Source organism: Passer domesticus, chromosome 4, assembly GCF_036417665.1.
Source record: "Passer domesticus isolate bPasDom1 chromosome 4, bPasDom1.hap1, whole genome shotgun sequence".
Taxonomy (NCBI): domain Eukaryota; kingdom Metazoa; phylum Chordata; class Aves; order Passeriformes; family Passeridae; genus Passer; species Passer domesticus.
In genome coordinates, this window is record NC_087477.1 from 1,339,255 (window position 1) to 1,405,708 (window position 66,454).

The 66,454-nt window shown below is 48.7% G+C and overlaps 1 protein-coding gene and 1 long non-coding RNA gene across 4 annotated transcripts; both read left to right on the plus strand.

Annotated features, from left to right (window-relative positions):
• The first annotated feature begins 9,193 nt into the window (after positions 1–9,193).
• On the plus strand, positions 9,194–27,223 carry LOC135298353 (serine/threonine-protein kinase PAK 3-like). Of its 3 annotated transcripts, XM_064415911.1 has the most exons (17): positions 9,196–9,462; positions 10,276–10,347; positions 10,678–10,800; positions 11,079–11,204; positions 11,780–11,921; positions 14,103–14,166; positions 14,978–15,026; positions 16,234–16,343; positions 17,171–17,288; positions 18,123–18,222; positions 18,649–18,845; positions 19,176–19,310; positions 20,836–21,038; positions 21,219–21,358; positions 23,603–23,693; positions 24,074–24,394; positions 27,157–27,223. In XM_064415911.1, the coding sequence occupies exons 1-13, from the start codon at positions 9,283–9,285 to the stop codon at positions 20,878–20,880; spliced, it is 1,461 nt and encodes a 486-aa protein (XP_064271981.1). In that variant the 5' UTR covers positions 9,196–9,282; the 3' UTR covers positions 20,881–21,038; positions 21,219–21,358; positions 23,603–23,693; positions 24,074–24,394; positions 27,157–27,223. The 3 variants fall into 3 exon arrangements, with proteins under 3 accessions (XP_064271984.1, XP_064271981.1, XP_064271983.1); XM_064415914.1 differs by lacking the exon at positions 19,176–19,310 and having other exon boundaries at positions 9,194–9,462; XM_064415913.1 differs by lacking the exon at positions 24,074–24,394.
• A 357-nt stretch (positions 27,224–27,580) lies between these two features.
• On the plus strand, positions 27,581–29,510 carry LOC135298354 (uncharacterized). Its single transcript, XR_010360342.1, has 3 exons — positions 27,581–27,986; positions 28,715–28,886; positions 29,341–29,510. It is a non-coding gene; the product is annotated as an uncharacterized LOC135298354 (long non-coding RNA).
• The last annotated feature ends 36,944 nt before the right edge of the window (positions 29,511–66,454 follow it).

Here is a 66,454-nt window from a genome sequence, read left to right on the forward strand (position 1 = left end):
AAAACTCTATAGGACTTACAGCGAGCAGTGGCGATCTCCAGACCAACAGGACTGGACATAGCAGTGAACAAGTTCCAACCAAGAGCTTGGGTGTACTTGAAAGGCTGGGGAAACTGCTCTGCTACAGCCAAAGCAGGACCTTCCCGAGTTCTGCAGACAATATTGCTGCATTGAAACAGACAGGGTAAAATTGGGGGTACACTGTGAGCAAGGGTGCTCACAGTGTACCGGAATCAAAAGAGCCAAAGCCTCTTAGCTCAAGAAAACATGTATTTGGGATTTGAAGAAATCCTTGTAAAAATCTTTGCACTTTGTAACATCAGCTGAGCCTGCCCCCAGCCTGGCTGATGGGACCCTGTCAGCAAAGGAAGTGCAGGAAGCCTGGAGAGGAGGCAGCGGTGCTTGAGGAGGCTCTGTGCCCTGCCAGCTCAGCACAGGACTGGGAATCCAACCACCTGACTCCTGCACTCCGTGGGAGCATTCCCTTCCTGGCCAGGCTGCGCTGAAGCTGTGCTGTGCCTGGCGCTGTCCATGGCCCTGGCGCTGTGCGTGCCGCACGGACAGTCCCGTTTGTGGCTCCGCACTGCCCGAGGCTCTCCCCCCTCACACAGGGCCCCGCCCCGCCCCGGGCGCCCCCTGGCGGCTGCCCGGCCCCGCCCGCCCCGCGCAGGCGCGCTCCCTGCCCATGGCGCCGCCCAGCGGCAGCCGCCCCTCCCTGCAGGCCCGGGCCGGGCTCGGGCCCTGCTGCTCGTCCTGGCCCTCGGCTCCCTTCTTTCCAGAGAGAGGAAGGCTCCAAAGGAAGCGTTTCCAGCTGTGGCCCTCTGCTTTACTCTGTGGGGCCGAACGTCTCCCCTGAAGGTGGCCCTGGTGCGTCCATGAGTGCTGGTGCGGGAAAAGGCCCCTTCCTTCTGCCGCCAGCCGTCATCAGTGGCTCAAAAGCAGCACCCAGCTCTGGAAGGAGAAACAGCCCGTGGCACAGTGGTGCCATCCCTGCCCAGACGGGGCTTTCTGCCACAGCAGCAGCAGCAGCAGCAGGGCTTGCCTTGGCTTCACCTGGAAAGCCAGAAGCCTCTGTAAGTCAGCAGGTTGCCAGGCTGCATCAGCTCCTGGTGGGGGTGAATCCTGCTAGCTCTGACCATTTCCAAAAGGTTATAAAGGCAGCAGTACAGACATACATGCAGAGCAACCAGCATCCCATAAATGTGTAAAACTGTGTGGGTTTTGTGGCATTCTTAGGGCTGTCATGCTGACGGTGCCTCCTGCACAGCTTGTGTGCCATGCCATTGCTGGGCCAGCCTTGTCCCCAAGCTGTCACCCCCAGACTCGTTCTCTGGCTGCTGTTGCATCTCAAAGCACGATTGCCCAATTGCTGAGTTCCAGCTCTCAGGCTGGAGCACCAACCCGTGCTGTTGCATGTGAACGAATGGTCTGTGTCCACTTCATTGTGCTGGCAGAAGCCACTTTTGCTGAGACATAGGACATAGAAAGTAGAGGAAAAAATCAGTTGGGAACTCTTGTATCAAAAATCAAGGTGACTGTGACATTGTGGAGAGGGAGAGAGAATGATGCATCTGACTCCACCTTATCAGAAAGCTAATTAATTACTTTGTTATAACATACTATATACATTGCATCTAAACTGAATCTGCCACACACTCACCCTTGCTCACAGCTGCACAGAACTGCATCCACTCTGATTCTCTCGTGACTGTCTCGTGACAGTCCCAACACACACATTCTCGTGGCCCTGATAGGCCAAGGGAACAAAACATCCTCACTTTGGGTAAACAATCTCCATATTGCATTCTACTTTGGCACAACACAGTCATAAGGATTGTCTTTTCTCTTTCTCTGATGTTCAGAAAATGTGAAACCCGGAAATATTCCTGGGAAGAATTGTGCCTTGCTTTTCTCTGTGAAGAGAATATGGCAACACTCTTGGGCTGGGCGCAGGCTGCTGGAGCTTTCTGTTGCTTTCCTTTGAGGAAACAGCAGTGTTTTGTGAATGGTGGGCAGAAAACGGTATGCCTGGCTCTGGGGAATGTTTTGTAAGCAGTGCATGTTTGAAACTATTCCCTGATCTCTAGCCTGGAGGAAATTAGGGTCACCCAGCAACATCTTAAAGCTTCAGGATTATGACACCAGTAAGGCACAAATGTGGGGTGTGCAGATCCACAGGCATTCCTCATCTAATCAGACATTTCTTGAGAATTGTCCTGACTTCCAGTGTGACATGGAGACGGAATTTGCATCAGGACAATATGCAGCCTCCCAGCTGTCACATGTGGTGTCTGACCAGCTGCTCTCTCCACTCCACTTGCTGGGCTCATGCCAGAGGTGGTCCTGGGGCTGGGAAACACCTGGACTTGTGTAGAGCCCTTCCAAAATGCTGCCATGGCTGCAAGAGCAGGCAAACAGCAAAAGCCCAGATCTTTCTCCGTTCTTTTTAGTTTTTAACTGAGACCTGGTGGTTTTTCCAGGCACTTTCTGTTTGTGCTCAGGAAGGTATTTTTAGGAGGGAGGAAAAAAAATTGGTTTCAAGGGCAGAGGAGAGGAGGGGGAAGGAAGCTTCTGAACTTTGGAAAGCTTGTGGTTGCTCTGTTTTCCTGAGCCTGCCTTGCTAAGGTGTGCCCACCAGCTGAGCTATTTGGTCTCTGCCTCATAACTCCTTTTTAGGTGGGACTTTCCCATTTTGGTGGTTTTCCTCCCCCCACCAGCTTCTACATTGTCCCACATTGGGTTTTAAGGTTCTTTTCCTTCCTTCTGTGTGTCCATTGGAGTCAGATCCCTGTGACTGCCAGATGCATACTGCAGGGAAGCTGCCAGAAGTGAGGCACAGGCCCCAAAGGCTTCTTTGAGGTGCTGTAATTGTGCAGCAGCAGTGTGCTGTGTGTGCAGCAGGTTGGTTACTTGGCTTTTTCCCCCCACTTAGGTGTCATTCTTCCTTCAGCAAGCCCTACAGTTTGCTGGTTGATGTTAGCCATGCAGCAAATGGGTGGGAATGACAGGCATTCCAGCTGAGTGAACTCTCCAGGATATTAGCAAAGCACAATTTCATCCACAGCATATAAGCAAATGTTCTTGGTTTTAATCAGAAGCACTGCTGGGCAAAAGGGCACATTGCCTTTGGCTTCCTCACATGCTGGCTCTTTCTGAGTGTTCAGCTTGGCATACAGGGTGAATGGGCTTGGTGCCTGTTCTGTGTTACTCTGGGATCCTTTGAGCTGTGGGTTATGGATTGCAAGGGGGTTTTGTGCTGCTTTGGGGCAGAGGAGAACTTTCTGGGCTTTTCTGTTGTGTTAGCTGTAGGGAAGGTTTGGTTGCCTTGCATGAACTCACAGAGCAAGCCAGAGCAGCTGCTATTGTGATGTCAGCAGAGGGCTGCCACGTCACAGCGTTGTCACCAGGAGGTTTTCCTGGTGCCCACAAGGCCTCAGCATCCAGAGCAGCTCTTGGCGTGCTCCTTGCAGGAGGATCACCTCGTCTGAGCTGTTCTCAGATTACGGCCGGTGTTCCTTTTGTCTCTGTATTTTCTTGCACAGTCCTTGGACTGGTGCAAGTGTCCTGTTTTTACCCTTTTTACTTGCACAGTCTCAGGACTTGTGCAAGTGTCCTGTTTTACCCCTTTTTTACTTGCACAGTCTCAGGATTCGTGCAAGTGTCCTTTTTTTCCCCTTTTTACTTGCACAGTCTCAGGACTTGTGCAAGTGTCCTGTTTTTCCCCTTTTTACTTGCACAGTCCCAGGACTTGTGCAAGTGGGGTTTTTTTCCATTTTTGTTTCCTGGCCTACGGACTCGAGCAGCCCTGCTCAAAGGATGGAGAGAGTCCGTAGAGCAGTCAGCAGCGCCTTTTCATTGGCGGCTTCTCGGAAAGCTTTTCTTCGTTTGGCTGGTAAATAGAAGTTTTTTTTTCCCTTTGGGGCAGCACGTTGGGACACAAATGGCATAAAGATGCCATATGTTTGGTAAAGCTCCTGTCAAGAGCTTCAGCTGGAGAAGGGGGTGTCTCTTGCCCAGCAGGGTGTAGGAACCTCCAAAATGCAGACTGGGAGAGCCTTGCATGCATCCTTCTAAAAACTGTGCAGGTCTCTGCAGAACTGAGGAAAAGCATCTTTGGATTGCATTCAATACTTAAAGGATGTGCCAGTCTAACTGGACCCCCTCTGTGTGCTCCAAGAGCCATTGGCTCTGCGCTGCAGGGCAAACTGCCGAGCACTTTGTGTGTGCTCCTGAAGCCCAGAGCTGGGCCTGTGCTGTGTCCCAACAGAACTGCAAGTGCTGAGAGGGGTTTGGTGGAAGCTTTTGTAGGGAATTGTTTACAGCAACTGTGTGGGACATGCTTCATGCAATTTACAAAACAAAAAAACAAGTCCAGGAAAGAGAGGAGAAAAAAGCTGCTTTAGCTGTAGGCTGGACAATGAGCTCCAATGTAGGCACTGCCTGCTAAGGAACAATTTGCATCTTCACGGCCAAGTTTCTAGTTCCTTAGTGGCAAAGCTGAGCAAAAGGTAGACACAGCCTAGGGTATTGGCCTGCAGTCTTGCTTGCTGTGTTAAAGAAGTGCTGCTCCTGGAGGGATGTTGTGAAAGGAGAATGCTTTCTGCTTGGGGGGACTTGTTCTGTGGGATTCCTCAGCACAAAGAGTTTTCTAACAGCACCTGGTTCATTTTCCCTTGCCCCCGGCAGCTCGCCTCAGAGGTGGAAGGAGTCCAGCGCGCGCTTCAGTGAGTGGGACGGGCACCCTTGACATTCCTGGTGTCTGAGGAGTGTGGAGAAAGCTGTGGGCTTGGCCTGTTGCAGTAGAGTGCCAGCCTGGCAAGCTGAAAGAAAGGCCACATCAGCGCCTGTATGAACACTACCAGAAGGATTCCATCCCTTTCCTCCTTTTCCACTGAAGAGGTTTTAACTAATGGAAGTCAAGCTTTGCAGGCAGGAGGCTGCATGCTGATTGTAGCCAGCCTGAAATATCTCCTGCAGAAACATGCACAATCCTGTCTAAACATTAGCCTTATCAGCCCTTTTTAATTGAGTTTTAATGCCTGAGCATCTCACTTTTACCCAAATTCATGACTTGTGCTTAGGACAGCTGGGAATAGAGCTCAGGAGAAATCAGGCTCTAAATGACAGGTTACTCCCTGTCCCTCACACTGCTGCCTGTCTGCAGAGCACCACAGCAGCAGCAGAACCTCCTCTGGCTCGCTCTCTTCCTCCAGAGGCTAAAGGGGACACAAAGGACAACAAACCTCCAGGCGTTGTCAGTCCAGGGCCTGAGCATCCTACAGCAATCAGTGGCAGCTTTGGTTGCTTGAGTGCAAAGCTTTGGGGCAGTGCAGAGCTGCAAGTTTCTGAGCAGACAGCCCTTGCCCTTTGAGGCTGAGGATGCTGTGGGCTGGAGTCCTGCCATGAGCTCGCACTTCAGCCCAGCCACTGACCCATGAGAAATGGCATCTGAAAATTGACATGCAGGCATCATTTTCCTGGCATTCTCACAGGGACTGTGAACTTCCCTTGGTGTCAGAGAAGCGGTAGCATGATGTCCTTTAGTGCTACTGGTGTGGAAGTCAGCCCCTCTGTGCACAGAGTCTGTGCAGGCTCCCTGCTGTCAGCAGAGAGAGGTCCCCAGGTGCAGTTCACAGCCTTGTGGGGTGCCGAGGAGCCGCTGTTGCCTGCAGGGACCCACCCCTCTCCACGCCCTGTCTAGGTAGCTACAGGCACTGCTTCCACTGCCTCCTTAACTTTGACATGACCCAAGTGTGTTGAAAAGACTCCTGAGCAGCTCTGCATGGCAGAGACAAAATCTGTCTGTGAAGGGCTGGAATGCAGTTCCTTTTGGCTGCTCTTGAAGGCCTGAAATCCTGAGGGGAAGCCAGTTGAGCAGAGCTGAGCAGAGAAATGTTCCCTGCTTCTATTCAGACACTTCCAGAGCAACTCCAGGGTTAGTTGGGACATAAACACCACATCAATACCACATAAACAGCCCCACACAACAGCTTTTGTCTTCAGGAGGGCTGCTGCTTGCTGCTTCTAGCAGCTCTCAGGAGCCAACTTCCCTGCTCCTGATTGCTTGTTTGTGCTTTTTCCCTGCCTATTCCTTGCAGGTCCCGCGAGGAGAGGATCTTGCCAGTCAGGACTCCTGGGCCCAGACAGGAAAGGCGGAGCGGCAGGAGAGCATGGACAGAGTGCACGGTGCCCAGGAGTTCAGGTGTGTGTTGAGCTTTCTCGCTTTCTCTGAGCAGGGGTGGGCATTGCTGGGCTTTAGGAGGCCCAGTGTCAAAGAACAAATTTGGCTTTCTCATTGTTGACTTGCTCAGCACAGATGAGGGAAGGCAGCCCAGGGCAGGTCTGGCTGCTGAGCAACCTAGAGCACAGCTGCTTTCTGGGACTCACTCCTTAAACCCTGACAAAAAGCATTCCTAACTAGACCAGAGTAAAAGCAAGGGAGGGTCAGGCTGGGCTTAAGGAGAGCACAGCATTGACCTGCAAAGGCAGTCATGCAGCAGAACAAGTGTCTCAGAGAGCTTGGGCAGATTCCAGCCCTAGACATTCCAAAGCCCCAGCTGGATGGGGCCTTGAGCAGCCTGTCCAGATGCTGACCCCAAGTGCTTGGAACTGAAGACTGGGCTAGAGGCTTCCTGGGATCTCTGCCAGCCTAACCATCCTTTGATAATTGGATTGGAAAATCGTCCCCACCTCCTGCCCAAGCTATGGCTTGCAGGCTCTTTCCTTGTTTCACTAGTGAAAGCAAGAGTAATTGTGGCAGTACTCATCTAGACTTAGCAAGCATGTCTTAGCCAAAGAAGAACTTTTACAAGTCCAGTATCCACTGTAATCAGAAAGGAGTGTAAGAGCTAGCAGGCAGGAAGCTGTTACGCTGAGAGTACCTGAGCTTTCTGGAAGTGTTCTGTGGCTTCTGGAAGCTTGTTTGACTTCCTCAGCGGTGACTCCTTCACCTGCAGGAACAACAAAGAGAGATGCTGGTCTAGGGAGGGAATTGCAGCATTCTCTTGAGGTGGAAGTAGAGGGCTGTTGGAAGCCCCTGAGACTGCCTTGTGTGGGACATGGTATGCAGTCCTGGTCTTGCAAGGAGACTGTGTTGCAATTAAAGGCTTGTTTGTCTGTCTGCTTGCCGTAGGTGGAAGGAGTTGGCTGCATTTGAGAGAAAGCGCCACTCCTCACTAGAGAGGGTGTCTGAAGTGGCAGCACCGACAGCGGAGGAATGGCAGCCTCAGAGGGATCTGCTGAAGGAAGCGGTTCCTCTGGCAGTGCCAAAGGTACGCTCACCTTGTTCCTAGGCAGCACTTGTGGGAGAGGGATTTGTCCTAGCAAGACTCCCCCGAATGCTGCTTCTGGCAGTAAGCCAAGACCGAGCCTGTGTTGTTGTTGTTGTTGTTCCTCTTGAAAAATGGTGCCCCCCCACTGCCAGGTTTTCCGCCGGCAGCGGCCAGCCCACAGGGGCCTGGAGAAGCTGCTGCAGGAGTTCTCCCGCCAAGGGCACACCCTGTCCCAGGTGTGCAGAGAGAAGGCGGTGCTGGCGCAAGAGAACGCTGCCCTGGAAGCCTGACTGGCAGCCACGGAGCGGGACCTGCGAGGCCTTTCAGAGCAGCTGGCAGAGGCCAGGTAAAGGCAGGGAGGAGACCCTGGGTGGGACATTACTGAAGGTCTGTAGTTACAAAGGTGGTGAGCATTATGCCAGGATTTACTGCCTGCTGTGTGCTCTCCAGATGTTTCTTGGGCAGAGAAGCAAAGAGATACAAGCAAAAAGGGAAGGATACTGTGATGTGAATATTACTTTTCTGCCAGCTCAAGCTCTCAAAGCTTTTTTTGGGTGCCTGCTTGGGACCCCTTGCACATTCCTGTGACTAGTGCAAAGCAAGCCAACTTGGCACTCAGTTGAGGACCAGGGACACTGTGCAGATGTTTGCTGAATCCAGAAGTTTCCCTCTGGTTTTGCTTTCTCCTTCAGTGCATCTGACCATCAATCTTTTCTTGCCAAGTTGTTTGACACGGGGTTTTTGGAATTCAAGGCTCTTAGATGTGAATGATGTGAGTAGGACGCTGATACTTCAGGTGAAGCTGGAGGGTCATGCTGAAAATCTTGAGAGCCTGCAGAGCTGACTCTTGTGAAGGATGGTGCAGAACCTAGAACTACTTACAAACAGCAGCAGCAGCAGAAGGGAAAGGTCTTGTGACTTCTTGACAGTGTCTGGGGATTCTTGCTGAGCACTGATTCTTAACCACTTGTCCAGTCACCTCTGTAACCTGTCAAGGATCTTTTTGGCTGATCCTTCTTCCTTTTTAAAGAGTGCCCAGATATTTGGGCACTGCTGGCTTAGTTAGCCAAAAATAAAGGTAGCAAGTGGTCTTGTTCATCCAATTCCAGTAATTTAATTGGCCGGATATCTGTCCCTCCTCCTAGAGAGTTCTTGTGCAGATAGAAACCTACTTCTGGTTTCCTACTCATGCTGCTAGAAGCCAGAGGTTTTGCTATATGGTTTGGTGAATTCCTTTAGTCCCTTTTACTTAGAGAGTGCCTGGCCAACAAAGTACCTATACGTCCACTATGAATGGCATGAAGCATTGAGGAGTCAGCCAGGAGAGCCCTGTTCTGTCCTGCACCTGCGGAGTGACTTGGAAGTGCTGATGAGATCAGGGCTGTGAGCAGAGGCTGGGCTTTTGTCCCTTTGCAGATACTTGGTGGGCACACCCGTGTGTGATAGGTCAGGCAACAGCAATTTCAGCTTTGGTTGCTGAGACCAAACTGAGCTGGGCTAGGTCATGAGGAAAGGCTGCCCAGTCACCTGGAGGGGCCTGCTTTGCTATGTAAAGTGGCAAGATAGTCCTGCTGTATCTGAGTTTCCATGCAAGCCATTTTGTGTACTAAGGTGTAGGGATCTTAAAGCACATCTTACTGGAGAAGCTGCCCCTGTGTGCCAGGAGCAATTGCTCTTCATCTTCACGCCTTGTAGGTCAGAGAAGGAGAGCCTGCAAAGCAGCCTGCTGGAGGCTGAGCAGCACATATGGGAGCTGGAGATGGCCAGGAGCCCTGTGGAAGCCCAAGTGCACAGGGGCAGGCAGGCCAAGGAGGCGATACTGGGTGAGAGCCTGGTGCGCTTTGTTTCTGCTGGTGGCCCTGCCCCGTGCAGTGGCTGCGAAGGCAGCTCTGTGCCCAGGGCTTCTGAGCAGTGAAGCAGCTGAGGGCAGGTCCCTCCTTGCCTGAAACTGGAAGGGCTTAAGGCCAGCAGATTGCTCTGCTTGTGGAGTGTCTGACTGCTGCCGTGTGTCATGTTTGCAGAGGATGTGAGGGGCCTTCGTTGTGAGCTGCTGGCTGTAAGAGCTCTCAGCCAGCAGCAATGTGAAGACATGGCTGAACAGCTCCGCTGGGCACAAGAACAGTGCTGCAAGGCTCTGAGACTCTGGCAATCTGCCCAGGAAGAGGAAAAAAGGAACCTCATGCAAAAACTGGTAAGAAACAAGAGGCCCCTGAAGATTTCAGGCAGGTTTGGTGGGCTGGGTCAGCAGAAGAGCAGCCTGAGTATGTGACATGGCCACAAGCATCTGCTGTAGGCCAGACGTTGCTGGGCCAGGCAGCAGGGGCCTTCAAGGGCTCATACTTGAAGGCCTGTTAAGAGCCAGAGGACAATGCTGGGACAGTATATGCAGCCACAGGTTGAGGATGGGCATCAGCCAAGTTCCCCAGGAGGCTGGGTGGTCGCCACCCAAAGCATGGCAGCGAAGGGGCAGGATCTTCCCCACAGCCTTGTGCCATGCAGCAGGCAGCTGCTGACCTTGCTGCCAACTGCAGTCCCAGCAACTGGGTTCCTTGCTTTCTGTCCTCCCATGGTGGACAGATGTCTTTGGGCCTGAATCATACGCAAGAGGCCCCGTGCTGCTGGTATTTCAGCTGGTGGCCTGCCTTGTGACTGGATCATGGAGGCGCTGGCCTCATCCTCATCCTGCAGTCCATGTGCAGCTCTTCCTTGATCAAAGGGCAGGGGGAATGTGAGCACAGAGCCTCTGAGAACAGGCAGAAATGCTGAGGAGAGAGGGGCTAGAAAACAGGCAGCCATGAGAGCAGGGAAGGAAGGTGGCATCTCCTTCCTTCCACCTGCTGACACTCCCTCTACATTTTGGGTTAGAACAGCATTGCTGGAGGGCACAAAGTCATGACTCGTGCACTTTCCAGGTGGGGGGGTTGTTGGAGGGATGAAGCTTCCATTTCTCTCTATGGGGAGCATTGCTTGGACTTCATCAGGAATTGTCTGTTCCCCTGATCAGGAGAGACAACTGGAAGAGCAGCATGTGGAGGCACGGAAGCAGCTGGAGGAACGGGCAAACTTCCTGGCAGAGGTAGAGAGGGAGCAGGAGAAAAGGCTGCTTGAGATGAAGGGGGAAATTGGCATCATGCAAGCTGAAGAAGAAAAGCTACTAAGCAGAGGCAGTCAAGAGGCACAGAGTGTGGAAAGAGAGTTTGTGTGCTGTTTTGGACTCCTCTGGGCTCCCTATGGGCACTGCTTCCCTGGGCACTGTCTGTCTGGGTGGCATTGTCTCTTAGCTGGCCCCACAGAAATACGAGCATGAGAACAAAATGCTTTTGGAAAGCGAGAGCACATCAGTCTTGGTTGCCACACAAGTGGAGTGTGGGAAGTTTAAAGCCATCTTCTCTTCCTTTGTGGGCAGGTGCTGCAGGAAGAGCAGCGTCAGAAGGCTTGTGTCATCCACAAGGTGTACCAGCTGCAGAGAGAGCTGAAGCAAAGTGAGCAGCTGAGGCAGAAGCTGAATGAGCAGTGGCAGAATGAGCAGGTGAGCCTGAGTAGGCAGGCAGCAGAGGGAAGGGCAGTGATGGGGGCAGGAACTGGAGATCTGAGGAAGGGGAGGCAAGGACTACTGCCCGCACTGGAAGCACAGAGCCTGGCAGGCTCCAGTGCTGAGCAGCAGGAAGAAGAGCTGGGATGGAAGGGTTAGAGCTGGGTAAAGAAGTAGAAAGAAGTGGCTGAATAGAAGTGCTTTTGAGACTGGAAAAGAGGAAACGTGAGTGTGATGGCAGGTGCCAGTAAGATTTCTCTTGATGGAATATCAAGGTCATGCTGCAGGCTGAGCTGCAGGAAGCTGAGAGAAAGATGAGGGCAATGGAGAAGAGGCACCAAGAGGAAATGGAAAGGATGCACAAGGTCCTGCTGCAGTACAGGCTGGCTGAAGAAAAGCAGGTGAGTGAAAGAGCAGGAGGCACTGCAGTCATGCAACAAGTGGTCTCTGCCCTTGTTGCCTTTCCCCTGCAGAGCAGCAGTGGATGGGGGCAATGTCTCTGACCGCCGTGCTCTGTGGGCTCCATAGCAGCTGGACAGAAGAACACTTCCTGGGCTGCTGAACCTCAGCTGCTGCCCTGGGCAGCAGGGCTAGTGCTTTGGCCTGTGGGCCAGCAATCCTGTGAATGTATTTCTGCTGGCCTCTTAGTGCTCCCTTTGTTTTTTGAGGGGTTTGTTCAGGTAAGCATGGTGACCCACACAGATTCTGAGCAAGTTGTCCCTGTCCATGGTGACTGCAGTCCTCAGAACGGGCTGAAGTGTAAAGTTGCTCTTTTCCTTTCACGCTCTCCTCTACGGCTGGCTGTGACAAGCTGTAGTCTCTGACTGCTTGTGTGGGTTTGACTTGAGGAGGAAGAGTTGACAGCTCAGCTTGCAGCCTAACACCAGTGCTGTTCCTAAGGGCTTGCCTTTGAAATGCTCTGTCTGGGGCATCTCTGCCAAGCACCTTTCTGACACAAACAAATTTCTTGTCCCAGGTGGATGCAGGATCTGCCATCGAAGCTGCTGGTGCAGCAGCATCCTGCCAAGAAGCCTCCTCTCCACAGCCTGAAAACCAGAGCATGAGCAGCTCGGCCCGCTCAAGCCAGGAGAGAGAGAAGCAGTTCCTGAAGCTGCTGAGTACGTGCTGGGGATTTCTTGTGTGACCGAGCAGTGTTTTATGGTGTGTGTGCCTCAGCATGGGCTGGAGCACATGTTCCTCCTGCCTTTGGTGTCAGACAGACATTGTGGATCTCTACAGAAGCCAGTGTTGTGCTTGGGGGCAGCCAGACAGCACTTTGAGACATTCCTTTTGCCTTTGAGGGCAGCTGGGAGTGGGTGGGCTTTGCCTGAGCTTCCCTGTGCAGTGAAGACAAAAGCAGGGATTGTTTTGCAAGCAGCAGAAGGCTGCAACCCAGCCAATGCCTCCGTGAAGGTGTGTGTGCTAGTCTGGCCAAACTGATGAGAACACTTGGCTTCCTGGATTCCCTTTAGACTCCTGACCTGTCATTGGAGACAAAATTTTGTCATTGGAGACAAAATACTTCCCAGAACTTGATTGTCTGTGGGGCTGGTTTAATGCTGGTGTTGTTTTTATAACTGTTAGTACTTCTACTGTTCCTTCTTCAGTTTGGACTTGATAAGAATTCTACATTTTGGTTAGCCTGACCTTCTGGATGAGAACATCAGTTGATAGCACAAATAAGAGAGGAAGAGGTCTTTTCAATGTGCCCTAAAAGCTAAAATTCTTAGAACAATCCCGAGGTATCAGAGAAGAAGAGTTGTTTTCAAAGTGCCCCAAAAGATGAAAACCACCACACTTTTTTTGACAATCCCTGTTTGATATTTTAGTTGTATGCCTAGGAAGATGCATCAAAGAGACACATCCATGTGGCATTTCCAGATAGAACTGCCCTGCAGGCAATTCTCAGGAGGAAGCCTGCAGCCCCTCTGCTGCATGTTCCTCCAGTACCAGGCACTTTGTCACTGCTAATGCCCAGCTGATAAACACTCTTGGAATACTAAGCATTGGCCTCAATCCCTGCACAGATTCCTGCACTCGAGGAAAGCACACCAAGGCCTTGGTGACTCTGCAGTACAGCTGAGTTGCTTCTTACAACTAGTAAGGGCTGCCAGTGCAGTGCTGTCAGAGACTAACGGGTCAGGCACAGAGCAGAGCCCAGTTTACTCAGTGTCTGCCATCAGCTGTTGGGACAAAAGGTGGATTGATTGACTCCTCCGTGGGTCTGAAGAGAAAGACAACCATGTTCTGTCTTGAGTGGGGTCAACAGCTTGTAACAGAGCTGGGTGTGCCTCTGGCTTCTTGACAGTGGCTGTCAGTGGCCGTTCGTGCGCTTTGCCAAGCTTTTTGTCATACCTGCCCTGCCACTGACAGCTGCTGTGCCTGCAGGGGCTGGAGACTTCCTCAGCTGTGGCGTTGCAGCTGCCGCCCCGTTGCTGCAGCTTTGCCTGGGCTGGTGAGAGGATCAGCATCTCCTTTGTGCAGGTGTCTGTGTCACGGCAGCGCCTGAGGAGCGGCGCTGTCCTTGTGACCCGTCTGGGCTGTGCCCTTTGGGAAGATGGGGCACGTGGGTGCTGTTCAAGGGGCTGAGTCCAGTGCCAGTGGCTGCTGCAGCCCGGGCTGAAGACCAGCACTTGTAGTTCTTCACTGAATGAGGAACAGGCAAAGTGGTCTTCAGAACTTAGCCTGCTCCTAAATGAAAAGGGTTCTAATTCTTAGAGCCATTGTTCTTGGATGTAGCATGAGCTGCTGTTCTCTGAAAATGTCAAGGCATTCTTTAGGCAAACTGCTGAGAGGAAAGGGAACATCCCCTCCTCTCCTGGAATTCACTTTGCAATATTCTTTCTGGTCTGCAAAAAGCAGATGTTGATAAAAATTCATCCCAGATCCCAGGGTGCATTGAATCTTTGGAAGTATGTAATCTTGTGCTGAATCTCCCAAGAGAGTGTTTCTTCCCAAGAAAATGAAGGCTGCTGATTTTTCAGCCCTCCTTCCCATTTGTAGATGACAGCCGCTTGCCTTGGTGCCTGTTCTCTTCTGATTTCTGTCTGCTCTGATGGTTTTTCCATGGGCTTAGTTTCCTGTCAAGGCAACCCTGCAAAGGAGTGTGGGAGAATCAGACTCTGTGCAGAGCTGCCTGTCTTGCTGGGGCTGCTGTTGTTGTTGTTGTTGTTGATGTTATCGTTAGCCAAAAGACCACAAATTGCTCAGAGCCCCAGAGAGTGGAGCTGGGTTTCAGATCTCCTGCAAGCTCAATCTCTCTGTTTTGAACTTTGCTTCTTGCATTTTGTTTCTTTCAGGGTGTGTGGTGAGTGTGGAAGATCCAGAAAAGAAGTACACTGGATGGGAACATCTTGGCAGTGGGTGAGTGCAGCCACGGGCCACAGAACCACGGGCCAGGAATTTTGGTGGTGCAATAGCATGTGGGAAGTCAGGCAAGCTGCAAGCATCTTGAGAGCCTGGCTCCAGATTGTCCCTGTCTCACTACTGAGGCAGTACAAGGCATCATCAAAGATAACTGGATGCTGACAATGTCTTGGCTGCCTCAAGGAGCAGGACCTGGAAGCCCTCCTGTCCCTCCAAGATGGGGCACCAGTTTGCCTATTTTCCCAGGAGACATGGTTTTGTATGATTCAAAGTAATATGGCCACACTCATGAAGGAAGGAAAAGCTGAGAGAGCAGGTTTTGTGTGTTGTTTCCCACCAGACAGCTGTCAGATAACAGCTCTCAGTAGCATTCCTTAGTAGTATTTTTCTGGAAACAATATTCAGTGGTCAGGAAAATAAGAAAGGCTGTATGGCATTTCCTGAGTTTGGCAGGTAGGATGAAAAGAGAGCAGTGAGAAGGCCCAGCAGCACTGTGTGTTTCATTGCCTGGAAAGGCACGTCACAGGCACAGACACAAGAAGGAAAAGGCAAAGAAAACCCCCCAACATGCATAAGCTAGTGTGTCCATTGGAGATTTCTAGCAGCCCTTTTTCTTCCTGTGGGAGCCAGCTTTTCTCTTGGACACTCTGCATGGCAGAGGGCTGCTGGGCTGCTGTGCCTTGGCTGAAGAGTAGACAAAGCCCAGTGTTTTAGAGACACTGCAGGCAGCAGAGAGCTCCTGCCTGGGGTGCCTTTTGCTCCTCAGCACTGAACAACTTCTCTGTTCTTGCCACTGTTCTGATTCTAGGGGCTTTGGAGCTGTTTATAAGGCCTTCGACACTGCCACAGGACAAGCGGTGAGTGCCCATGCAGATCTTGCAGTTCTTGAGTGCTTTCCCCTGTGATGTGATCTGTGGCCAGAGCTTTGGCCTGCCTGTCTTTGCTGCAGAGGCTGTTCTGCAGAAGCAGTCTGTCTAGAGGCAGGCTGCAAAATGCATTTGGGACAGACTTTGTCCTTCCTACCTACCTGAATGAATGCAAGGATGGCCGTGGTGTCTTTCAGAGGACACGCTAGCTTGGACTTACTGGATAAATATGCATAGATTAGCTGATGGCAAGGGCCATCATTCCAGCCCAATTCCTCTTAAGCCCAGGATCAGACACAGATATTTTGTTTTCTATCACGTGATTCAGTTGGAAAATACAATGCAAGCCCTTCAGAAAGAGAGATCTTGTCTGGAGCACAGTTTTGCCTTTCAGTCCTAGGGAACCTAGTTCACATACACACACACCTACACACACACACACAGAGAGAGACACGTGCACAGATGAATGAGAAGAAGTTGATGAAGAGCCTTAAATAATACAACCTTGTGTTGATCCTGTGTTCCACTAGAGAGATGCTCTCTGTTCTGACCAGGCATGGTGGTGTCTTGGAGAGTCTTGCTGCTCTTTTTGACTCTCAGGAAATACATTCCATCTTCCTTAATAGTAAGGAATTAAAGAAGGTAGTTCCTTATCCAGCTGCAGAGCTGTGCTCAGGAACTGCACTTGGAGGGAGGTTTCGGAGGCGTCCGAAAGCCCTGAGCCCTGTACTTAGAACCTGGGGCACATCCATAGTGTACCACAGAAAGGGGTATTCATTTTTAAACCCATTCAATAATTTCAAGTCTAAAGATTGTTCTTCAAAGTTGCAAAAGCCAAACTGAAGAAGTGAGGATGTGCTGGGATTGTAACTTTACCTTGAGTCGCTTTGCAGTTCTTTTTTGACAGCATTTTCCCCATCATGTTTGTATGTGTTTACTCTGGCACACAATTGAATTGGCAGCCATCTCTTCACAGGAGAAAAATTACTTTTGGCTTCCAAAGCGTGTGTAAATGATAATAGTAGTGCTAAACAAAGTCTGTTTGAGAAGCCTGCGAGTGCAGAGGGTGGTGTTAGCGCTTTGTGGTTGATGGTTTAGAGTCCCTTTTTTCCGAGGTGACAAGGCATCCAGGCCCATGAGTGCCAGAGAAAGAGGCTCTGGTCATGTCTGTCCCTAAGAGCTTTTGATGTCATTGTAGGTGGCTGTAAAGGAACTTTATCTCCAGCACCAGGGCTGTGAGGGAATATTAAAAGAAATCCTGCTCATGAGAGAAAATAAGAACGCCAATATTGTCAGCTACTTAGAAAGGTAAGTAGTTCTGGTGATTTTCTGGGAACGTTCATTTCCATACTTGCAAGGCAAAGATTTAAAAGCTCTTTAGCCTCTGGCAGAAAATGGATCTTTCAATGAACATCAATCCACTCCTGCACCAGGCATGGGAGGAGTTTGCATTCTGTCCCCATGAATGCTTCCTGACATAAACAGCTTGAAGATTGATCTCAGAAACGTGGCTCTCTTACTAAGCCAGCAGCCTGTATGTTCACTTGCTGCATGTGGTTTTGCTGGTTTGGGGCGTGATTTTTTCTAAGTGTTGGAGGAGAAAACATGCCAGAGATTATGTACCTTGTGCTGTTCCCACTATTTTCCATAGCCTTGCATGCCAAAAGACTAGGCTAGGAGACACATAATTTGCCAGGTCTGAAATTGTTTTCCTGTTTGTGACTGTCCTTTCTGCAAGGTTTTCCAAAGGGTGTTGGCAGTGCTGCACACCCACTTGCCTTTAGTAAAAGCTGTGAAAACTGTGTCTCCTTGCTCCTGAAAGGAATGCGGCAATTTGTGTCTGAAGATGATGAAGCAGCTGCTGGGATGTGTCCACTTCCAGATTTATCTTTTTCCTCACTAAACCTCCTTTTTCCCCTGCTTGCCACCTAAGCCATCTCCTTTTCCATGGATGTGCCTTCCTCCTTTAGGTGGCACAGATGGCAGGCACTGGCTAGCCTAGGTGGAGTGTGTCTTCATTTGATTCCGTCTTCATTTACCAGTGACCTGGAAACAAAACTCAGCTGTAGTCTTTTCTTCCCCACAGCAATTTAGCTGTGCACATTCAGCTCCATGCTCTTGCTTTCCTCTTGCAGCTACCTTGTGGATGAGGCTGTCCTGCTGGTGTTGGAATATATGGATGGAGGCTCCTTAGCTGATGTGGTCACCGTGAGAAGGATGGCTGTAGGACACATAGCAACAGTGTGTCGGGAGGTAAGGGGTCCTGCTTGTGCTTGCGAAGGCTTGGACAAGGCTAGTCCTTTGAAAGCACTGCAAAGTGAGTGATTCCATGTTCAGAGCTTTCTTTCTGTGTTGCTCTTCTGCTTCAGAGAAGAAAGAGCATCTGGACTGAACTGCCTGCCAGTGTCCCTGCCCTTCCTGTACTCTGTTCTTCACTCTTATCCACCATCATTGAACTCTCTGTCTCTTTTTCCTTTTTATTTTCTGTTCTGCACTTTGCCTCCCCAAGCCTTTGCCCAGAGCCTTTCTGCACTGCCTTCTTTGCCTGTAAGTGCAAAGGTGCTGCTGTGAGAGTTTTAAACCAGAGGCCAAGCCAAAGAGAGACTCATCTGCCACAGGTCTCCACTCCAAAGGATGGCATGGCACCCAGCATGGTGCTTGCTGCTGAAAACTGACAAAGGAGCTACTTCCAAGTCTGCTGTCGAGGCAGCCGTAGAACCCTTGTCCTCCAGTCTCCCGCCCGACAGTGATCTCCTTGGTATCCAAGGCAGGGACGTTTTCCTCTTTTGGCAAACCATTGTTTGTCGTCCGGACGGGGAGAGCGCATCCGCTGCAGCAGCGCTCATTCTGACTGGCTTTGCAGGGGACAGTCTCGAGCAACGACTGACTGATGTTTCCCCCTCCAAAGCGAATATGCCTTCCCTTGGAAAGATCCTGCTCTCCTAGTGCTGCAGCAGCAAGCTCTTCCTCCTGCCAGCACTCACTGCTCCTTGGAGATCTGTGAATCTTCAGGAGCAGCCTCCTTTTGCATGTGATGAAATCAGATCAGGCTAACTTTTGGCCTCCTGTTTCTTTTTCCCCTGGCAGTGCCTGCAAGGCCTGGCTTTCCTTCATGCCAAGCAGGTGATCCACAGAGACATCAAAAGTGACAACATCCTTCTGGGCCGGGACGGCTCCGTCAAGCTGGGTGGGTATTCCTGCTCAGGCGCAGCGCTGCGGGGAGGCGGTGTGGGGCTGCTTTGGAGAGGCTGCCGGGTGCCAGCAGTGGCTGCTGAGAGTGCAGGGAGCGCTGTGCAAGCCCAGGCCGCAGCTGGAAGGTGCTGAGTGGTCTAGAGAGCAACCAGGTATCCAGAGTAACTTTGGTTTGTGGGTGTTCCTTCCAAAGGGAGAGAGTTACAGTGTAAACGTTCAGGGCAATGAGGAAAAGCCAAGGTTTTGTAGGAGTCATAGGCGGGTTGTCACCTGCACAATTGCCCATGTCCTTGGCTGCAGCCCTGAGGAAGGAGAGCCCAGCTGCTTTTCCAGATTGATTCAGCACTGCATTCTGGGACTGAGAGTGAGGAACCCTTTTCCTTGGTTTCCTACTTGAAGCAGTGTTTGTTTTCCTCCTCAGCTGATTTTGGCCTCTGTGCTGTGCTCAGCCCTGAGCACAGGAAACGGAGGTCGATGGTCGGGACCACTTACTGGATGGCACCCGAGGTCGTGAGAAGAGAGCCTTACGGCCCCAAAGTGGACACCTGGTCCCTTGGCATTGTGGGAATAGAAATGGCCACAGGAGAGGCTCCTTATATGCAGGAGACCAGTGACAAGGTAAGGTGCAAATGTGCTCAGATAGCCGTGTCCTTCTGCTCCGAGTCCATTAGAGAAAATCCCATTCCCACAGCTTGAAGTGCTTCCAGCAAGGGCCACTTCAAAAAAGGTCTCTGGGGCTCACATCAGCTGTCAAGGCAAGACCTGGTGCAGCTTGGAATAGCTGGGGCTGCACTGGAACCTTTTTTCCTTTGGGAGAGAAGGCTCATCTCTAAGTATCTGGTAGGCAAGAAATTGCCACTGCAGACTGGAGCTTCAAAGATGGGGTCTAGGTGAGCCCTGAAGGATATGGAAGAATCACATAGAGTCTCATGTTTCCTTTTGCTTCAGGCCAGCTACCTGATAGGCAAGCAAGGGGTTCCAAATCTGCACCAGCTCAGGCTACCCCCTGGCTTGTGTGAATTTCTGGGCTGCTGCCTGCAGATGGATGTGGACAGGCGAGGCTCTGCCAAGGAACTTCTGCAGGTACAAGGCAAAGCGGCTGCAGGCCAAACAGCTGTTCCCTGCCAGGGTTTGCTCCTCGGCCAAACTCCAGGGAATCAGATGGGCCCCCCACAGAGTAATCTCTGCTTTGGGTGCTTTTCAAATGAAAGCCAAGTAGGCTCTTGATTGCTGAGGTTAGAAGGGCCCAGTGAAGGTCATCTAGCCCAGAACTCCAGCCACTGGCAAGGACATCTTCAAGTAGATCAGGTTGCTCAGAGTCCCATCCAACCGGAGCTTGAATGTTGCTGGGCTTGGGGCTCCTCCCAGCTCTCTGGGCAGCCTGTGCCAGTGTTCCAGCACTCTCCTCACAAACAGTTTCTTCCTCAGAGCCAATCTGAATTGAGTGTCTTTTAGCTTAAAGCCATTCCCCCTTGTCCTCTTGCAATTGGCCCTGCTAAAAGATATGTCCCCAGCTTTCTTAGGAGCCCCTACAACTATTGAAAAGTCTCCTTGGGGCTTGCTCTTCTCCAGGCTAAACAAGCACAAGTCTCTCAGCCCTTCCTCAGAGGAGAGCTCGCACCTTCTGGTCATTTCTGTGTCCCTCTTTTGCTCTCAGGTGCTGTATTCAGGTTTGCCTGGTAGCAAAGGAACTGAAGTATTGCAATGCTGGGGATGGGGCTTGAGGAACACAATGAAAGCAGTCCCTGCCAAGCGGTTTTAGATTGGTCTGTGGGAATGGGGGAGCTGGGGTGGAGCTCACTGTGAGCATCCGAGAGCACCCAGCTTGTCCCGCCTGGCCCACCCTTGGAGGTTTCTGCCAGCCAAACAGGCACAGCTGTGCAGGATTTGTGCCAGCCCCATGTGCTGCCTTGCCCCATCAAGTAGATGAGAATGGCTGTGGCTTTGCTGCCAGGTTTGGTGGCAGACAAGGAGCTGGTGACCGGGCCACTTCCTTGGCTGTGCCTGCTGTGAAGGAAGATGCCAGCCAGCACAGGAGGGAGTGGGGTGTGCTGAGGCAGACACTGCTCTTCCTGCAAGCCAGAGCTGAGCACATCTGCACCCTGCTGCTTGTGTCCTTGCTCCTGGCTTGCTGCTGAAAACCTGCATGTCCAGCTTTCCTGAGATCAACACGTGGGATCAACATTTTTCAGAGCTCTTGGGAGTCTCTTGAGGAGTGCCTTTTGCCATATATCTCTCTTGGACACTCAAAGAGCCCATGTCTGTAGAAAAAAGGAGCTTAAATAAGTCTGCTGACTTTCCTGAAAGGAATAAATCCTTAGGACAGCAAGCAGCAATCCCACAGTTATAGGAGGACAAAAATCCCAGCAAGTGACAACACCATGAGGAATGGACTAGTGCAGTTCTGGGCTGTGTTTGCCTGTGACAGCAGCATGCTGGACATGAAGGCAGATGTGCTGCTGGTGCCCTCAGCCCCATGTCTGTGTATTTCTGGGTGCTGGAGGAATCCAGCTCGACCCTGTTAGGAAATCAGTTTGGAAAAGAATGGTTCCTTTTTCCTTTGTCTCTTTTAATTTGGTTTGTTTTGTTTCTTTTTCCCTTTGGGCAGCATCCATTTCTGCAATCAGCAGAGCCTCTCTTAAGCCTCTTCTGACAGCCTGATTGCTGCCATCCCTGCAGCAAGGGAATGCAGGAAGCAAAGGAAATGAGAAGGACCACGTCAGCACTGGAGAACAGAGCCTCTGAGAGCACGTAGGAATCCAGAGAAGAGAGGGGCTAGGAAAAAGGGAGCCATCAGAGCAGGAAAGGAAGGTGCCATCTCCTTTTCTCCCACCTGCTGAATTTCTGCTTAGGACAGCATTTCTGGAGGGCACAGAGTCACTACTGATGTGCATTTTTCTGGTGGGGGGTGGTGTGAGGCAAGAAGCTTCCACTGATTATTTGGGGAGCTTGTCTGGGACTACATTGAAAGTGTCTTCCTCCCCTCACCAGGAGCTGGAAGGGCAGCGTTTGGAGGCACAGTAGCTGCTGGCACCATGGGCAAACTTCCTGGCAGAGGTAGAGAAGGAGCAGGAGAAAAGGCTGCTTGAGATGAAGCAGGAAGTTGCCACCATGCAAGTGACCAAGAAGAGGTACGAAGCTGAGGCAGTCAAAAGGCAAAGGGTGTGAAAAGAGAGCTTGTGTGTTGTTTTGGACTGCTCTGCACTCCTTATGGGCACTGTTTCTCTGGGCTCTGTCAGTCTGGGTGGCTTTGTCTCCCTGCTGGCCCTTGGTAAACAGTGCTGGAGAGACCTTTGTGCCATGAGGGAAAGGAGCGGTCAGGTGAGAGACTACCAGAATGCAGGTTTGAGGAAGGCAGGAATGGCACTGCAGGCCCAAAGATAATGGGAAAGGCAGAGCTGTGTCTCAGAAGGAGGGAGGTCCCCCAGAATGCTCCCTGCAGAGCCAGGCTGGAGCTGTGGGAGCAGGCTGGCTGTCAGGCTGCTGAGGAGGTGCCTGAAGCTGCTGAGTACGTCCTGAGTGTTCTCTGTCTGATGGACCAGTGCATGGTGTGTGTGCCTCAGCATGGCCTGGAGCACATGTTCCTCCTGCCTTTGGTGTCAGACAGACATTGTGGATCTCTACAGAAGCCACTGTTGTGCTCAGGGGCAGCCACGCAGCACTTTGGGGCATTCCTTTTGCCTTTGAGGGCAGCTGGGAGTGGGTGGGCTTTGCCTGAGCTTCCCTGTGCAGTGAAGACAAAAGCAGGGATTGTTTTGCAAGCAGCAGAAGGCTGCAACCCAGCCAATGCCTCCGTGAAGGTGTGTGTGCTAGTCTGGCCAAACTGATGAGAACACTTGGCTTCCTAGATTCCCTTTAGACTCTGACTTGTCACCAGCCATTGAAGACAAAATACTTCCAAGAAATTGATTGGCTGTGTGGCTGGTTTAATGCTGGTGTTGTTTTTATGACTGTTAGTACTTCTACTGTTCCTTCTACAGTTTGGGTTTGATAAGAACTCTACATTTTGGTTAGCCTGACCTCCTGGAGGAGCATATCAGTTGACAGCACAAATAAGAGAGGAAGAGTTGTTTTCAAAGTGCCCCAAAAGAAGAAAACGACCACACTTTTTTTTTTTTTTTTTAAATCCCTGTTGGATATTTTAGTTGTAGATGCATCAAAGAGACACATCCATATGGCATTTCCAGATAGAACTGCCCTGCAGGCAATTCTCAGGAGGAAGCCTGCAGCCCCTCTGCTGCATGTTCCTCCAGTACCAGGCACTTTGTCACTGCTAATGCCCAGTTGGTAAACACTCTTGGAATACTAAGCATTGGCCTTAATCCCTGCACAGATTCCTGCACTCGAGGAAAGCACACCAAGGCCTTGGTGACTCTGCAGTACAGCTGAGTTGCTTCAAATAGTAGGAGCTGCAGAGAGGCAGAGAGGACTTTTATAAGGTCACTTCCAGTGAGGTTTATTTGAGCGCCCCAAAGGGGAACCAGAGACAAATATGAGCCATGTCCTCTGCACAAGGTTTAAGCGGGGGTGGGTACAGGGTCCGTAGCAAGGGGCAGGGCAAAGGGAATTGGCTCTCAGGGAAGAAGGGGCCATCCACCTCTTCCTGACCCCCTCTCTTTACATATTGTGACTAAACCACTAAATGTGTTTTTTTCAATGGAAGTCTTGCTGGATATGAATGGAGATACTTGGTTGTTTCCAATTGGTGAAACATTAATATGGCTTAAAACTCATGCGGCAAGGGAATAATTCAGCTCTGTGCAAAAAGACATTGTTCAGCTCTAATTGCGTGCTCACACCCAATTCAGGAACAATCATATTTCTCTAGTGTGCATGCAGCAACCATAATGAAGATTTGTTTTCTGAAATGTCTGCCCATAGGTAGCCAAGTGGAATCCAAAGGAGAATTCCTTCAGTCTGAAGGAACATCTATTTCAAACCCTTCAGACTGATTGGCCTGGCTACACTGACACAGACAGACAGAATTTGAAGTTAATATTCAGTCGTTCAGAGAATGGGAAAAAAAAAGCCCTGGAAATGAAGCCTAGATTCTTAGAATATGCTGAGGTAGCAGGGACCTGCCAGGATCCTGGTCCTGCACAGACACCACGAGAATCACACCCTGTGCCCAAAGAGTTGTCCAAACGCTTTTTGAGCTCTTTCTGCAGTGACCACTGGCTTGGGGAGCCTGTTGCAATGCTCGAGCACCCTCTGGGCCATGAATGTTTTCATGATATCCTGATTAAGCTCCCTCAATTCAGCTTCATGCTGTTTCCTTGAGTCCTGACACTCAAGGTCTGTTTTCCTTGCATGGAAAGAACTATGACAGTTGATATTCAGGCTTTTTAACATGAACTATTGGATCATCCATACAGAAAATCAGCTCCATCTCAGAACCCCACCAACACCAGTCAAGTGACATCTCTGGGACCTTCTGAGAGAGACGCTCCAGCAAGACCTGCTCAGGTATTTTGTGCATTTTTAACCTTCTGGACTGTATGGTAAATTTTAGCAGACTTGCTGGTGGTGTAAAAGCTGTGATGTCAATGTGCAGGACCTTCCCTTTTCGGGAAGTTTTGATGGAGCTCCTGAATGGGAATGTCTTTCTCTCAAAGCATTTTAGCTCCAGACTTGAAGTAGGACTTGCTAAGTGCTAGGATGAGAAAGGAGGGATGAGATAGAGCCTGTATTTACCTGCAGTTTACTTGCTAGTTTGAATGCTCTTTTTAGTTAAGAAAGATGTGTTTTCAACCTTGGCCAGTTCAGAAATGCTGCCTTTTCAGAATGGGAGCAAAAGCTGACCCTGCTCCTAGGTTGATGAACAAATTATGTTGTCATTGTTGCAGAAACGGCCTCTGGCTTCTGAATTTATCAGTCCTGTGATGAGGAAGAAGAGGACAATTGGTCACTGGCCCAGTCATGTCCAGGCAGCAGCTGGTGGCCACTTTTCTTCCTTCTTTCTGCCTTCCACATCCCTTTGCTTTTTGGACATGCTTCCAAGTTTTGGCTCCATTTCCCCCTGCACTCATGTGGTGCAAAAACGAGAGAAATTTCAGAGTTCCATCATCCCAGCACCTGCCAGAGTGCAGAGGAGATCCCCAATTCAAACAGGAAGAAAAATGAATTGGGAAGACTGAAGCAGTTGCATCCCTTGGATTTCGATGAAGGTATTAATGTGCTGGTTTCCCTGACTCCTGTTTTCATAACTGTGGTGTAAAGATTTGGTTATTAAGGTGCAATTAAGGTGCAAGCGCACCTCTTTCCACAGTCAAGAGTAAAAATGTTATTGAACAGGAAATGCAAAGTAGGGAGATAGAAAGAAATAAGAGAAGAGAGGCAGGGTGAGGGGAAGAGAGAGACATTCAGTAGGAAGATATCATCCCCACATGGGCCCTCTGTCATCCAGCTGGTCCTTCCTCACCCTTGGTCTTCTCGGTGGTGGGGGTTCCCAAGTCTCTCTGGGGGTACCACCTTTATACTGACCAAGATTGGGGGATCCACAGGGTGGTCACAGCTGTCCCCACGTCTTGGGCTAGAAGCCATGGAAGCAGTGATTCTCCTTACCCACACTCTCTACAGTGGAGTTTCTGTCTGGTGTCCTAATTCCAAACCTTCATCTCTGCTAGGCCAAGGCTTAGTGCTTTTCTTCCTGCAATCTGTGCTTCTCTCATATTCCTCTTCTGGTGGTTCATTATATGGAAACATCCTTCTTTGACAGTGTTTGGAAATAGTTAATTGTGCTCTTGCACCTTGTGACAAGGGAGCTTTGAAAGCTGGCTCTGGATACACAAAGGCACTGCTCTACATCACTGCTCTACCATTACCCCTGATGTATGGTCATGAAAAATCAAGAATTTTTTTTTTTTCCTGCCATTAGATTAGATTGTATCTCTTGCTTTAAAAGACAACAACAGCAAAGCCCAGAACCTGTGCTGCTGGAACCTTGTCTAAAATGACATTAAGTTTTAGAAATTCTCCCTCTAAGTAGTGCAAAAACCAGTTGAGGACAAAGAAATGTGAAATTGCTTGCTGTTGGGAGAAGCTGATTAAAATGAAGAACCAGGCATTATAAAACCACAGGGAATGGGTTATTTCTTTCCATTTGATTTCTAGTAAACTGACCGTTGACTGAGACACCGCTTTTTCCATCAGCAGATTTCCAAGACTGCATGCTGAATGCACAAACCTGTCACACATTGATTTCAGACTAGTTTACTGAAACAGTCAAATCTCTGTGATTGCATGGTTTTTCACTGAACTCAGCCTTTTCATGGAAACTCCAAAGGCTCAAAACCTGGGGTGTGGTTTCCTGGAGATCTGGATTTGAATGGGGCTGTGAGTTCCTCTCCATCCCAGCTGCAGAATTTCCTTCTTCAAAAGCTGTGGAAGTAGTACAGACTGAAAACAGTGTTGAAAAGCTAAACATAAAGGCATAAAGAACACTTGATTTCTGATGACAGGGACACAGGCAGTAGGGCAGAGTTCAGTTGCTTTGTTAAATCTGTGGCTTGTCTCTTTTGGAGGTTGACCTTGCAGATTCCAAGTTGGGTTTGGCGTGGAGGCAGGTTTAGAGTGTGCAGATGCCTCTTGCAAGTGCTGGTGTGCTTGTAGAGACAGGTGCTTTGAGATGGTCTTCCCACATTTCTTCTGGACATGCACACGGCACCTGCAAACCTTGGGAGCCTTTGGAAGGATTTCTGCTTGAATCCATAAACACATGAGCAGCTTTTATCAGGAGGCAGTAACAAAATTCTGCCCAGATGGTGAAGGAAAAATCTGTTCTGTGTTTCAAATTGGGGCTCAGGCTGAAGCTTTTGTGTGGACTGAGCCATGAGAGCAACTGCACTTTTGGAAATTAAATGCTCACAGCAAAGGCAAGTTGTATTGAACATGCTCTGACTATTGGTATTTCTGTCCAGCTTTATTACTATATTTACACTTCTTTTTATACTTCTGCTATACCATGTAATAGTTTGAACACTGAAATCAACAAAAGCAAATGGAATATCACATGACAGCTCTTTCCTCAAAAATTAAAGCTCAGGTGGCCTAAAGATTGGCAAGAATGGCTGAGTTTGAACAAGATTACTTTGTGTAAATAAGGGCAATGGAAGCTCACAAGGAACATAAAGGATCCTGTGGGTCTTTGATGCTTGGCACAAAACCTCAAGTGGAAAGCAGAGATTACCAAGATCCTGAGTGTTCCTTCCTGTTTCTGCTGACTTTTCCTTATGGCAGCTCTTTTTATTATCATCGTAGCTCTTCAACATTTCTTTGGAAAGAGGGCTTTGAGGTTATGTGTGCAATGCTTCCCAAATGCCTTTGGAAAGAGCCAAAGGGCAATTCACATGTGCAGAGCTGTTTCCAACCCCATCCTGCCATGTTAATCTGTTTTGGCTGCAGGTCATTGGAGCCTTAGTGCCAGTAAGCCAAATAGAATGGAACTGGCTTTCCTGCTGACAAGAGTGCAGGCACTCCTCCAAACTTTGGGCCCTGGAACTGGCAGGGAATTGGGGATAAAACATGGTGTGAGAAGAACTCAGCTTCCTTCTTCATTTCTTGTTAGAACCTCAATGTTGGTCTCTCTCAAGCTGTTGTCTTTTGTGAAGCTGCATCTGTTGCTGCAATAATTGAATGGCTCTGCAGATGACACCTCATGCTTTATATATGACAAATTATATAGCTGGGGCTAACACTGTGGGAATGCACAACCTGTAGGATAAAGTGGCCATTCCCTCTTTCTAAACCCCAGGACAGGCTACTGTGGAGAGGGTTGTGTGTGCCCCATTAATAAATGTTACTGCTTCTTCTAAATAATTTATTGTGAAAAGAAAGCACTGAAGGACTTTTCTCAAGAATGTCCAATGGGGATCCTTTGGCCTTTTAACGATCTCCTGACGAAGAGTGTCAAAATTCTGCTTTTCTGCAGGAACAAGAAAAGATCCTTCCATTGCCTCCACATGCTCTGCAACAAGCAACCAAGCAGACTACTTGAGGTGAGCCAAATAGCAATTCACTCTTGCCACTCTCAGTGGGGTGCAGTGTCCATCTCTTTGCTGTGCTGAAAGGATGAGTTTGAGCAGGTTTTGTTGGGCCTCCAAGGCTCAGAGCAGAGATGAACACCGAGGTGGGTTAGGCCCAGACGGGCCCTCCCTTCCTGCAGTGCAGCTGCACAGGCTCAGCTGCAGCAGTGCTGCTGCATCCCCTCATGGCATTTGCAGGAGAGGAGGGAGAAGTGTGTGTGTGGTATAAAGCCCTGGAAACTGCTCGCAGCTTGTGTCAGGGCAGTGGTGTTGGCAGGGGCAGCCAGGCCTCCTGCAGCTCTGGGGCTCTGGGGCATCTGCGGCCTTTGGAGCAGGCGCGGCAGGGCCCCGGCTCACATTGCTCCGGGACCGCCCAAAATGGGGAAAGGCATCTGTGGTTTTCTTTTCAAAATTATCCTGCTAGTCAGGTGTATCAGGCCTGGCATGCATCCTTGGCACAAGTTGTTGTCTGTCCTACTACTGAATTTCAACTTGTTAGCAATTTACTGCTTGTCAAAATTAATCTCAGGGTGGTTTGAAGGAATTGATTCCAACGTGGAGGGAGTTTTTATCATCCAATAAGAACCAGACCTTAAGGCCCAGAGGAGCAGAAGCATTGGTGTGAGAGTGTTGGCAAGTGACATCTATTATTCTCATTGCCACTTCATCTTGGATTTGTATCATGAGCTTGATAAACCTCACACCTGCTGATTTGAGGGAGAAGGAAATGAAGAAGGTTTGACTCCCATCAGTGGCTTTGAGCATTAATGAGTTTTTCCCTCCTTAGGAGCTGATGTGCTTTGAGTATTCTTCTTGTAGTTTCTGACTTGTCTAGAGTTTGCTTTTGTGGCTTTGTTTCCTTTTGTGTATTAGAAATGCCTCAGTTCCCAGGTCAGTGATGTAACTTGCTCTCCACTAGAAGAATCAAATATTATCATTGACTCTGCTTTACCATTAGCAGAAAAGAATGTAGCTCAAAAATTCACTCATCTCCATAAATACATTCCTTTACAAAAATATTTTGCAGATGAATTTTTGCAGTCATATGTAACTCAATTAAGTTTTTCCTACAGAGGAAGAGATTATAATTTAGTTATGTCTTCTCTTCCTGAAGCTGCTGTGTTTGTTTTTCCTTTGACATTTGAAATGAGGGCACATAATTTCTAAATGTGCTCCACCTGCTCATGAAGGAAACCTCTACAATGTCAGCGATTTTGAACTAGAAATGGGCCACATAGAAATGTGGCAGATTCCCAGAGTTACCTGACTACATTCTCTTGATGCACATGAGCTTGAAAGCAAAAACTGTCAGGCCCAGAGCCACTGACTCAAAGCTTGGTTGTCTGTGTTTGAGATTTCACTGTGCTTGGTGTCAAATTATATGTGTGTTTTATGGATTAGAAACACACTCAAATGTTCTCTTAGAGTTCACTCAGAGAAAAATGGTCTCATTTTTTCCTTTAGAAAATACAGAGCAATTGTCTCCTTGGAGCAACGCCAGCACTACAAGGACGACTTCAATGCAGAATATGAGGAATATTGGAATTTATATTTTAAGATTGACAAGATCATCAAGAAATTCAGACAATTTCAGGAGCAATGGAAGTCTCTGACTCCAGGCTCCAAAGCTTATCAGGTAAAGAAGGATAAAACCACGAAGACTGTGCTTCATCACAGCAGTGTTTTGGATTCCCTGGAGCTGCTCAGTGAGACAGAGGGAAACTGTGGAACTGGCAAATATGCTCAGACACTGCTTGGGCTGAGTCTGATTTTTGCAAGACCCTGCCCAAAAGCCCCTGTTTGAGCTGTCTATGAAGAAACAGTTGTCTATGAGAGATGTCCCAAGCAGAGTCTTAGAGCATGGACTCCTTCTGTTGCCTATTGAGAGGCTTAATTACAGATCTTGGGTGATGCTGGGAGATGGAGATTTATTTTGCAGAGCTCCCAGAAGAGTGGTGGCTCACAGAGAAGAAAATCTCTATAGAGTCAGACTGAATGTACTTTTAGTGTTTTACCAAAGCGTGCATTTTATGGTGCCAGTGAAACATTCTTCATGATTTGTTATTTTTGTTTCTTTGTTTTTCCTGCAGATGCTGCATTATCGAATCCTAGCAGATTATCAGCAGTTACAACAGGTACGTGTGACACCAGACCTGCAGGGCCATGGCAACTGCTAAGTTTGCCTCAAGGCATTTTTAAAGCAAAGGACATCAGATTCTAAGCTCTGCAGAAGTGTTTGCGTGCCCTGATTTTCTTTTGCTTTCTCCTTCACAGGGTAGCCCCAGCTACTCTGAAATGAAGAGTGGGTGCCAGTACCTCCACAAGAAGCTGGCCCATATTCAGAGCCGCATTTCTGAATTTGACCAGCAGTGAGTGGAGTGCTGGCACCAGACATCAGCTTCAGCATGGAAGATCTCTGAAATCAGGATTTTTCATTTCAACTAGAAGATTAGATTTTTTAGGATTCTTTAAATTAGTACAGAAGAGTAGGTTATCTTAGCACTGAGCAGTAGGTGATTTCTTATAAATGTAGGATTAGTTCAAAGAAGTTTAGTAAGTTTAAGTCAAAGTTGAAAGATGATAGTATTGAAATTTAACAATAAAGAAATCTCACTATTGGTAATTCCTTCTCTCCTTGTTGATTGTATCATTTGCATTGGGTTTCTTCTGGTCACTTGTTTTCTTCAAGTCCTAAGTTTGTCCACTGAAATAAATTGATCAGTAGAGGGTGGAAGCCCACTACCTCTACTATGAAGTTGAGCTCATTTTAAGAAAAGATGGTAGTGGATGGAAATTCTTTATGATAAGTGTAGGGGTGGTTTTTGACCTTTCTTGTTAAATTCAAACTCTTTGCCAAAGTTGTCAAAGGCTTAGAAGTTGGACAAACCTGTCCCCAAATGACCTTGTTTTGGAGGGTTGCAGAGGAGTGCACATGGGCTGCTCTAAGCTGTCAGCTGAAGCAGCTCTCAGGACTGCTTGGAGATCATGGCCTCCCCTTGTCAGTGAGCCAGGAAAGATCCAGATCTCTGTAAGAGTTTTCTAAAACACTTGGAGTAATGTTGGAGGCAAGGTACTTCAATGGATTTTAAATGGAAATTCAGTTCAAGTGTCCCTATGGAAATGCTGTCAATTTCTTAGCATTTTTAAGACTAATCTGTCTCAAGCAGCCTTTCTAGAGAGACACAGATCTTGATTCCAGCACAAACCTATGGGGACTTTGATGTTTGAGACTTTTCCTAAGTTTCCTCCATGTATTCATTCAGCTGACATGGTAGAGCTGTTGCCAGCAAGGCTGTAAGCGTCTTTAGGGAAAGGATATGAAATTGATTGAGGGAGGATAATATTTGGGAACACTCAAAGGTGGCTATGAATGCCCCTTTCTTCCTTGCAGAGCATTCCACAAATTCCTCCATTGTCTCCAAGCCAATGATGTTGAGTCCCTGTACCTGAGAGCCCTTGGGGTGTTTTGTGATTGAACACCTGAGCCATTGTTGCCCTTCTGCTCTCCTTCAAGCCAAGTTCAAGAAAATGTCACCTCCTAAACCCTGAGACTTGGGTCCATTTTTGCCTTGCTCAGGGGTGCTCCTCCAGCTCTGCAGTGCAGCAGCCCCAGGGACGCTGCCGTGGGGGGCATGGGGTGAATTGTGCTGGGCTGCCTCCCCTGGGCTTGCTGGCTGCTGCTGCTTGACAGAGCGTGCCAGAGTGCTGCTGCCCAGGCTGGGCTGAGACTGAGGACTTTTCATGGTTACCCCTTCATGATATATCTTTCCCTTGATGGGATTTCTTCTAACTCACTCTAGACTGCATTAGAAAGTTTTATTTCCATGCTTAACAAATTGAGGCTTCAAATTCTCATCTATATTTTCCCCTCCAGTCCCTTATGTGTTGGGGCTGGCTTCCCTTGGGGACAGGTGTATCAATGTACTGATCCCATCCCCTTTTATTGCTGCAGGAGTGCTTAGGAACACTTCAAATGGTCCTTTCCACTTTTCTTTAGGTGGCTTGTTGCTGTGCTTTCTGACATAAGACACAGTCCCCAGGCTGATGAGGATGTACCTGAGTATCCAAAGTCACCAGGGTTGGTCACAGCAGAGACTTGTGGAAAAATGAGAGCACTTTCCAAGAAGATGATAAGGGACTGAAATTATCATTTCCTATCATATGATTTTCTCTAGAAAGCATTGGAACTTTATAGTGCCTTCCATAGAGCATTTCCTATGGGCTCACTTTTTCTTTAGAAGCCACTGGAATTCTGCACCTCAAGAGAGCAAGGGGAAGCACTGGTGGCCACTTCAGTGAGTTTTCCTGGCCACTTTTATTCATTTCTGGTTTTAGACTCTGATTTGTTCTCTCAGTCTTGCTGCTGGGAATGACCTCCATGGGCTGAGTAGGTCCCATTTAACTGGGAGTGTTTTAGATAACTTTTGTACAGTTTCAGCTCTGAAATGAGAATCTCTATGGATGACATTCCAAAAGGAATAAATGAATCCTAATCTTAGTAGTTTTTCTTTTATTACTACTTGAGGTAATTCTTTGAGTTGGTTTGTTTTTTGGTTTTTTGATTTTTATTTTTTTTACCTTTTTGTTTTGTTTTGGTTTTTTGGGTTTTTGTTTGTTTGTTTGTTTGTTTGGGTTTTTTGCTATTGTTGCTATTGTTGATTTTGGGTGGTGGTTTTGTTTTGGGTCTTTTGTTTGTTTGTTTGTTTGTTTGTTTTTTTGTTTGGTTTGGTTTTGTATTTGAAAGTTTGTGGGGTTTTTTTGTTTTTCTGTTGGGGTTTTTTTGTGGCAAGGAAAAGCCTCTGGCCATACAGAAAATGGGTCCACAAACTGTAGAAGGGTTCCTGGCTGAACAAGGCCATGGCATTCTCCTGTGAGAATTGGAAAATCTGGTCTGCAGTTTACACAGTTACTCTGAAGACCATGTACTGTCCCCAGAACGAGACAGACCATGTACTGTCCTCCAACAGATACATCAAGGAAGAAGGAGCATTGTGCCCAGATGAAACCAAATGCCAAACACACACAAGTGGGAACTGCTAATTTGGCACACCTTAGCTAAAGATGCTTATGGTGTGACAGCCAATCAGTAATTAACATGCATGTGTGAATGCAGCTACTGAACCAAGGAGCATTAAGCATTAGTGGCCTGAGACAGTGTCTAGAGAAGGATAAATGTGCCAAAGTTGCTTAAAAAAGGGGAGCAGCATGTAGCCACATGGGCTGTGAGTGTCGTTCCTCGGCCAACTCTCCGTGGGACCCTCTTCCCTTTGGTGCCTGTGAACAGGGACTCTCTTTGCTGAAATGCAGTTCGCTGAAATGCAGTTCCCCTAAACGCGGAAGACTCCGAGCATCAGGTTCCCAGGCATAGCAGGAATCTATGGATGCACTAATGGAGCACTAACATTCTCACCCTGCTCTACTTACTTTACATTTGAATACAGGCTGGTAGAAGGAGAGATCTGGCTTTGATTTCTCCCCAAGTTACCTGTTGCACTTTCAGGTTAGGAGTACATGTAAAATGCAGCTAATCACTCTCTCTACCCATGAATATTCCACCAGTGGACTGACTTACAGAAACATCCTTTTTCTCTTTGTACCTTCCTAAGTGGTGCCATAATGAACAGAAGATTTGCAGAAATCACACAGAAAATCACCAAAACTGCTGAAATTAACACTCAATTCCATGAGAAAGGCTTCTGAGAAAATGCTTGACAGGATCACTGAACAAACTCAAGCTTAGAAGAGAAATATTCATTTTAGCACTGATCAAGGGGAAAGAAAAAGAAATGCTGTAAAAATTCCAAGTGGAAGATAAGGAGAAAGACAGGAAGCTGAGGAAGAGCAAGGCCCTGTCAGATGAGCTGTGGAAGGTAACTTTGTGCCCCAGCGCTGTCAGAGGACGTTCCCTGTCATTGGTGCAAGCAGCTGGAGACAGAAATACTGCTTGATTTGGGGGCCACAGTCTAGGTAAGTGCAGAGGTGGTTCAATAACGTGACATGAGGGAGTTCCCCCAGGGCAACTGGGATGCCTGAAAGAAGTGAACAGCTCAGCACAGCCTGGCCTGCTCGGCTGCTTTTCCTTCTGATCCTCCTGGGGAGGCTCTGACATTTCCTCTTCCCTGATGGAAGTGCAGCTGCTGCCAAGGGAAACGTCCCCATACTGACTCAGTGTTCCCTTTGCTTCCCAGATGTCCCATCTGCTGTCCCTGTCCAGGAGAGCTGCTCTGCACGGGAGGAGGAGACCGAGGGAGAGCCTGGGAACATGGGGGGCTGCAATCCCTGCTGATCTGGTTCTGTTTATGGATGGGTAGAGTTAGACTTGGATAGTTACAAGTGTAGGGATATTTACATACATTGACTGATATTTGTGTAGGTATCTGTGTATGTATATTGTTATATTGATGCATGGATATTGATGGGTTTACACCTGTAGTTATATTTACATACTTGTACATTTTTGTAGCTGTGTAGTTCTATTGCTGGGGTTGTATGGATTTTTTTATTGATCCATTGATATTTGTATATTTATAGATATGTTTGTTATGTGTGTATTATAAGTCATATATGGAATGAAATACGTAATACATATTTACATCTATATATTCTTATGGATATATATGTATTTACTTCTACTTAAATATATATGGAGTTGCATAGTTCTAAAATTGTATTTATTTCATTCTGGATCTGAGATTCTTTAGAGAGGGATATTGATATTCCTGTGCTGGGGTCGGCTGTTGCTTGTCTCTGCCCCAGCACGGGAAAAAGTGGTTCTGGGTAGGCCGCGCTCTTGAAGAAGGAGTCTGGACTCTTGCTTTTAGGTCTTCAGTCGAGTTTATTATTTCTTATCTACAAAGATTTTCTGTCTGTCCAGCCGAGGTCAGATCAGCAAGACAGCCAAAGGCACTCTCTCTCGCCCACGAGGCGGTTGTCTCTTTTATAATGAAAATTACGTATTCGATATTTACCTTTACTTCCCAATACTTTCTGCCCTTGTTGGCAAGTGTACTCTTTCTATGAACCAATCCACACATGCCAACATCATCTTGAACATGGATGCCAAGGAGAAGAAAGAAGAAGGACAGGGCACGCCCAAATTCCTCCATCTTGGGACTCCTGATCCATGTACAGAATTCTAGACCCCCCTGTACAATACATAAAACCCCCCTGTACAGTGCATTCTAACTTAAGTTCTAACAAGTGAATAACATCCCCTCACCATTCAGACATGAAATTCTCTCATCTCCTCACCTTCAGGTGTCATTTCTTTAAAAGGATCAAAGTCAAGCCACCAGGTACTTTTGGCAACATTCCAGGGCCTCCGAGCCCCCCAAGGGTTGTCTCGGTAGCTCTGGACATCCGGAGTGATGTACTGAGTTCCCACATTCCTGTATTTGTATATGGGCTGTACAGTTGTAGTAATATGTAAAAAATTTAATTGTTAAACTTCAATTCATATTTGTGTATAGTGAGTTGTAGAGTTGCAATAAACTAATTTTTTAAACTGAAGTTGATATTTGTATATATTTACAAAGCACAATTATCTCAAAAAGAATTAGATTTAAACTTAAATTGATATTTGCATGTTTATACATTGGCAGCACAAGTGTAGCAATTTAAAACAAATTTCATTTTTAAACTAAAGGGTTTTTTGCATATTTGTACATTACTAGTGCAGGTGTAGCTATCTGCAATAAATGTAATGATTCAATTGAAGGAACTGTAGATTTGTGCTACCCAAAGCCAGGAGCAGATGGAAATGCTGCAGGATTTGGGCCATGGAAATCCCCGGCCATGCCCAGCACAGGCCCCACCTGCACTCAGGCTGGGCAAGGGCAGCGCAGATTTGGGATGGCAGCAGAGCCACACGTTGGCTCAGAACTCGCTGCCAAGGTCTGCTGAGAAAACTCCGGGGCTACACTGAGAGCAGAACTCCAAGCAGGAGCCACCTGGGGAGGACAAATCCACCCCCCATCCCACGGGCAGCTCTTCAGGAAGAGCTCCAAGTGTCCCCCTGAAGCTCATCCCAGAGCCCAGAAGCCAACAGGGATCCTGAGCCAGCTCCGCTGCCTTTGGCAGCACTTGGGCAAATGAGCTGCAGCAAGGGGGAGGCAGCAGTGACTGTGACTGCTGCAGGCTGGGGATGAAGGAAGGGCCATGGACACAAGTGCTGAGATGCTCCAAAATCCAGAAAGAGGCTGGAGAACCGGGAAGGAACAAGTTCTGACAAGCACTGAAATGATGGAAGCCCTTTGTGTGAAGTTCCCTGAAGGAACTACCAGGGATATGGATGCTATAATAAGTAGTACCAGAATACACAAATGCAGTAACACCAGGAGATGGTCTGTATGACCCACAGGCAATGGCTGAGAAAAAGACCAAGTCTATATTTTATATTTTCTGTTTATTATAGTATCTATATTAAAATATATAGTATGTAGTCTACAGATGACAAATTACATATATAATAAATTCATATGTGTTGTGTGATACATTTTGGTATATTTTGATAAATGTTTTTATTTTGTACAGATTTGATATATTCCTCCAACTTGGGAGAGTGAAGATGTACAGCAGTCCAAAACCTTCTGCCCACACAGCAATCAGCCCCGGCTGTGTGCATGCACACCCACCCACTGTCCTTGCTCTCCTCAGCACCTCGGGGCTGCTGTTTGCACAGAATTGGGATGAATTTAACTCAACAGAGCCACGAGTGGGGTGTCCAGCTTGTCATGAACACTCATGTGGCAAGGAACAACAGAGCTCTCAAATCACATCATCACAGGTCCTTTCATTCCTGCTGGGCACTGAGGAACTCCTAAAAGCACAAAGACACAGAGAAGAGGTGGAAAAAATTGGCATCATGCTACTGCTGGTATCCTCATGGAGGAAAATCTGCTGGGTTTCTTAAGGTCAAAGCTTTCCAAAAACTAGGAAAACTGCTCAGCACCATGAGCCCAATTGTGAGAGGTTTCCTTGACTTGGCAAAGCTGGGATGTTAACAGTGGACTCTGTCCTTGGCTCAAATCACCTGCCCTCACCTGCAGACAAAAGCACCACCACCAGCAGTAGCTACATCAGTCCATTTTATCAAAAAGCTGTGTTAAATACGGGAGACAAAAGGAAAACATATCAGACACTATGGATTAATGACAGGACCCTGTGAAACAGTTGCAAAGCAAAGGGCAGCAGCTTCTCTCTGGGACACTCCCTGTGCTCCAGGGCAGTCGGGCTGTCCAGCTGCCCAGGACCCGGCGCTGCGCGAGCTCTGCAGAGCTGCACAGCGGGGAGGCAGCTTCGGGCACCTCAGCCCCTGGCCAGGAGTGGCTTCGTGCTCTGGAGGGCTCCCTGTGGGCAAATGCAGGCTGCTGGCCTTCTGCTCTTGGCCCTAGCCTGGCCTTGCAGGGCTAATCCTCTTCCCTGTCTCAAATGTGCTAAAGACAGACTTGTTTGTTTCCAGCTCTGCACAGCAATGATTTGCACCACAAAATACTGAAGGACTGAAGCCTGAACTTCAGACCCTGCCTGAAGCCTCAACAACAGGACCTGAGCCAAAGCTGCCCTCTAGGTGACCCTTCCAACCAAATGTGCTGTGTATCTGCTCCTTAACCAAGTATTGCTATCAAAAGGATCAATGCATCCATTCACTGGGGAAACACGTCTGCACCTTTCTGCATTAGGAAAATGGACAAGGCCACACCTGGCCCTGGCTCCTCCTTGAGCCCTGGGCAGGCTCGGGCAGAAAACCAAGAGGAGAATGAAATCAGATGTCCCCCAGAAGAAGCTCTGTCACGTTGCCTGTCCAGCACTGTCAAAGCCGGGCTGCTCTCACAGCGCACTCGGAAGCCTCGTGGCCAGCAAAGGTGGAGGCTCTGCAGGATTTCCCAGTTCCCGGCCGTGGCTCTCCAGGGCTTGGCTGGGACAGCTTCCCCCAGCTGATGTGCTGCTCTGGATGAAGGGGAAAGCATTGGGGTATCTGCTGATGTATCTTTCTTAACCACTAGAGGCAACCTTTTGTAATAATGCTGGGGTGCATTGCTTGGCTTCTCCTTTTCTGACTCTTTCTTGCACTTTTGCATTGCAGTAAATGACACTATTCCTCCAGCTGGTGTCTGTGTCTGCATCTCCGACCCTCCCCACTATCAAAACAAACACACAGCCACTTTAGCACCAGACCTGCCTCTCTGCCAGCCCTTCTCTTGGAAAAATCCCTGATGGCCATCTCTGCAAAGGAAATTCTCACTTGGCAACTTCCTTTTCTGCAGGCAGCTGAGAAAAGGAGCCACTCCCAGCTCTGGACACCTCTGGAAACCAGCTGCTTTCAGCAGTCACAGCCCTGAAATATCAACCTCCTTCCTTAACCTGCCACTGGGAGCTCCCACCAAGAGGCCTTTTGTCCAAGGATGCCCACAGAAGAGCTCGAGGAGGGAGCAATTTGGAACACAACTCCTCCAGAGTTTAAACCTGCCTTTATCTAATGAGCACACACCGACCTGTCCCAAAGAGAAAGCAGGCAGGAAAGAGAAGCTGCTCTCCCACAACAGCAAACTCTCTGCTTTCTTCTGTTCCAGCTGGAGAGTGGAAAACATGGCCTACACCTCAGTGTGGGAAGGAACCTGGGAATTGGCCTCATCTGGGAGCCTAGCAGAGAGAAGTTTCCTAAAGACATGGAAAAGATTCTCTGGAAGCAAAAGATTATGGCAATAATTCTGCAAGGAAAAAAACCCAAAAAACCAAACCAAATCAAAACAAAAAAACCCACCAAACAAACAACAACAACAACAAAAAAAAACCTAAAAAAAACACCAAACAAAAACAGAGTAATTGAAGCATTTCAAGAAGTTCCCAGACTGAAATTTGTGCCCCAACATGACAGCCTCAAAGTCTCTGTGGCGAGTCAGGAAGCTCAGGAATGAATCTGCAGGGCTTGGATAAACATCATTGGTGTGCGTCCCCCAGAGCACAAGCAGCTCCTCAACAAGACTTCAAGGCTGAGGGACAAAGCTTCCCCCTTCAGCCCTCCACTGTGGAGGATTTTGTGAACAGCTGGCTAGCTGACAAAGGTCACACTGATATAATACCGTTAGTTAAGGATGAAGGAGATGGGTATAGGAGCCAGCAGTCAGTGTCCAAACCTGGCAAGGGCACTGTGCCCTTGGTGCAACATCAGGATGGGGGAGAGGATGGTTAGTTAGAAATATGAAGAAAAGATGTGGACAGCTGCAACATAGTAGCCACAAGAATGCTAAGGTAGGTGTAGTTACCTGATAAGTAACTAACCAATGATGAGCTCGCCTTTTGCAATATGTATTGGCCTCATTAGCACCAATATAAATGTATGTGCCTATCAATAAAGTTTTGAGATTTGCTGATCACTCATATTGAGTGCCGCATTTCTTCCACCGATTACCACAAATGGTGACCCTGGACGTGAAACCGGTAACGGCAACCACGGTGGATCGGTGAACGAGTTCGGGTCCTACAGCAGCAAGGACGGCGAATAAGCATTGCTGAAAAAGGGAAAGGTGCCGTGCCCTGGGTGACCTTATAGAAGAGCCCGGCCAATATGTGCTGCCGAGACCTTGAAGGGCTGCAAAAACGTTGATGTTCTCAAAAATGGAAATGGAAAGGCAAGCAGAATATGATTTATTTACTTGCTTTTTAAAAAAGCATCAGGTTAAGGACATAGATTTGCAGAACGAGCTCCCACAGTTGTTAGCTTACGGGTATGCACAAGGAGTTTCTCAAAATCCTTATACAGTACATGAATTAACAGAGTGGCATAAGTTCGGGACCAGGAGTGCGACAGGGGCCGCGGGAGAGCCCGGGGCAGACGCGGCGGCGAGAACGTGTGTGGCAGTGGTGGCATGCTCGGTGCCGGCGGCGGTTACGCGCACCGCGGGTCCAGTGACGCGCACGGTGACAAAAACTCACACGGCAGCTGTCCGTGGAGAAAGCACACAGATCGCGAGGGAAGTGCCAGCCAGGGCCGGGCCAGCCAAGGTGAGACGCGGGGGCCGAATACACGGCAGCGACAAGCGCAGTGCCAGTGATAGCGGCGCGGACGTGCACCAGTAACACGAAACCCGAAAGCTGGAGCTGGGAGGGCTTTTTCACTTTTTGCAAGCGCACAAGAGCACCAGCGGTGTGGGACATTCTCCTGCTGGCTGTGGGTGTTGGCGCAGAGCCAGGGGGAACCAGCCCGAGCGGAGATCCAGGCAGAGCGGAGCCCAAAGGAGACGGGGCTGCGCGGGTCCGGGCGAGGGCGTTCCTCTCCACACCCCCGAGGTGGCACAGGCTGAGGCTGTGCTGGAGCAGGTGGAGACGGGGCGGGAGCTGACATTCCTCAAGGCACCGCCCTGTCACAGCTGCCTGGCAACCACAGCAGCCAGCCCATCGCAGCAATTCAAACAAGTGTCTGAGAAAAAACAGGTCAGGAATTTTCTTCAAGATCAGGATGGAAAACTTCTGAAAATTCACACAGTGCTTTATCCAGCTTTTCATAAAAAAAAAAAAAAAAAAGGGCAACTCCACAGAAAATGCAGCAGATGTTTCACGGGGCACTTCACCCAACTGTTCCACAGGCTTTACAGTTAGTTTACCGTTTTGTGGTTTTTTTGTAAATGTGTTTGCTTTTTTAAAAGTGGTAGAGTATTTGGGTTTGATGGCTTAAAGTTTGATGACTTCATTGCCTTTCCCTTACCTGAGGCAGGAACAACCTTTTAAGGGAACAGAATCTAAATAAACTTCCTAGTTTCTGTTTGGACTACATGTGAGAAGATTTAAACTGTAATATTTCTGTATACTATGGTCTTTATGGTCTTTGCTCTCTTCTATTCATTAAGAGATGGCATTAGATAAATGGATGTAAATGTGCGAATTGTTTTTGTACTGTCCTTATTTTAAGTGAAATTATTTGTGTTTGAAATTATCTGTCATCTTTCTCAGTTTTGTTTTAAAATATCTCTGCGAACTGTCCAGCTTTACCAGCCTGTTATCCTTCAGTTAATGATTGTTGTCAATCAGTAAGAAATCTCAGTGTAACAAAATGCCACCTGGATTCATCAAAAAAACAAAAAAAAACAACAAAAAGCAACAAAACAAAATTAAAAAAAAAAAGGGGGAACTGCTTTTATTATAAAAAATTATTCCCTGGGAAACAAAATGTCGTGTAAAGATGAAAGTATTAGTAAAGATTTAATTACTCAAGGTGTCTTGGAAGACAAAGCATTTGGGAAAGGTGAATCAGATCCTGTTGTGGGGTCATCAGTCGATTCCCCAATGATTCAAAGTTTTAAGAATTATTTATATTAAGTTTATAACCTTTGTTATTTTCGGTTTTTGTAAGTAATGCTGATAGATAGCGATTGTTGTTAATACTAGATGAATACTTTGGGAAGGTTGTCTTAACCCCTTCAAGCACTTCTTGTTAGGGAGTTTTCAGATTTTTGTGATGAGAGTTGTTGTTGGTGTGTTGTTGTGGTGTTTGCAGCCGGCTTTCATGTGTTTTTCTATTTTTTTTGTGTGATCACCTGCAAGACACGTGTCTCTTCAAGATCCTGTCTTTTTATTTCCTAACTATTTAGATGTTTCTGAGGGTTTTTATCCAAATTGCCAGTTTTGTGGTTCTTTTATTATTATTACAGAAATACTCCAGCAGAGAATTCAAGAAGTGTGCTGTGTTTAGAAAATCTCTGTCTTGACAGAAACTTCAGAAGGATTCAATTATTTGCTGGTTTGATTGGTTTGTAACCCTAAGGTTTCTTGTTTATAACAGCTGTTTTTAAAAGTCCTGTTTAAAAAATGTGTTAAGTGATACTCACCAATTAGAGTTCGGGCTCTGGCCAAGCTCTGAATCTATTTGGATAGAGTGACTGACAATCGACCCAGATGTTTTCTGCATCAAATAGTATTCAAGTCCTTTTGACTTGGCGATTTGACCATCTATGATGGCTGAGCCATTTTCAGAGGTGATTTGGAGAACCATGAATCCGGACATGATTTCCCCAATTCTCTGTCATTTTAAGGTTTATCAGCTGTCACAGACTCTGGGATAAGAGTTCAGTGTTGTAGTGTTTGGTAATTTTCTGATCTTGTATGTGTTGTTGATGGTGTGTATTATCTGAATTTATTCCTAATTACTCTTATCTTAACATTTCTCTATGTAACATTGCAAAATGAAACCAGGACCCATTCTTCACCTCTAGGATTTTGAGAAAATTCTTCAGTCCTGCGGGGACATGGGATTTGTTTGTGTTTTAACAGGTGCAAAGTCCAGATGGATTTCAATGAAGAATGTGAAACTCTATCAAGAGCAAGAGAAATGTTGACCATTCAACAAGCAAAGAAGACAGACAGATATTGGACTGTGTGACACAGGGCAGTGTCCGGAGACGAGACCTTAACCTCCCTATACAGCTGACAGTTTGGTGTGGAACTAAATACTTACTAGGTGCACTTACTCAGCAAAACAGAAAAACGGGGGAGGCGTGGGCCTTGGAATGGATATCTCTTCCACTTCAACAGCATAAAACCCTCTTTCAAAAAATCGAAATTTTGGCTGATTTCATCAAGAAGGGTTGTGAACGGACACTACAGATCATGGGAAAGGAGCCTGCTCAGATACGGGTACCAATGAAGAAAGATACATTGACCTGGTACCTGATAAACAGTATGGAATTACAAGAGGCACTGTTAGGAGCCGGAAGTGTGATCGCCACTGATGATATCCCCAATATACCGTTGAATTGGATAGGGCAATGGGGTTGGACTCAATGCCCAAAAAGGTCACAGAAACCCCTGTCAGGATGCCATAACAGCCTACACAGATGCAGGAAGAAAATCCAGAATTGCTGCAGTGACCTGGCAGGAAAAGGGACAATGGCACCATCAGATTCTCCAGGCCTCCGAATTGGATACTTTACAAACCATGGAGTTATTGGCTGTTGTTTGGGCCATGATGCATTTTTCTGGGCCCCTCAATATAGTGACAGATTCTTTGTACGTTGCTGGAGTATGCGAGCGAATAGAAGATGCCTCTATAAAAGAGGTTCAAAACAGGAGGTTACATGAGCTGTTTATACAGTTACAGAGGGCAATTAAGCTGAGGAAGTATCCTTTCTCTGTCATTCATATCAGAAGTCATAAGTGGGATATTGGTCTAGGAAAGGGTAATGCCTGAGCAGATAAGCTAGTCTCAATCACACATGTGACTCCAATTCCCAGGCAGACTATGGCCAGAGGGGCACACTCCATGTTTCACCAAAATGCAAAAGGCCTCCATAGAGAATTTCAGATATCTATGGAAGAGGCATGGGCAATAGTCAAAGCCTGTCCCATATGTAGTCATCATAACGGGGGCTGCGGGTTAGGTCTAGGGGTTAACCCCAGAGGGCTGAATACAAATGAGACCTGGCAAATGGATGTCACACATGTTGCTGAGTTTGGAAGGATAAAGTATGTGCATGTTACTGTAGACACCTGTAGTCATTTTATATGGGCCACAGCACAAACTGGTGAGAAAGCAGGGCACGTGGAGAGGCATCTTAGTAGCTGCTTTGCAGTAATGGGAGTGCCACGGCGTATTAAGACAGACAATGGGCCTGCCTACTGCAGCAAAAGAATAAAGCAGTTCATGCAAATGTGGGGGATTGAACACGTGACAGGCATCCCTAATTCCCCGACAGGACAAGTGATCGTAGAAAGAGCTAATGGTACCCTGAAAAGATATCTAGGTAAATACAAAGATATTAGAGAGCCGCAAGAAAGGTTGCTAAAGTGTCTATTTGTCTTAAAGCACCTGTGTGTTTTTGGGGAAAGCAAAGTTCCTGCTGTAATTCATCATTATGTAACAGAGAAAGATAGTGTGAGGCAGGATGTATGGGTAAAATACAGAGATCCCAAGACAGGACAATGGCAAGGTCCTGCTAAGGTATTATACTGGTGCCGTGGATATCTTTGTGTTTCTACCCCTACAGGATCCTTGTGGGTAGCTGCTAAATGGACCCCAGCAGCCGTGTTAGATGGAACCAGACCCCAGAAAACTGAGCGAAGAGGACCGTCGGCGAGTGGAGGCAAAGCTGCTGATCACCATTCGACCGATACTTCTCAAGCTGAAAGGACACTGTAGCTTTGCCATTGACCGAGCGATTGATCGGTGTCAATCTCTAGACAATATACTAAGCCTGCTTCCATCGCTTCATACGTTTTATCGTAGAAGGCCTAAGAGATTAGCTTGTATTAAGTGTCAAAATACTCAGTGTGCTGCATGGATATTGCCTTTTTGCGGGGCTTGTCAGCAAACTAAGTGGGTGCTTCAGTCCCAGTTACCTGAGCTGTGGTGCAGAAGCTGTACATTTTATTGGCAGTGGGATTCCTGGCAAGCAGAACTCCAGGCCTTTACAGGGTTACCTGGCCACCAAGGGTTACAGCTGTATGAGTCCCCAGAACAGAAAATTCTCGCATGGTTTAGGTGGGAAACCCAGCACTTTGCCAAACACACTTTACAGCAATCTCAATTGTGTATCTTACTGTCTAAGTGTGGTTGGGGTATTCCCCTCTCCCAGTTAGATGTAGTAAGTCCGATTCTGGGGGATCAAGATCCCAACCAAGCGTAGGACGATTGTTTAAGGGCTCTAAAAAGATTAAGTCTGGGAAGCTCGAGAAAGAAAAAGGGGAAAGGAAAGAAGAGACTTTCTTAACAGTTTGTGAGCAACCTGTTAATTTCCCAAATGTCTGGATGGTTCAAAACAGCGCCCAGGAAAATCAGGGTGATGTGGCAGACTTATGTTGCTGTTTTACTCATATTTACCCTCTTAATAGACAGCCCAGACATTGCCAAAGGAGTGAGAACCCATCAAGCATGGGCCCCACCTCAGCCCAAGACTAATATTTGGATCACCATGGCAAATTTAACTAACCAGGAGGCTATTTGCTTGTCATTATCTTCTCCCGGCAATCCATTTACCGCCTGTTTGATTGGACTACCGGCAGATCCCTGGCCATGCCCATCAAAAATACCCACCTGCAAAACCAATGACGCCAAGGTCAGTGTAGATAACTGGGACCAATGGATTTCTCATTTTCCTATAGCACCGCAGGAACCCCAAGATTTGGAACTGTTAGGCTCAGTGATAGTGGATGCATGCCTTAGGTTTAAGCATAAAAGTCAGCTGCCAGCCAAGAACTATTCTACTATTGTAACTTCTAGCATGGCCATTTACCGTAATGCAACAACCTGGTGCAATTATACCACAAAGAGGGTGTCAATCTCATCAAATGACCCTATTCAATTACCAGCAGGTTACTTTTTAATATGTGGTGACCGTGCTTGGCCCGGCGTCCCATCGATGCTGAACGGGGGGCCATGTACAATTGCACGGTTGTCTCTACTCACACCCAATACATCCATGATCCTGAATATGAGCCACCGCTATCATAGAATTAAAAGAATGGCCCCTGCGTTTACTGCTGACTGCAAAGATGATGTAAAACTTTGGTCCCCAGGGGCCATAGTGGCAGCATCCTTTTTGGCTCCAGGGGTATCAGCAGCAGGTGCCCATGCCATTTTAAACAAGCTACGATGCTGGCTTGCTAAACAAACTAATGCCACTTCTTTGGCACTTTCTAGCTTTTTGCTTGATGTTGATTCTATTCTCCATGCAACGCTTCAGAATAGAGCTGCAATTGACTTCCTTTTACTGGCACAAGGCCATGGTTGTGAGGAATTTGAGGGCATGCATTGCATGAACTTCTCTGATCATTCCCAGTCCATCCACTCCCAGCTCTCTGAGTTGCGAAGATTAATTGGAAACTTACAGGTAGAATCGGGCTCCGGTACTGATGAATGGCTCAAATCTTTAGGCTTGGGATCATGGTTGCGCTCTATTCTTAGAGTCATCATTATAGTAGGCATTATAGCTTTGTTAGTAGTGTTAGTTTTGCCTTGTTTTTGCATGTGCTTACAGAACATGCTTCAAAGAATGATACTTGCTGCATCTAATCAGACTATGCTTGTGCAACAGAAAAACAGGGGAAGTGTGGAGGATTTTGTGAACAGCTGGCTAGCTGACAAAGGTCACACTGATATAATACCGTTAGTTAAGCAAGAAGGAGACGAGGATAGGAGTCAGCAGTCAGTTTCCAAACCTGGCAAGGGCACTGTGTCCTTGGTGCAACATCAGGATGGGGGAGAGGATCGTTAGTTAGAAATATGAAGAAAAGATGTGGACAGCTGCAACACAGTAGTCACAAGAATGCTAAGGTAGGCGCAGTTAGCTGATAAGTAACTAACCAATAATGAGCTCACCTTTTGCAATATGTATTAGCCTCATTAACACCAATATAAATGTATGTGCCTATGAATAAAGTTTTGAGATTTGCTGATCACTCATACTGAGTGCCGCATTTCTTCCGCCGATTACCACAAGCTGGCAGATATGGAAGCAAAAGAAGCAGTGAAAAATGAGGTAATAACTGAGGCAGCCCTGGTTCCAGATGGGCAAATTTCCCTCAAAATACAACAAATTAGACAAAAAAATTGATCAATGAGCAGAAAGGAGCCTATAACCAAAAGGGATAGGCCATCACAGAGGGAAAATTAGTTATACCTTCTGACTTATTATGATCTCCAATAAGGGAGAAACATCAGAAAACACATTGGGAAATTGACGCCCTACATATCTAAATGAAAGGATCTTTGACAGAAATTTACGAGCCGCTATCACCCAAGTGACTCCACAACGTGACCTTTGCCTCCAGACCAATCCCAGGAATATTCCCAAACCAAAACATGGCCAGATTGGAAAAGACCATGGACCTGGGCAGCAATGGCAAATCGATTTCACAGAATTGCCAAGAAAAGGGGGGTGTAAGTTTTTACTAGTACTAACAGATACCTTTTCAGGGTGGCCAGAAGCAATCCCCACCAGGACTTGTAAAGCTCCGGAGGTAACTGAGGCATTGGTACAGGAAATCATACCATGCTTTGGAGTCCTGGTCACAATCTCCTCGGGCAGAGGACCACATTTCATCACAAAATTAGTGCAACAAGTTAGCCAGTACTTGGGCATAGACTAGGAACTTCACACCCCATATAACCCACCATCAAGTGGTCAGATAGAGAAAATGAATCATTTGATCAAACAACAAGTTACACAACTGGGACAAGAGGCTAATTTGCCATGGCATCAATCCCTCCGATTAGCGCTGCTGCAGATTTGGACCAAACCCAGGACTAAGAAAGAGCTAAGTCCCTTTGAATTGCTTTATGGGAGACCATACACGGTGCAGAAGGGAACTTCTGCCCAGGACGTATCGTTATGTGATCGCTCTGACCAAACAGCTTAGAGCAATTGAAAAATATGTGGCTGGAACTCGGGGTACAGGGCTCGATGCACCAGTACATGACGTGCAGGCTGGAGACTATGTATATGTTAAGTCTCTTACAGAGAAGGCACTGCAACCACAATGGGAGGGACCATACCAAGTGCTCCTTACTAGCTTCACTGCAATCAAGACTAAGGAACAAAGTGCTTGGATCCACCACAGCCGTGTTAAGAAAGCTCCAGAAGCCCCTTGGAGAATAACAGCGGGTGATGGTAAACTGAAACTGAAACTTACCCGCACAAAATGAATGCATCATGGTGGGTGGGGATTTGCGCTGAAGTGTTGTTTACAATCATCGCTGTCATCCAAAAATTAGAAAGTACTCCTAGCCAGAACAATGTTGAATGGCCTTGGTCCCAAGCCCTTACTCAATACAACGGATCCATGGGAAAACCTTCCCATTTAAAAGGTTTAAACCTAACAACTGGTCATGTGCAAAAAGCAAATATAAAAAACGCAGCAGTGGCAGAAACAGAGGTTGTCGTGACTTCAAGGGACCATGGGGGAGGTAATTAAGATAGGGTGTAGAATGATTAATGGGACTACCTATAGTAAAGCAACCCAAATCAGTGTAAATAAGCACTGGAAGATTTGCAATCGTCCAAATGAATTGGACTGTTGGCACAACTTCACATTAAGACAAACTGTCGACATGGTTTGCCTCTGGCCCTGCAACACTATAGGGCTGTCTTTCAAATTGAAAATAAGTGCTACAGCTAAGCCTGTTACAACCCACCCCAGCACTCAAGCACAAACCCAAAACACGCTATTTAAGCTTGAACCTAGAGTTTATGAAATTGGCCCATACATAATAAGGAATACAGGTCAACACAACTATTCTTTAATCCAGTATTATGACATGTCGAACTGGTAATACAAACTACTATCTCGACAGTTCAGCCAGCTTGTTCCCCCTTCATAAGGTCATCCTTCGAGGGATGGACAAGATGGCTACAAAAACAAGCGCACTTCAGAGACAGAATGAGAAGGGATTTAACCGAGATGTTAGGGACTGGGCTAGGGGTTTTGAATAGGATTGACTCAGAAATATTAATGAACAAATTAGCTGTAGCAGCTAGCCATCCAATAAAATTAAAACAGCCTTTACAGTCATCTCTTTTGGCATTGGGAAATAGTCAGTGGCAAGTCTCGAGGGTGCTGCCGAAATGGAGAGAAATTGAAGATCAAGACCATAGCTTGCTAGCAGATGCATTAAAGGGGGCAAAGGATAACATATCTTTAGCCCTCAGCTATATACAAACACAATTATGGGTACAGTCAACAGCTGCTTTAATCATAAGAGAAGGAAGTGAAGGAGTCTTTCCAACTGAAGTGCAAAAGGTTGTCTGGGGCAGTGCTACAGACATTGAGAAAGATTTCCAGTCTTGGTGGGCCATGGTAATTTTACATATAATCCCCCCACTAACACAGCTCCAGCCTTCGTGCTCACTCTGCATAATGGCACAGTTCACGCTATTCACGCCATTGCTGCCTTAGGGCTCAGTCACGAGCAGCCAGCATTATACCCCTCAGAATACAGGGTATGGGCTTGGAAAATCCAGGGGAGATGGCAAACCATAAACTCGGAACCTTGCATTGCTCAAGAACAACAGGGATTTATCTGTCACAGTAATGTGATTAGTGCTCAAGACATATGCCTTGACAATGACCAAGGCATTTGCCACTTTGAGATCCACCCAGAGACCAACCAATAAACGGTACTAGTGTATATAGGTGATGGCTGTGTGTGTTTAAGGACTGTGTGTGATGTCATAGAAATTGAAAAGAACAAGGTTGCCGGGGTCAGGATTTTCACCTGCTGGACCCTGGCTAGATATTTCTCTTCACCAGATAGAAGGAGGGCAGCTCGAGTCCTGGATAATTTCAACTGATTTATTGCAGGGCCCAAAAAGGATAGGAAAACACGGAGGGTAGGCTGAGGGACACATGGTGGACTGGAGAGACAGCAGGGATGGTAACAACCAGCAGAGGGACACCAGGGCCAGTGCGAGATCTCTGGGGAAAGTTACAGATTTTGTGCACAGCTACATGGAGGGGGATGGGAGGGGAAAAGTTTTCACAGGAGCAACTAATGAAAGATACAACGGGTACAGGATGAGTGGGATGGGAAAGGGAGTACAGCATTTGAACCATGGGAAAGGAATAAATTTTCCCTGACTTAGACAATGGTGCTTTCCCAGGGCATTCCTGAGATAGCTTTCTCACCCATGACCCCCACATCTCCCCTTTCTTTCTTTATTAAATAAATTTTTCCAAGTGACTTTTCTATTACTCTTTTGAAACAACTCAGGGCAACCATTATCATAAAAATGACAACTTAAATCCACACCAAATTTTTGAAAATTGGTACAAGCCACCTGCGGATTGGTTTCAAATTTGCTGAGTGCTGGCATGTGGGGAGGTGCTTTTAGATGTTAAATTAAAATAGCACAGACCAGCAAAGTCCTGACAGCTGTGACCGTGTGCCAGAAGGAGAAAATCAATGGCAGCTCTATTTTGTAGGGTGGCGTGCCTGGTGGTTTCTTCTTCCGTGAGCAGATCTGACAGGGCTGCGGAGGCAGCTTTGGCCTGACAGCTGAGCCAACACCCCAGGTGGGAAATTTCACCCAGAGAGAGAGAGAGCCTTTGCAGCTGTGTACCAAGGTAGAAAAATGGACACAGAGACTCTTTTGGATTCGCTCCAATCGTAAATTTTATCATCGCAATTTGGGTAGAATTGACTGTAAGATCTCTTTTTGCGTGCCAATCCTTCTTGATTCTGCTAATTTATAATTTGTGATGTGTTTGGGGTGAGGACAGTCAGCTGTCCGAGGCTGCAGGGATCTCCTTTGATCTTTGATGGGATCCCTGCCCACACTCTGTGGCCACAGATAAGAAACACGCCTCTCGGTGACACTCTGGGACCATCACTGGACTCAGGTGGTGTGCTAGAGGTATAGTTGCACCATGTGGCTGAATTATGCTTTCTGCTATTAGGTGTTACATCTTTCTGAGTTATTGTGCCTGAGACTGCAGAGTCATGCCAAATGGGTGTGTTTTGTAGACAGAACAACCTAACACAGTATGTAGCTGGAGCAGAGCCCAAGAGATCTAACTCTTGACGCTCCTGTCTGGCATGTGGTATAATCTTTGTCTAGGTGTCCCAGGTATCAACTGGATTTGGTTTCTTCCCCGCATATGGATAATCTTTTTGTGACAGGCATTCCCACCAGGCACGTAGATAGAGGATTGTCCACGCTGCCCATTGACAAGCAGATCTTATCTTGTTTCAGAGTTTTTGCCAGAGTCAGCCATACATCTTCTGTCGGTTGTTGCACCATGCACCCTTCTGCTGTCCACGGATGGAGCAGAATAATGATTGCAGTGAAAAGCACTCGTTTGAATTTCATTCTTTCCAGGGGGCCTTCCAGGGTGATTCTGCTGTAGCAAATAGCAAGAGAAACATATGACATTAAATTTCTGTACACTCTTTTCAGTCACTCTCCTCACCCTCCCCCTTTTCTAATAATAATAGGACACAAGCAGGAAAGAGATGTGTGGGGACTAGTGGGATGGATTGGGGGCAAGGTATGTGGGAAAAGGGATAGGGATAGTTGGGGAGGAAAGGAGGGGTTCTGCAGCAAGGTATGACGGGGAAAATATCTTTTTGTGATGAGAGTTCGTGCTACAATGTTGGGAATTCTGGTCTTCTTCTTCCAATGCTTCCAAGCGACTGCATCTGCTGCGGTGTCTGGCTGATCAGATGCATCTTGGCTTTTCCTGGGCGGGTCAGCAGGCTGATCTGTGTCTAGGTAGGGTTTGACAAAGTGGCCTGGAATCCACTTTGGCCCTGTTTCTGTTGAAACACACATGTACCCTCGGCCCCAGGTTATTAGTGGAAAAGGACCTTTAATTTGGTGAGACTCAGGGTCTCTGATCAGCACAGGTGGGCGTTCTTTGAGATGGGCAAATGTGTTGTTATGAAAATGCCGAAGGATTGAAGGATTTGGATCTTTTGAATGGCAGTTAAGAAAAGTGAGCACATATAGTGCTTTGCAGAGTCTTTCTTGAGGTGTCATTAAAAGGGCAGAATCTTTTTGTAAATCTAGTAGTTTCTTAATTTCTTTGTGTGTGCGTTCTATTATTCATTGTCCCTGAGGGTTGTGAGGAATGCCGGTGTGATGGGGATTTCCCCAAGCTGAGAGAAAATTCTGAAACGCTTTGGAGGTGTAACTTGGTCCATTATCTGTCTTAATCTTTTTTGGAACTCCTAGGGTAGCAAAGGCCATGTAAAAGTGCTTGGTGACATCTTTGGCTTTCTCTCCTGCATGCAGAGATGCAAAGATTGCGCCAGAAAATGTATCTATAGATACGTTAATATATTTTAATTTCCCAAAAGGTGGGATATGAGTAATGTCTGACTGCCACAGCTCAAGAGCATTCAGTCCCCTAGGATTGACCCCTGTAGCTACTGTTGGAAGGGCATGGGATTGGCAATTTGGACATGTGGCTACAATGGCAGGGGCTTGTTCTTGTGACAATATCAACTGACGTGCCAGGGCTGGCGTGTTTTGGTGGTAGAACATGTGGCTCAATTGTGCTTGTTTAAAAATGTCAGGTAAAGTTGGTGAAGTAATTGTGGTGGTGACTGTCATTGCCAATGCATCTGCCCCCTGGTTCCCTTCAGTAAGGAAGCCAGGCATGTCAGTGTGGGATCTTACATGTAGAATATGATAGGGTTGCTCTCGATGAAAGATCAGCCAGATTAATTCTGAAAGCAAGGAAAACAGCTGTTTGTTTTGCACGTCTTTGAGCAGAGCATGCTCTGCTCCATCAGCTATCCCGGCAACACAAGATGAATCAGTCACTAATTTAAGTGGTTGCTGGAATTTCCTGAAGGGCCTCACAACTTCAAAAAGCTCCGCAATCTGGGGAGAACCATCAATGGTCTGAAAATCAGCTTCCCACTTTTAAGTGTTCAGGTCTTTCCAGGTAAATACTGATCTGTGGGACCTGCCAGCCACATCAGTGAACACTGTGACAGCGCCTTTAATGGGAAGATGACTTTTGAAAGTTTTTGGAACTAAATGGAATGAATCTTTAAATAGTTTGTGCTTTGGGTAGTGAATTGAGACTTTCCCGGGATAGCTATCTAAATCAATTTGGATGTTTTCATTTGTTTGTAACAAGGAGTCCAATTGATCTAACTTCAAAGGCAGGTAAATGCATGAGGGATCACAGCCTGCGAGGCTTCGGAGGAGATGGCGACTTTTGACAATTAATTTTGCTAGCAACTCTGATGGTGTGGACACTGTTTTCACAGGCTGATGTGGGAGAAGCAACCACTCGAGTATGATGAGTGAGTCTTTCTGTGTTGTGTCCCACTGAAACAGGAGCCCATGAAAGTGTGGGCACTTACCCAGGATGACAAATTCAATCGGAAGGTTTTTTCTGATCCTTTGAGCCTGTTGTGTCCTCATTGCCTCTGCTACTTTCTGCAATGTTTCCTCTGCCTCTGGTGTCAGGGTCCGTGGGGCTGTGGGGTCAGTGTCTTTCTTCAGCAAGGAGAACAGTGGAGCCAGCTCTTGCGTTGTCAAGCCGAGCAAAGGCCAGACCCAAGTGATGATCCCACAAATGCGTTGAGTGTCCTCTAGAGTCTGTGGCTGTTCATTAACAGAAAAAATCTGTGGTGTTACAGTTCTCCCAGTGATGAGATACCCCAGGTATCTCCACAGTGCTGACAATTGTATTTTGTCCTGAGCAATTACAAAACCTGCTTTCTCAATAGTAGAAGCAGTCTTTTCGAGAGTGGCACTAAGGTAACTTTTGGTGGCAGCACAAATAAGTATGTCATCCATGTAATGGACTATGATTGCTTCAGGAAACTGTTTCCTGACAAGTGATAAAATCTGAGCAACATACCTTTGGCATAACCCGGGGTAGTTTTTCAATCCTTGAGGATTGATACCCATTGATACCTTTTAAATGGCTCACTTCTGTTCAGAGATGGTCCTGAAAATGCAAATCTGGGGGCATCTCCTGGGTAAAGTAGGATGTTAAAGAAGCAGTCCTTGATAGCAAGGACAGCAAGCTGTCAAACTTGGGGAAGCATGGAAGGGGAGGGGAGGCCAGGCTGAAGGGGGCCATATCCTCAATAACCTCATCAATTTTTTGAAGGTCTTGGAGTAGACGCCAACTGTCTTTGCCATGCCTTCGGATGACAAAAACTGGGGTATTCCATGGGCTAGTTGATGGAACTAATTGCCCGAGTTGGACCTGCTCCTCGACTGATTCGATGAGCGCATTTAATTTGTCTGATGGGAGGGGCCACTGATCCACCCACACCGGAAAATTGGTTTTCCAATTCAGTGGTGGGGAAGTGCACTCTGCAGTGGCCATGCTAAAAATCCCACTTGGGGTCAGGGATATCAAGGCAGACACCTCACTGGGATAAAACATCCCTGCCTAATAGAGAGATATTGGATGACACAACAAATGGTCAGATGGTGGAGACTTGCCCCTCAGGCCCCTCTGCACTTACCAGATGAGGACTTTGCATGGAATTGACAGCTCCACCAACACCGGATATTGTGCCACAAGGGGACACCAGCGCCCAGTCGCGGGGCCACTTTGCTCTGGGGAGGACAGTAACGTCCGCTCCTGTGTCAGCCATGAGACGAAGTTCAATAGATTTTCCATTTTTGGAAATAAAAGATTCAATCAGGGGTTTGTCTTTACAAATCTAGTGACATGCAAACACATCAAAATTTGAATTAGGGTCAACCTCTGAATCCTGGCCGGGTAAAATTAACATTTGTGCAAAAGGTGAGAATTTGAACAGTGGAAATGGTGGATTGTAACAAACAACTGACACAGTAATTTCATTGCCTGGATTTACAGTCACAACTTCTGGTAATATCTCATCTGGGGTATGTTCACTGTCCCCAAACAGCAGGACTGTAGTTGGTTGATTGTGGAAAGGGGGCTCAAGGTACCCAGCTGGAACTCAAACTAGATCTTCGTCAGGGAAAAGCAGATGGACACAACTTACTAACACTGGTCAGAGGCTTTGGGGAAAGTTCCGGGTTCTGCGGAACAACCGGAGTCCGTCCTCATGACTGCGGTCCTCTGTGAGGAGCCTGTTGGGGCGAGGGACTCCTGGATGGCTGGCAGCTGAGGTGGGCTTTGCAGGCAAGGCCTGTAATTTGCTGTTGTCGCGCGGCATGGCCCCGCGCTCCGCCAAGCGTTTCCCTGGATCGGCTGATAAGATTGCTGCTGAAAGTTGTATGTGGGCCGATAGGGCTGTTGGAAAGGAGGAGGCCTAGGAGGTGGAACAGAGTTAATAAATTGCCCAACAGGAAGGTGAAGACAGTCTTTCTGGAAATGTCCAAGTTGGCCACAGTAAAAGCAACAGACATTGCTAATGTTTGTCATGGCTTCCCCCACTCCCTTGCTCACTGCAAAGGTAAGTGTAGTTTCTAGGGATGATGCTTTTGTGCATGCGTCAGCCATTTGGGCTATGGTTGACTCAAGATCCTGAGGTAATGCTCTTAAAATCTTTTTTGTTTCTGCATTAGCATTTGTCATTGCCATTTTGCGTATCAATTAGTCTCTGGCTTGTTCGTTGTCAATTTGTATCTCGATAGCTTCACACAATTGATCTACACATTTTATGAATTATTCAACCACTCCCTGCACAATGGCAGAGAAATTTTGCAAAGGGCTGCTTCCATCTCGGATTCTCAGCAATGCAGATTTGCCAGCAGCTTTTACGTCATTTAAGATTTCAGCAGGCAGTTCTGCTTGTACTGCAGGCTTAGAATATTCACCCTCCCCTGCCAATGCCTCTAAAATGTCATCCTCTTCGAAAATCTGTGCTAGGTGGTTGTGGTTTTTAATCAAAGGTTTAAGTCATTTTTTCCATTGCACCTCCCACAGCAGAAACTCAGTGGGAGAGAGCAAGGCAGTTGCCAAATGTCTTAAATCATGTGGGGTCAGCGTATGTCCTCCAAAAGTTAATTTTTGTACATTCTTAAAATAAGGTGATTCTCTCCCATAATCTTTTGCGGCTCCTCTCAGCTCTTGTAACTCTGTGTATGGAATAGATTCCCACCGCGCTTGGTCACTGGCATCATAGACGAATGGCGTGGCTAACAAATCTAAATCTCTCACTAACTCCAGGTCTCCATCCCTTACTGCTTCTTCCCAGATCCTGCCCCCGTTCTCACGCGGCTGGAGGTTTTTGCTGGGCTGCTTCTGTCCTCATCCTCACCGGAGGATGAAGCGGAGCAAATGAGCACGCGGATTTTTTCTTTGGCTGTCTGGGACTGGTGGCTGGAATTTTTGCCGACCAAGGTGACTGCCTTCCCGTCACGGGCACCATGGGAAGGGGAAGGAATAGGAGGGGCTGAAGGGGCGGGTTCTGGTGACGCACAATCTGTCCCTTCCCCCGAGGTGTGGCCCAATGACGAACGGCTAGATCCACCCCTTGGGGTGTGACTATCTGAAGAAACCGAGCCGCCCCCGAAGGCTTTCCCAGTAACACGGCAGAGAGGGGAGGGGCAGAGGGGGCAAATCCCGACAATGTGAGTGAAGGGGGGGAACCCGACACAGGGAAGGAGCACACAACTGGAAAAGCCTCAGAGGTGGTGGCTGGGACTGAGGACAAAACTGAATCACCATTTTTCACCCTTAAATCAGGGAGGGCGACCGCGTGATCGCCACCATTTTGTGACCCCAAATCGGGACAACTATAAACATTGCAACAGGAATCCAAACCGGAATCATGGGATTTAGGAGTGAGGGAAAGGGCAGAATCCGAACTGAGATGGCCAGTCTCAGCTGGACAAGGGGTTTGAGCCAGGCAGGAGCCAGCAGGGAGCAGGTTACCACCCTGTGCCAGCTTAGGGCAAGATCTGAGTCCTGTCTGGTCCTTAGTGGAAGAGGGATTAGGATCGGAAGGGGAGGAACACATGGAAGGCGAACTAGGGTTCTTAACTCCTTACTTCCTTTTCACAAACTCATATGTGACGTCGAAAACAGGGTAAAACTTTGCCACTCCAAAGTCCCTCGACACTTGCCATTGATAAATGCAACGCTCCACCTTTCCCCAAAAGGCAACTGATAACACTTCCTCTCTACCAACATTTGGAAAATGCATGAACAACAAATTAACAAAGGCTTTCAGCTCTCTCTTCTTAACAGAAATATTTTCTAACAGAACGGAAGCTCTAATTTGGGTATAAAACTCCTTCTCAGTGGGAGAAAGTTTGTTTCCCATTGTTCTCACCGCTTAAATTGCTCTTTTCTGAGGTAAAGCACAAAACAGAATGTAAAAAACACATGCGCAGCGCTCACCCCCACCCCCCCAGGATAACATGCAGCACCCTGCTGCAAACTCACCACACCAGAACAATAGTGACACGCTGCTTGCGAAAAGTCCTCAGAAAAGGCTGGTGAAGCACAGTGATCCATCAGCTTGTGGAATACCTGCTCTCTCAGGTCGCCTTGTAAACTCACAAACGTCCAGTTGTCACTGCAGCCTCGGGGAGATGGCTTCCTTTAAGGAAAGCTTCACTCCCAAAGGGTTGGCTCGGAACAGCGCTTATTTCCCAAAAATTGCTGCTCACAGAATTTCGGTTTTTAGGAGACACTCTCCAGGACAAAGGAGACAGAGTCCAGAGTCCCTGTTCCAGGGCGCCAACTGCCGGGGTCAGGATTATCACCTGCTGTACCCTGGCTAGATGTTTCTCTTCACCAGATAGAAGGAGGGCAGCTCGAGTCCTGGATAATTTCAACTGATTTATTACAGGGTCCAAAAAGGATAGGAATACATGGAGGGTAGGCTGAGGAACAGACGGTGAGTTGAAGGGACAGCAGGGATGGATAACAACCAGCAGAAGGACACCAGGGCAAGTGCCAGGTCTTTCAGGAAAGTTACAGATTTTGGGCACAGCTACGTGGAGAGGGGTGGGAGGGGAAAAGTTTTCACAGGAGTAAATAATGAAAGATACAAAGGGTAGAGGATGAGTGGGATGGGAAAGGGAGTACAGCATTCGAACCATGGGAAAGGAATGAATTTTCCCTTAGACAACGGTGCTTTCCCAGGGCATTCCTGAGATAGTTTTCTCACCCCTGACCCACACACAAGGTACCCTTAAGTATCTGTTAAGAAATATTCCAATTTTTCTATTTGCTACTTTGTTAAGGTTACTGGGTGTGACTTTGTATATTCAGCACCAGTCATATACCATTTATTAAATCAAACTACACAACATACAACAAGTTTCCACCCACACCCTTTGGAATGAATTTAACCCTAGTACAACAATGTAACATCAGGATCTAATCAAAATTGTAAAAGAGATTCAAAAGAATGGGCGAAGAAATCTAGTAACTGTCCATCATGACGTAACAGAAAACCAAGGAAAATAAATGCCCAAATGTGCACAAATAACTCCTTTAGCATGTCCTCCTTTTCTTTATAGCTGGTTTTTCCATTGTTCTCTGCTATCTTGTCCTCATCTTTCCACAATTCCTGTGTCTATTCAAGTCCAGCCTGGGACAGTGCACACATTTGCTTTAGTTCTGTAGTGATTTATGCCCAGCCATCCTGCCAACCACACCCATTTCAATGTTGCAACAACCTGACTCTGGGCTGCAGTATGTGAATCACACTCTGCTGTGTGAGCTGGCAGAGCACCAGAGCAGGCACTGAAGAAGGGGCATTCGGTACATTAGTGAAGTGAGTGCTAGAACCTGGGCTAGCTCTTAGAACTCCGGCACTATGGCAGGAGTCGGAAACTGCCTCGCTATGGGGATTTACCAGAGGCAGAACCTTTAGTGCCACTTGCTCTCCAGTGCCAGACACAAGCCACGGCAGGGACGAGGCACAGGAGAAAGGAGGAGGATCCTTGTCTTCGGGTTCCGCAAGGAACACCTTAGTCCAGGTGAAGAGAACAGGATGAAAAGCCCCTAGCTGTACTGCCCCCAAGGGGTTTTGTACACATACAAGTCATGGGGTGGATGCAAACAATGAACCAATAGGGAATCCTCAGGAGAGGAGTGAGGGGATTACATCAAGTGTCTGGGACCAATTGGGGTAGGAGGGTGGAGAGGATTGGTCACAAGGGCCAATGGGGCTTCCAGGGGTAGGGGAATTCCAAAGGGGAGTTGCAGTCATAGATTGGCCCAAAGGCTCAGGAACCAAGGGGCTGGGTTGCCTTGACAGGCAGGGAAAGAGCTGGAACAAGGGGTGGGGAAGGGCACGAGGGACAGTTTGGAGGGAGGGTAAAATCCACAGGTGAACCAACTCAGGAAAAACATGGGGGCACAACAGATCCCTTAACACTTGAAATGGAATCAATAAAATAAATTTGAACTGCAGCAATCAAGAGCATCTTGAGGGACGCAGCCTGACCAGCAAGGTCAGCAGGCAAAAGAAAGGTTTTGCTGAGCAATGGCCCTTTGATGAAGCAAAACATTTACAATCAGGGCAGTCCATTCATGCGGACGGGCCCTGGGCTACTCCAGCCACCCCTCCAGAGATGTTGCAAAGGGCTTCCAAAGAGGTTGGAAAGTGACCAGGAGCCAGCCCAGAGCTCCACAGGCCCCTGTGTAGCTTTGGCCATGTCCATTCACATCTGGCTCCCACAGCCTTACCCAACACCCCTGCAGTGCCCAGTTCCCTGTGGCAGAAGGGGATCCCAGCACACCATGGAAATGGTTCTGATCTCTGCTCCCTTCTAGACTGGAATCGTGACATGGGTTTTCAGGAAGTCCTGATGAAGGATGGTTTGAAGTTCCTGGAGGATGCTGGAGGCAAGTTTTCATTCTGCCTTTCCTGAGTGAATAATCAGGATCAATTCAACAAAAGCTCACTTATAAACCATTTCCCTTAATATAATCTTAAGATTGAAAGAATCTGGAAATCTTGCCCTGCTCCCTTCTGGAGCCCTGAGAGGTCCCACAGGATCACTGTCAGTGGGAGGAAGGAGCATTTAGCTTTCAGTCTTCCTCCCGTGTGCAATGCCAGTGTGTCCTTCCATGTGCTCTGTGCAGTCACAGAGAAGTGCAGAGAGGGAAGGGGCCAGGCCCAGGGCTGTGCCCCGGGGCTGAGCCTTGTGGGCAGCCTGAGGATCTCCTGCAGTGCCACAGGAGCTCTTCTGTCCTGCCTTTCTTTGCAGCTGAACCTGCTGGTGAAGGCCCCACATCCAGGACTGAGGCTCTGGGAGATGCTGAGGGTAGGTCAAGGCCTTTCCCCTGGTAGGGCTGCCAGCTCAGAGCCCAAAGCTGGGCCAGGAGGGCATTGCTGCAGGTGCCAGCACAGAAACATGCACGTGTGTGCCCTCGCCCTGCACGATCCCCTCACCGCTCCTGCGGCTCAGTGGTGCCCGTGCAGATCAGCAGAGATGGCAGAAGCTTCTGTGGCTGTTGAGTTACAGGTGTGTCTGCAGGGAGGACTTTCATACGTCCTTTGGTGGTTATTGTTGACAAGCCCAGCTCCCATCACAGGGGTGAATATTGTGTCCCTGCTGATCGCACAGGCTGAGCCCTGCTTTTGTAGGATCCATTCCTGGGAAATGGAAATATTTTTCTCTAAGTTCCTCTTACAGGGAATATGCAAGACACAAGTGACAAGATATCCCTGGAACGATCCAAACAGATGGGGCAAGTGCTGAACGAAATGCGACAGGGAGGACAAGGTGGGTGCATTTGCCTCATGCTTCCCCTGGGACTCAGCAGCCTGGGGCTTTGGCTGCACATCTGGGCGCATTATTCCCGGAACAGCAGGAAGGGATCCATGGCCCATTCCCAGTAAGGAATGCTTCCATCTGATCCAGCAGCATCTTTTCCATTCTCCAGAAATTAAAGGAAAGCCTGTACAGAATGAAGCACTTCCCGGAGGAAGCAGTGGTTCTGTGCCAGCCTCTGCTGCAGGAAGGAAGGCCGTGCCAGGTACAGGCACAGGAGGTAATTGCTGTGCCTCTGGGCTTGAGCCCTGCCTGAGCCTGAGGCTTGAGCTGCCCTCTCTGCTGCTTGGCAGTGCAGGCAGAGCCTGGACTACAGCGGCACAGCCCAGGGGTATTATCCCGAGCAGGCTCAGGGCACTCGGGTAACTGAGCAGTCCTGCTGGGGTCCCTCCATGGGAGACATGTCCTGAAACCTGGCAGCGACTGCACGGTGTGCCCACAGTGGGGAAAGGACAGAGGGGGAGAGCAAGGCTCCAGTGTGTCCTGAGAGGGCCTGGGTGTTTGCCCTTGGGATCTGGGAGCTGTCCCAGCAGAAGGAGGGCAGGAGGGACAGAGGGAGGGTGGGAGGGTTAGCTGTGGCACTGCCTGCTGCAGTTTGCCCCCATGTTTTAGGGAGGATTTCTTCTGTGTGTGAGGGAGAGAGCCTCAGGGCCCTGCACTGCTCCAGCCACCCCTCCCAGGGATGTTGCTGAGGGCAGGGAAACAGTGTGGAGGGTAATCAGGAGCCAGCCCAGAGCTCCCCAGGCCCCCGTGCAGCTTTGGCCATGTCCATTCACATCTGGTTCCTACGGCCTTACCCGAACCCCTGGCAGTGCCCAGTTCCCTGTGGCAGAAGGGGATCCCAGCACACGCTGGAAAATATTCTCAATTGTGCTCCATTCTAGATGAGGTTGCTGGGAAGGCTTCTCCATTAGCTTGGATGAATAAAGTTTCCAAGCCCTTGGAGCCTCCTGCAGGTATGTTCTCAGTGTGCCACCAAGGAAGAATTGCTGACAAGCAGGCAGGAACCAGGTGACAGAAGCGTCTGTGGCTGTTGTGCTATAGATGTGTCTACAGGGAGGACTTCTTCAGCTCCTACCTTGGATGCTGCACTCAAGCCCAGCTCCCATCACCGGGGTGAGTAGTGTGTCCCTGCTGACCACACAGGCTGAGCCTGCTTTTGTAGGATCCATTCCTGGGAAATGGAAATATTTTTCTCTAAGGTTCTCCGACAAGGAAGATCCTAGACACAGCAGATAAGATATCCCTGGAACCATCCAAACAGATGAGGCAAGAGCTGAAGGAACTCCTGCAGACAAGACAAGGTGGGTGCATTTGCCTTATGCTTCCCCTGGGACTCAGCAGCTGGGGGCTTTGGCTGCACATCTGGACACGCCGTGCCCGGCACAGCAGGAAGGGATCCATGGCAGCCTCACTGCCCCGCTGCTGCTTTCACACCCTGCAGGGCTGTTTCCCAGCCTGGCCTGGCTGCAGCTTCTGCCCAGCCTGTGCAGGAAGTTATTTGGCATCAGATGACAGGCAGCCCAAACTCTAACACACCCTGAGATCCCCCACAATATCCAGCCCTGCAGATTAGGAAAAGGGTGTCTCTTTGGAGGTGGAAGTGCTCTCACCATGCCACCGTAACCTGGCCATATTCCTGCTCCATAAATTTCAAAAATATTACCTCTGATACCACCACCCAACTGGGTACAGCTCCATGTGATGCAGCTGTCTCCCTTCTTTTGTCAAGAGATGGACATAGTGCTTGAGTGGAAGGTGGCATTTCCTGAAGGAAGCACTCCATCTTCGGTGCCAGCCCCTGCTGCAGGAAAGAAGGCAATGACAGACACGGGCACAGGCACAGCAGGTAATTGCTGTGCCGGGCTCAGCCCTGGCCGGGGCTGTGTGGCAGCAGCTCTTCCCCCAGGGCCTGCCCTTGCCCGGCCCGGCAGCAGCCAAAGCTGGAGGCGCCTCGGCTTCCAGGCCTCTGGAGCTCGTTCAGAGCCCCGGGGAAACGGGACTGGTGCAGCAACGTCCCTGGCGCTGCAGCTGCTGCGGAGCTGGCCCTGAGTGCCCAGAGGCCCAAGGCACAGGAGCAGCCCCAAGCGGGAGCCCTGCCGCCAGCCCAGGGCCAGAGCCAGCCCTGGCACACAATGGAAACAGTTCTCATCTTGGTTTGCTTCCAGACTGGGAGGCTGGGAAGGATTCTGCATTAGCCTGGCGCTCTGAAGTTGTGAAGCCCTCTGGGCATTCTGCAGGTATGTTCTCACTGTCCCACCAAGGCATAATGTTTGACTGTCTGGCAAGAACCAGGTGACAGAAGCTTCTATGGCTGTTGTGTTCCAGGTGTGTCTGCAGGGACGACTTCACCAACTCCTACCTTGGATGATACAGAAAAGCCCAGCTCCCATGGCAGGGGTGAGTAGTGTGTCCCTGCTGACCCCACAGGCTGAGCCCTGCTTTTGTGGGATCCATTCCTGGGAAATGGAACTACTTTCTCTTAAGGTCCTACGACAGGAGAGACCAAAGACATGGCAGAAAAGAAATTCCAGGACCCATTAGGAATCATGTGGCAAATGCTGAAGGAACATCTGCAGAGAAGACAAGGTGGGTGCATTTCCCTCATGCTGTCCCTGGGACTCAGCAGCCGGGGGCTTTGGCTGCACATCTGGACACGCCGTGCCGGGCACAGCGGGAAGGGATCCATGGCAGCCTCACTGCCCCGCTGCTGCTTTCACGCCCTGCAGGGCTGTTTCCCAGCCTGGCCTGGCTGCAGCTTCTGCCCAGCCTCTGCAGGAAGGCATTGGGCATTAGCTGACAGGCAGCCCCAACTCCACCACGGGCCTGAGATCCCCTGCAATTTCCCAGTGTCTGGGCAGATCAGGAGGCACTGCAATTTGGAGGAGGAAGTGCTCTGGCTCAGACCCAAGAGCCTGGACCTTTTCCTTATCCATATCAATGTTTTGATAAATATTGCCTCCTGAGGATGACACCTCCCTAATGGGAAAGAACTCCACCTGACACAGCTGTGTCTTTTCCTTTCTCCAGAAGTGGATTGTGAGCCTGTGCCCAAGGAGCCATTTCCCGGAGGAAGGAGGGGCTCCATGCCAGCCTCTGCTGCAGGAAGGGAGGTGATGCCAGGCACAGACACAGGAGGTAATAGCTGTGCCTCTGGGCCTGAGCCCTGCTGAGGCTTGAGCTGCCCTCTCTGCTGCTTGGCAGTGCGGGCACAGCCTGGACTAGAGCGGCACAGCCCAGGGGTATTATCCCGAGCAGGCTCAGGGCACTCGGGTACTGAGCAGTCCTGCTGGGGTCCCTCCATGGGAGACATGTCCTGAAACCTGGCAGCGACTGCACGGGGTGCCCACGGTGGGGAAAGGACAGAGGGGGAGAGCAAGGCTCCAGTGTGTCCTGAGAGGGCCTGGCTGTTTGCCCTTGGGATCTGGGGGAGCTCTCCCAGCAGAAGGAGGGCAGGAGGGACAGAGGGAGGGAGAGAGGGATAGCTGTGGCACTGCCTGCTGCAGTTTGCCCCCATGTTTTAGGGAGGATTTCTTCTGTGTGTGAGGGAGAGAGCCTCAGGGCCCTGCACTGCTCCAGCCACCCCTCCCAGGGATGTTGCTGAGGGCAGGGAAACAGTGTGGAGGGTATTCAGGAGCCAGCCCAGAGCTCCCCAGGCCCCTGTGCAGCTTTGAACATGTCTCTGTTCACATCTGGCTCCCACGGCCTTACCCGAACCCCTGCCAGTGCCCAGTTCCCTGTGGCAGAAGGGGATCCCAGCACACGCTGGAAAATATTCTCAATTGTGCTCCATTCTAGTTGAGGTTGCTGGGAAGGCTTCTCCATTAGCTTGGATGAATAAAGTTTCCAAGCCCTTGGAGCCTCCTGCAGGTATGTTCTCAGTGTGCCACCAAGGAAGAATTGTACACAAGCGGGCAGGAACCAGGTGACAGAAGCTTCTGTGGCTGTTGTGCTACAGATGTGTCTACAGGGAGGACTTCTCCAGCTCCTACCTTGGATGCTGCACTCAAGCCCAGCTCCCATCACCGGGGTGAGTAGTGTGTCCCTGCTGACCGCACAGGCTGAGCCTGCTTTTGTAGGATCCATTCCTGGGAAATGGAAATATTTTTCTCTAAGGTTCTCCGACAAGGAAGATCCTAGACACAGCAGATAAGATATCCCTGGAACCATCCAAACAGATGAGGCAAGAGCTGAAGGAACTCCTGCAGACAAGACAAGGTGGGTGCATTTGCCTTATGCTTCCCCTGGGACTCAGCAGCCGGGGGCTTTGGCTGCACATCTGGACACGCCGTGCCCGGCACAGCAGGAAGGGATCCATGGCAGCCTCGCTGCCCCGCTGCTGCTTTCATGCCCTGCAGGGATGTTTCCCAGCCTGGCCTGGCTGCAGCTTCTGCCCAGCCTCTGTAGGAAGTTATTTGGCATCAGCTGACAGGCAGCCCAAACTCTAACACACCCTGAGATCCCCCACAATATCCAGCACTGCAGATTAGGAAAAGGGTGTCTCTTTGGAGGTGGAAGTGGTCTCATCATGCCACCGTAACCTGGCCATATTCCTGCTCCATAAATTTCAAAAATATTACCTCTGATACCACCACCCAACTGGGAACAGCTCCATGTGATGCAGCTGTCTCCCTTATTTTGTCAAGAGGTGGACATAGTGCTTCAGTGGAAGGTGGCATTTCCTGAAGGAAGCACTCCATCTTCGGTGCCAGCCCCTGCTGCAGGAAAGAAGGCAAAGCCAGACACGGGCACAGGCACAGCAGGAAATTGCTGTGCCGGGCTCAGCCCTGGCCGGGGCTGTGTGGCATCAGCTCTTCCCCCAGGGCCTGCCCTTGCCCGGCCCGGCAGCAGCCAAAGCTGGAGGCGCCTCGGCTTCCAGGCCTCTGGAGCTCGTTCAGAGCCCCGGGGAAACGGGACTGGTGCAGCAACGTCCTTCGCGCTGCAGCTGCTGCGGAGCTGGCCCTGAGTGCCCAGAGGCCCAAGGCACAGGAGCAGCCCCGAGCGGGAGCCCTGCCGCCAGCCCAGGGCCAGAGCCAGCCCTGGCACACAATGGAAACAGTTCTCATCTTGGTTTGCTTCCAGACTGGGAGGCTGGGAAGGATTCTGCATTAGCCTGGCGCTCTGAAGTTGTGAAGCCCTCTGGGCATTCTGCAGGTATGTTCTCACTGTCCCACCAAGGCATAATGTTTGACTGTCTGGCAAGAACCAGGTGACAGAAGCTTCTGTGGCTGTTGTGTTCCAGGCGTGTCTGCAGGGACGACTTCACCAACTCCTACCTTGGATGATACAGAGAAGCCCAGCTCCCATGGCAGGGGTGAGTAGTGTGTCCCTGCTGACCCCACAGGCTGAGCCCTGCTTTTGTGGAATCCATTCCTGAGAAATGGAACTACTTTCTCTTAAGGTCCTCTGACAGGAAAGACCAAAGACATGGCAGAAAAGAAATTCCAGGACCCATTAGAAATCATGTGGCAAATGCTGAAGGAATGTCTGCAGAGAAGACAAGGTGGGTGCATTTCCCTCATGCTGCCCCTGGGTTTCAGCAGCCGGGGGCTTTGGCTGCACATCTGGACACGCCGTGCCTGGCACAGCAGGAAGGGATCCATGGCAGCCTCGCTGCCCCGCTGCTGCTTTCACACCCTGCAGGGCTGTTTCCCAGCCTGGCCTGGCTGCAGCTTCTGCCCAGCCTCTGCAGGAAGGCATTTGGCATCAGCTGACAGGCAGCCCCAATTGCACCTCAGGCCATGCCCACCCTCAGATCCCCTGCAAATTCCTTCTGTCCAGGCAGATCAGATGTTGGAGCTGTTTGGGGAAGGAACCAGCCTTGGGTTGTCCCAAAATCCTGGGTGTTTTCAGTTCCTTATCCATTTATTTCACAAGGGATGCTTCCTGAAGTTGTCACCTTCCCCATTGCCAGTCAGGAATGTTTCCATCTGATCCAAATGTCTCTTTTCCATTCTCCAGAAATAAAAGGAGAGCCTGTGCAGAAGGAAGCATTTGCAAGAGGAAGCAGTGGTTCCATGCCAGCCTCTGCTCCAGGAAGGGAGGCAATGCCAGGCACAGGCACGGGAGGTAATTTCTGTGCCTCTGGGCCTGAGCCCTGCTGAGGCTTGAGCTGTCCTCTCTGCTGCTTGGCAGTGCAGGCACAGCCTGGACTAGAGCGGCAGAGCCCAGGGGAATTATCCCGAGCAGGCTCAGGGCACTCGGGTACTGAGCAGTCCTGCTGGGGTCCCTCCATGGGAGACATATCCTGAAACCTGGCAGCGACTGCACGGGGTGCGCACGGTGGGGAAAGGACAGAGGGGGAGAGCAAGGCTCCAGTGTGTCCTGAGAGGGCCTGGCTGTTTGCCCTTGGGATTTGGGGGAGCTGTCCCAGCAGAAGGAGGGCAGGAGGGACAGAGGGAGGGAGGGAGGGAGGGAGGGAGGGAGGGAGGGAGGGAGGGAGGGAGGGAGGGAGGGAGGGAGGGAGGGAGGGAGGGAGGGAGGGAGGGAGGGAGGGAGGGAGGGAGGGAGGGAGGGAGGGAGGGAGGGAGGCACTGCCTGCTGCAGTTTGCCCCAGGGCTTTAGGGAGGATTTCCTCTCTGTGTGAGGGAGAGAGCCCCAGGGCCCTGCACTGCTCGAGCCACCCCTCCCAGAGATGTTGCTGAGGTAGGGAAAGAGTGTGGAGAGTGATCAGGAGCCAGCCCAGAGCTCCCCAGGCCCCTGTGCACCTTTGGCCATGTCTATTCACATCTGGCTCCCACAGCCTTACCCAACCGCCCTGCAGTGCCCAGTTCCCTGTGGCAGAAGGGGATCCCAGAATGCCACTGATATCGTTCTGATCTCTGCTCCCTTCTAGACTGGAATCATGACTTGGATTTTTTGGAAGCCCTGCTGGAAAATGGCTTGAAATTCCTGGATGATGCTGGAGGCTATTCCTCCGTGTGCCTTTCTTGACAGAATAATCAGTGTCAATGTGACAAGATCTCACTCATAAGCCATTTCCCTTAATATTATGTAAGGGCTGAAGTTTTCTGAGAATCTTGCCCTGCTCCCTTCTGGAGCCTTGAGGGATCCCACAGGATCACTG

Excerpts from the sequence above, each read along its gene's own strand:
- LOC135298353 (XM_064415911.1), top strand. The coding sequence starts at position 9,283 with ATGTTTGCAGAGGATGTGAGGGGCCTTCGTTGTGAGCTGCTGGCTGTA. Across the intron at positions 17,289-18,122 it reads TAGCAACAGTGTGTCGGGAG|TGCCTGCAAGGCCTGGCTTT; the intron begins GTAAGGGGTCCT and ends TTCCCCTGGCAG. Across the intron at positions 18,846-19,175 it reads TGCAGGAGACCAGTGACAAG|GCCAGCTACCTGATAGGCAA; the intron begins GTAAGGTGCAAA and ends CTTTTGCTTCAG.